The sequence below is a fragment of the Peromyscus maniculatus genome, chromosome 2 (genome assembly GCF_049852395.1).
Source record: "Peromyscus maniculatus bairdii isolate BWxNUB_F1_BW_parent chromosome 2, HU_Pman_BW_mat_3.1, whole genome shotgun sequence".
Classification (NCBI taxonomy): domain Eukaryota; kingdom Metazoa; phylum Chordata; class Mammalia; order Rodentia; family Cricetidae; genus Peromyscus; species Peromyscus maniculatus.
This window is the reverse complement of record NC_134853.1, coordinates 55,833,841-55,905,929: the sequence shown is the minus strand read 5'-3', so window position 1 is coordinate 55,905,929 and position 72,089 is coordinate 55,833,841. Positions and strand designations below refer to the sequence as shown.

Below are 72,089 nucleotides of genomic sequence, written 5' to 3'. Positions count from 1 at the left end.
TGAAAATAAAATAGTGAAAATTCCTCTTTTAACATAGCTATCCACTTGAAAATCTATTATGTATTAAACACTGTAGTAGAAGACATATTTTTAAATTTATTTATTTTTACTTAATGCAGATGAGTGTTTTGCCTGTATGAGTGTCTGTATGAGGGTGTCTGATCCTCTGGAACAGGAATTACAGACAGTTGTGAACGGCTATGTGGGTGCTCAGAATTGAGCCCAGACTCTCTGTAAGAGCAGCCAATGCTCTTAACCACTGAGCCATCTCTCCAGCCTCTAGGAGGCTTTATTGTGATTAGACTTTTGGCTCTCTGGAGTTTTAATGTAGTAAACTATATGCAAATGAGAAGTCCCAGATTATCTAAGAATGTAGAGGAGACCCTTTGAAACCATCCCAGCAAAAGCAGAAAGCATCCTCTACTGAAACAATGGTGCTTAATTCTGTTATAGAAAGGTGGAGAATGTGGTATAGGTAGGAGGCATACAGGTCTGCAATAATGTAAGCAGGAAAATACAAAAAAAAAAAAAAAAGACTGTCCTTCCTTTGAACACTAGTCTGAAGTTGGTGTAGGGACCCTTGGGGAGAGAGTGGAGGGCTGAGGTATGTGTTAAGAGTAAGGGACAATTCATGACACTGACATCTAAGTGGGAAGGCCACTGAGATGGACAGCCAGAAAATCAGAAAGAGCCATGAGTGGAGGGAGTCTGCCCTAATTTCCACTCTGGCCAAAACCAGCATAGGGGAGGAAAGCATTTATTTAGCTTATGCTTCCAGGTCACAGCACATACTTGACAAGTTAGTACAGGAACTCAAGTAGGACCCCGCAAGCAGACAACATGTAGGAAAACCACCAGCTGGCTTGTTCTTGTGCTCAAACTTAGCTAATTCTGTATACAGCTCATGGCTGGGCCCTCCTCTGTCACTTAACAACCAAGACAGTCTCTCAATGACATGCCCACAGGCCAACCTGATTGGGACAGTTTCTCCATAAAAGCTCTCCTCTCAGAAGCCTCTAGTCTAACTCAGACAGAGGCCCAGAAAATTAGTGCAGAAGAAGACTCCAATGCACAGGTCAATATTTTTCACATCTTGCCAATAGACAAAGCAGGTAAGGACAGAAGACTGTATGTCAATGGCAACAATACTAATGTACAATGTTTACAGAATACTGATACACAGTACTGATACACAGTGATTACAGGATACTGACAAGCAAGATTGGAAGCTTGGTTTGGGAAGCAATGAGACAAATTTGATTCAAAGATGTAAAGAGAGAAGGACTTTTGGTATGTTTGTATTACAGGTGAGCAACAAGGCAGAAAAACATAACACTCAGCAAAAAAGCAATCTGGTGAGTAGGTTAGTTCGTTGGCCACCTGAAGCAATGATCAGCATGGATCAGTTAAAGGATCAAGAATTGGGGAGTTATCTCCTTCACTTAAACTGAAGAACTGAGAATGCAGAACATACAACATCTGTGGAGATAGGGAAACGTAATTTTTCACAAACCCTGAGCTCAGACCATACAAACACACAACAGACAAAACTACTGCCTAACAGACTATACGTTCTGCATGTTTCATCTGAATTTCTTCTTTCTACCTAATTGGGTTTTTGAATGAAATACCTAATATTATCAGCTGATGTTACTTCATAAGTTGTCTCTTAAACTATCACTGTTTTCCAAGGCATGTTTGGAGTGTTTGCCCCTAGACTTGTAAACTTAAGTAAGAACAGTAAATTGTGCTATCAGAATGTAAAATAAAAATTGCAGGGACTTTACCTTTTCTGCTACAAGATATAGAACCATGCTAAATCTTCCAAGACCCTCTAAGCTTCATTGTCCTTAGACCCTAATCTTAGAGACCCTAATCCATTTGTCTATTCTCTTGTCACCTCTACTTATAGATTTCATTCCAAAAATTTACTGGGAAATGAACAAATTAAAAATCATTAATGATCATTCAACAAGTCAGCATGGTTCAAGAGGTTTTAGATATATTTTCATTTAAATTAAAACAATAATATAGCATGACAAATCAATGTACACTAATGAAAAAATTAATTTAATTAGCATTTACTTTTTAAAAATTTAATATGTATTAATAGTACTGGGAATTGTACCCAGGAGCTCCCCTATGGGATAAATGCTCTCTCCTTGAGCTAGAGCACTAGTCTTCTTGGGTTCGTAGACACAGCATAGTGTCTCACTGAGCTAGTTATTTTTCTGTCTATTCACCTGTCTGTATATTTATCTATTTGTGTTGAACCCCATTGTATTTTGGCTGCTCCAAATGTAGTCCAACTCTTGATCCTCAGCTTACAGTATGCTTCATTGTAGGCTTGTATCTCCATATCCACTCATTACATTTTTGATTACCAATGATGCCTCTGTAGTAAGTCTGTCACAAAGCTGGGTAAAAATTTCTTACAATTTGTTAATCTTTGTTGTAGTGAAGTTATATTTTCTACTGAAAATTCCAAGATTATAGAAGTATCCTTGTTAATAATTCATACAAATTGCATCTCAAAAAAGATAATTCTTTGACAGTATGGTCACAAGGTAAAAATTCCAATAAACAACATTTAATTATTCTGAACTAATAAGTATTCAAGCTAGGGGTGATAAAAGGGTTCATGGTTATGGCACTTGCTGGCAAGCTTGAAAGGCTGAATTCCATTCCTGAGACCAACTCGGTAGAAAGAAATAATTGATTCCTGTGAGTTGTCTTCTGAATTCTACAGGCACAGGCACACTTGTGTGTGCACAGACAATAAGTATGTGTAACAGATTCAATAAAATTAGTCAAGAGAGAACGTGTATTAAACTCTTCCAAAATAGCAGCAAAGAAAATCCAGGTCTCACTTTTCAGAATTCCTTTGACTGTCTTCAAGGTGATTAAGTCATATAAAAATAATGAACAAATATATCCATTTCAATGTTAACTATGAGTAGATAATCAATTTTGTTTATAAGACCTGTAACTTCGAATAAATGGTTTAAAGTTTTCAGTATAGCTCCCAGATTAGTACCTACTTCATATGTCAAGCAAGCAGTGTCTTCAGCAATCGGGACTTACAATCTGGCTTCAGAGGGTAACCAAGAAAGGGGCAATAGCTTATAATGTTTAATGGTCTATAGGACTCCAATGGCCAACAACTAAAAAAGAGATCTCTCTTACTGATTCTGCAACTTTCCTTTGCTGGCACATGGTGTCTAGTTGGGGCATTGCTCCACAGCTATAGAGTAAATCAAGTTATATTATTTTTGTATATGTATATGTTCTAGGATGCTTCTATAGCAGCATATGACTTTTTCAAAACTAGGCCTTTCATACTAGTTATTCCCTGAATTGCCTCCTCTACCTTGCTCTTGTACCTGCTCCCCATTTAATTCTTCCTGATCCATTAGTCCCCTTCATTAATATCACAGTGTCCTAGTGTCCTTCCCTTGAAAGATCCTATCTCCTCATGGCTTCTTACTAGTTTCCTATATTTTATGAGTACTATAATTGAAACACACATATCTAGAGATTCATATATGAAAGAAGATATATGATGCTTGTGTTTCTGGACCTGCCTTACCTCACTTAGAATGATTGTTTCCAGTTCCAACCATTTACCTGTCATGATTTCAGTTTTTAATAACTGAATAATATTCCACTATGTAAATACGCTACATTTTATTTATATATTCATTTATTGATGAACATTTAGGCTAGCTTTTTATAGTACTAGATGTTATGTATGCCACTGGAGGAGAAAAACAATCATCAATCTTTCCTAACATGATATGCCCATTGGTATAACAATGTAATGAATATTATAGGAGTAACTAGCTACTTTCCAATTGGATTCAAGGCTCATTTCAGGAGCTGGAAACCATAATTCACACCATTGTCAGGGACTAGAACCGGTGGCAACATAGGCTGTTGACCCTAGAGGAGAACTTGCTACCATATGCTGCTAAAGGAACATAGTATGAATATGAATAAAATCTGTAGAATATTGTTTTAATATGCATTACATTTTAATTAAGAATAAGCACCCATTTGTGATTTATTTGGGGCTGGGTAGTAGGCTCCACAAAAGAGCAAAAACAAACAACAACAAAAATCCATTGCAGGAAATTATCAAAAAATTAATAAAATGTTATTAAAAATGAATGAAAACTGAACAAAAGATAAAATCCAATGTTTCATACTGAAGTGAAATGAATATTTAGTGTGATAATTATTTTCATATTTGGATCAATTAGATACTCTCAATTAAAGACATCCAAGCACAAACATAAGGGGGTACTCCTAAGGAGCATGACATCTGAATGTACTCACTTCCCTTGCTCCTTTTCTGCAGTTACCATCAGATAAAGTTATTATACAGAGCTTTGCTTCTGTACAGATCATTACAGAGTCCCTAACATTCCAAGTAACAAAACATGATTTTACAGGTCTCGATAGATGGATCTTACCGCTGTTAAAAGTTCTTACTGCTCTTGCAGAGGACTCAACTTCCTCCTGGTACCCAGCTCAACAGCTCATAAACTCCTGTAATCCAGTACTAGGTGATCTGATGCACTCTTCTAGCCTCCAAGGACATACACACTCATTTTGTACATATCCATTCTCTCTTTCTCTCTCTTTCACACACACACACACACACACACACAAGTGTGCCCACACACATAGTTTGAACAGAAAAATGTTTTTGTTTTTTTTAAAAACTTTGGCTGAATGAGATAATTTTCTCAAGCTTCATGGCACACCATATGAAACAGGAATCTTTGCACCATTCTGTCATGTGACTGGCCTCTTCAGATGGGAAGGATACAGAAATGAAGCCAGGGAAGCTACTACATTCCCATTTGTGTAGCCCCATGGTTCTAGAAAAAATAATGGCAGAATCAGTTTCATAAATTTTTAGGATAGCTATCCTAATTTTCTATTTAATGTGCCACACTGAAAAATGATACAATTTGTATTTTAATGCACATTTATCACAAAACTAGAAGCATCAACAAAACAAAGAAAAATCATAATAATAGTAAACGGATGAAAAGAGAACAGTAGAAAGAAAGTTGTTAATTTACAATGGATATGAGAGTGAAACTGGAAGACAGATAAGATTAAGGTGTTTTCCGAAGTTCCTTAGAGATAACTGGGATATGTGGCATCCTTATTCCCAATTGCAGTCCTTTTAAAAAGCTGTTTCCAAACAAAATTACATCATGGTCTTGGTTAATCTCCTTATGGTGTACTTTCAGACTCAATAAAGAAACACAGAAGCAATTTTTCTTCAAGAGAATTTTTATTTATTTTACATCCCAAGCACAGATCCCCCTGACATCTCTCCTCTCTCCCCAGCCTTCCCCAACAGACCCACCCCCCATCCCCTCCTCCAAGAGGCATTTACACTTGAAATTTCCACCATGATCTTAATGAGGAAGCCACAGAACATCACTAGTAAGAATGTAGTGCTTAAATGCCCCATCTCCAGATACGTCTTGTAATAACCTGCAATGGACTAAAAGTTCATTTCCCTTTTCAAAGATTTATGTGTTGCATTCTAACCACCAGTAAGGTAATAGGTAGAAGTAGGGCTTTTAGGGAATTTAGGTACATGTGCAACTCGCTTGAAAAATCCATCCTTGAAACCTAGAGGTCCTCCTTGTCCCCTTTGCCTGTGATAGTCAATAGTAAGGGCAAACCAGGAAGTGTGCTCTCAACATACACCAAATGTGTAGCCATGCCATCTTAGAATTCATACCTTCAAAATTATAAGAAGTGAATTCGATTTATTTATAATTTGTCAATTTATGGTACTATAGAGTGAAAGAAAGAGAGAGAGGGAGGGAGGGAGGGAGGGAGGGAGGGAGGGAGGGAGGGAGGGAGGAAAGAAGGAAGGAAGGAAGGAAGGAAGGAAGGAAGGAAGGAAGGAAGGAAGGAAGGAAGGAAGGAAGAAAGGAAGGAAGGAAGACTCACATTTGTAGAAACCTGCCTATTCACAGGAACCACAGTGAGTGAGCAAATAAACATATTCCCAAAGTTACAAATACGGTCCATGCATATTGTATACTTAAACTCATTCAAGCACTTTCAGAAAAGATCAAATGTTAATTATAGGTACATTATTATTTGAGACAAAGAAAGGTCAAGATAAAAGTTAGAAAATAAAATAACACAATAAGAAATGAACAAAAGAAAAATATAATACAATTTTAATGACTGTCTTTCCAGGTGTTTAAGAAAATACTTTCATGAAATAAAATCAGTCTAATTAAAACATTAAATGAGTTAGAGAATATTATACTTTAGGAAACAAAAATAATATTGAAATATAAATACCTAACTAACCTTAGCAATCCTGACAGGTGTAAGATGGAATCTTAGAGTTGTTTTCATTTGCAGTTCCCTGATGGCTAATGATGCTGAATAATTCTTTATGTGTCTTTTGGCCATCTGAGATTCTTCCATTTAGAATTTGCTGTTTAGATCTTTACTCCATTTTTAACTAGATTATTTGTTTTTTAATGTCTAGTTTCTTGAATTCTTTATATATTTTGGAAATCAACTGTCTGTCAGGTGTGGGGTTGGTTAAGATCTTTTCCTGTCCTATTGACAGTGTGTTTTGCCTTACAGAAGCTTTTCAGTTTCATGAGGTCCCATTTATTAATTATTAATATTGGTTATTGGGGACTATGGGGGTCAAGCCCCTCGATAGTGCCCTCCCAGGGTCCGGGAAGAATTTACAACTAGCTGATAATTAATCTTTAATGAGAAGAAATGAATCTATGTACACGAAACTCCTTAGTCCATATACTTTATTATTCTGTGACAGTTACAAGCTTATATTCTGTTCTCAAATTTAGGTCATCTTTAGCCTGATTTCTCTCTACACTTGTCTGCGATCCCCTCTATGTTCTATCTTAATTCCTTCATCTAGTTCTGTCCCTTCTAGGTTCTCATCTATCTAGTTCTTTCTCCTATCAGCTCCTCTCCCGTCTCCTTCTCTCTCATCTGGCTCTTCCTCATCTTATTCTTCCCCATCTGGCTCTTCCTCATCTTCCATCTCGTTCCTCTAGTCCTCTCTTCTAGTCCTTCAATCTATTTCTTCCTCATCTCAGTTCGTTCCTCTCAAGTTCTTACCCATCTAGTTCTTCCATTCTCTTCTCTCTTCTCCCCCTGCCTCCTGGAAGTCTCGGTATATAAAAGGAGGGTCTGAGTTAAATTGTGTAAAGTTATTACTTAACATCCACCTCTCCTAGGCGGTGTCTCCTTGTGGAATTTACCATAAATCAGGAGACTTGCATGTGGGCTATTATCATTGTTATTCCACCTGGGACTAACAATGGGCGCCCACCTGGGTGGTGTTTCCTGTAGTCCTTGAAAGTGGCCAAGGGAGATAATCTGATTCCAGAGAAAGCCTTTCCTGAGGCTGTTCTCCAAATACCTGGAATGTGTATGTCCAGAGAGTGATCAGTCTACACTGTTAGCCCTTCTTAGGGAAAAGTCAATTGGAAAAACTATGAAGGCACACATGATTTTCATAACAGAAGACAGCTGATATATAACAAGCCAAGTAACACCAAAAACTCCTTGGGATTTGGCTTCCTCTGGAGGAATTCCATGATCCCTCCAGGTAGTGACTTTGCCATAACCAGCTGAGTTCTTATGATATATTCCTGCGGCTTGCAGCAATTGGTGTCTTTGAGTAGCACGAATCTTAAAAGGCTTTATTAATAAAAACAAACCTGATACCAGTTATTGGGGTGAATACTGGAAGATCAGAGAATCAGAACAAGCCAAAGCCACTTCACCTCGCCAATTCCTCAGCTGATGCTCTTTCCTCAGACTGGAAGCCTCTGAATCCTCATCTGAATGGATCTCAGCTAAACTGCTGCTAAAAGACAAAAGCTTAGTTCCTGGTCCTCATGCCTTATATACCTTTCTGCTTCCTGCCATCACTTCCTGGGATTAAAGGCATGTGTTACCATGTCTGGCTGTTTCCAGTGTGACTTTGAACTCACAGAGATTGGATGGATCTCTGCCTTCATAATGCTAAGATTAAAGATGTGTGTGCCCCCATTTTCTGGCCTCTATGTCTGTCTAGTAGGTCTTCTGTTCTCTGACTCCAGAAAAGTTTATTAGGTTGCACGATATATTGGGGAACACAATATCACCACATCTGTGCTACTGGAATTCTAGATAGGACCAAAGGATGAATAAAGAAAATGTGGTACATTTACACAATGGAGCATTTATCAGCTGTTAAAAACAAAGACATCATGAAATTTGAAGGGAAATGGATAGAACTAGAAAAAAATCCTGAATGAGATTTGTAACTATCCCAATTCTCATCAGAGAACCTTCATCCAGTAACTGATGGAAATAGATGCATTAGGCTGAGCTCAGAGAACCCTGCTGAAGACATGCAGGAAGGATTGTAAGAGCCAGAGGGGTCAAGGACATCACAAGAATACACACAGAATCAACTAAACTGGGCTTATAATGGCTCAAAGAGACTGAACTGACAACCAGGGAGCCTGCGTGGGACCAACCTACCCCCCCCCTACATATATGTGATGGCTGTGTAGCTTGGTCTACTAGTAGGACTCCTAACACTGTGATAAGACAAAAGGTAGATTATTGAATCTACTTTTAAAAAGGAACTACTTATTTTAAATAGGATAAGAAATGAATTTTGTCTGAATTAGTCAAATGTTAATGGACTGGACATTGTAAATGTATATAGTGGAGCATTTTTGTCTGAATCTGTCAAATGGGAATGGACTAGACATTGTTAATGTAATTCTTGACTGTATATATTGTACATACTTATTGTATATACTTTTTTCTTATATTTGTTATAACTTTTTTATTTTAAACAAAAAAGGGGAAATGTGATTGATATAATGTACACCCCAATAAACTTACCTGGGAGTCAGAGAACAGAACAGCCACTATATTAAACATAGGTTTAGGCAGAGGTAGCACATGCCTTTAATTCTAGCATTCAAGAATTAGAGATCTGTCTGAATCTCTGTGAGTTCCAAGCCACACTGGAAACAGCCAAGCATGGTGACACACACCTTCAATCCCACGAAGGATGGTAGGAAGCAGAAAGGTATGTAAGTGTCACATGAATCTTAGAGAGTCTTATTAATAAAATCAGACCTGGGGACAGTTATTGGGGTGACGTAACATTTCTTTGGATGGTCAGAGAGATGGAACAAGCCACAGCTAACCTCACCTGGCCAACTTCTCAGCTGGTCTTGTTTCCTCAGACTGGAAGCCTCTGTGTCCTCATATCTGATTGGCTCTCAGCTGAAATGTGCTGCTAGAAGCCTGAAAGCTTAACCAGCCAAATGCTTCTAGTTTCTGGTCCTCACACCTTATATACCTTTCTGCTTTCTACCACCACTCCCTGGGATTAAAGGCTTGCTTTCTGGGATTAAAGGCGTGAGTCACCATGTTTGGCTGTATACTTGAAAACATGGATTTCTGCCTCTGGAATGCTAGGATTAAAGGCATGTGCTACCACTGCCTATCCTAAGTATCTAGTGGCTTTTCTGTCATCTGACCCCAGATAAGTTTATTAGGGTGCACAATATTTTGGGGAACACAATACCACCACATATAAGGGGTGAGGACCAGGAACTAGAGCCTTTTTAAGTTTTTAGCTTTTAGCAGCAGTTCAGCTGAGATCCATTTGGATGAGGATTCAGAGGCTTTCAGTCTGAGGAAAGAGGAACAGCTGAGGAATTGGTGAGGTGAGGTTAGATGTGGCTTGTTCTGTTTCTCTGATCATTCATCGTTCACCCCAATTACTGGCTCTGGGTTTGTTTCTATTAATAAGACCTTTTAAGACTCATGCTACAACAGTGGGATCGGGACTGTCCCTAAAGCTTTGGCTGTCTCTTGGGAACCTACTCCTCATACTGGGTTGCCTTGTCCAGTTCTTAGTCCTTACACAACTTCATAGGCCATGCTTTGCTAATACCCATGGAAGCCTGCCCCTTTCTGAGCAGAAACAGAGAAAGAGTGGATTGGGTGGGCAAAGGAGAGGGGAGGAAAAGGAATGGGAGGATAGGAGGGTGCGGAAACTGTGGTTGGGATGTAAAATGAATAAATTTATAAAACAAATGTCTAACCATTAAATAAAACTAATAATTTGGAAATTTGTAGTAGTGGAAATTATTGCTACTATAAGTCTGAATAATAAAGAAATTGAAAATGTTATTAAGACATAATACATTAAAGACAGAATTAGAAAATTCATGTGCAAAATATAGTTAACAAATGTAGAAAATTAAAGAAAAATAAGACTGGAGAAATGATTAATGTAACATTAAAATGAAAAACTTCTTAAACCATAAATACAGACACAAATTGATAAAAATGAAAGAGCGTAATATAGTGAGCACTAATACTGTCTTCACAAAATTTATGATATCAGAGGCCTCTTAATACGTCAGAATCTTAATGAGGCTCCCAAAACTCCTAGTTAGGTCTACACTCAGCTTTACATTGGTCTCCATGCTTGCTGGTTACAAAGAGGGTAGATTTGTCATCTGTAGATTAAATCCTCTGTGAGTCTTTAAAGAGAGAATGCAGTTTTTGAGCTCAGATCCTAGGAGGCATTAGTGGTAACAATATTCATGAGAACTGGAAATAGAAAGACACTTTCAGTGGTGATGTGATACAAGGAGAGCTAGTGGAAAACGAGGCAACACCTGCCTTCAGAGGATATGCCACAGAAAAAGATCTTAAGAAGAGGTAAGTTTGGAGGTTGGTAATTATTGAAGAAGATAGCGAGGCAGAAGCAAATGTTTTAGAAAATCAGGTGCAAGAAGGAATATAGAAAGAGTAAAGCCACAGGAACCTGAGAGGGAGTGGGAAATAGTGAATGGTTTTGAGTTGCTACTGAAGAAGCCACTATCCCTGGAATGAGAAGACTTGCATGAGTGCTGGAAAAAGTAAATATAAATTACTTTTTATTATATTATCAATATAATATTTATATAATATATTATATAATTGTAGGATAATAATTATGATAAATATTAGATAAATATTAAGATTTAAATAGCCAAGTTGGTATAAGCAATAGCAAGTTTTTCTCTATATGCTGAAGATAAAGCTTATGCTAACTGAGAGGAAAGTACTGAATTGCTCATTGAAATGATGATAAAAAGAAAAAAATCCTACAAAAGCTCAGGAATGGAACATTTGACACAATCATCCAAGAATCTTCTGCCAATAATAAACTAACTTTCTCTGAGACTCAGAAAGTAAGTAGGAATGGGATTAATTTAATAATACTTTGCAGCTCTATATAAAAATAAAAATTAAAATAAAAAAAAGTTGTGTTTAAACCATTGAAGAAAATAAAAGTCCATGAAGAAGATTTGGGACATGGCAACAGTTGAATAATTTGATGGCTGAGAAATTGTAAATGTCTGGAATACTTGCTCCTGGCAGTGGCAGTTGAACTTAGCCTGAGTTAAATGTCAGAAAATAAGCACATGACCCCATTGGGATTGTGGGCCACATGTTGCTAGTGATGTTGGAAAAGCAGGAGCAAATGGATTTATTATGAACCCTTAGTCTAAAGGTCTAGAGTGGTGCACAACTAAGGACCCAAAGAAGTTAAGAGTGTTGGTAGTTAACTGATTATGTATCTGTACTGTGAGGTTCACCTTGAAGATATCTGGACTCCAAAGGAAGGAAGAGATTGTAAACAACAAATGCAACTCGAACTGAAGATCTGCTTTGGGAAGAAAATGCTTGTGATGTCAAAGAAGTGAAGGCTAAAGAGATCCACTGAGACGGTCATGCACAGACATCACCACTACAGAACAAAAGCTGAGTAGCTTGTGTGTGCTGGGCTGAAACGGCAAGCAAACCTATGCTGAAATCAAGAGAACCACCAGAGACCAAGCATTTGAGGGCATTTGTGCTGAAATAGCCAAACTCTATCTCAAAAACAAAAATATTCTAGAGAAAGAATATTTATAGATGATGGTTATGCTGAGAAAATATTTGGAAGAGTGATTCACAAATCAAGTAAAGATGAACACTAGCAGTACTAGGGAAAAAAATTGATTTTCCAATAGGCTTAGCTGTTTTCTAACCAAGATGTTGAAAACTCCCCAAATTTAAGTAACATGACAAATTTGAAGTTTTTGAAACAAAGTTTATAAGAAATAGATAATCTCTGGAACACAAAAATACCTTCAATATTAAATTTCTGTAGCACCAAATGTGGTAGGAATGCACAATATAGTCTTCTATACAGAGGAAAAAACATTATAACAATTTGAAAATCTATCCTTTCAAATTGGAATGAAAAGGAATGGATGTGTCAGAGAAATAAAACTTTCAGAAATCATGAAGTTATGTATACATACAAGAAAGTAACCTCCCAGCTTTCACTCTAACTCTGTAACTTAAATGCACATAAGTCATTTTGACTGCAGGAAGTTTTACTCTGAGTTTGGTACACTTTACTAAAGTTGTATTGACTTTGCCATGATTACACTCTACATTTTCAATAAAATTAAATATTTTGATACTTTTTTTGCCTGAGAAATTCCTTAAGTAGTTTGTAAAAAATATGAAGAACAAATGCAAAGATGTCACAAATTTTAAGGAAGCTACGTAGGAATCATCTGGTACATTATCTTTGCTTTTTTACACATTTTCTAATATGTCTTAAATACATCTTTAAAATATGCATTTCATTTAAATAATCATCCCTAGAAATTTTAACATCATAAGAATGGAACATTAAGATTACGTGTTTTTATTAAAAGTGACTTCATGGACTGCTATGAAACCATAGAATTCAAGCTGATAATTATTTGACTTTTGCCATTTAAATCACTATTGAGGAAATGGAGTGAAAGATTAAAAATGATTTGATACACTTACACTGCTTAACAACAAACAATTTATATGAGTCAGAAGAAAATTGCACCTGTCTTCTTAATAGCAGGCTGGGCTTGTGAATTATTCAGATGATGTGCTTGATGCAGACGCTTACTGACCAAAGCTTACATTGAGGCTTTCACATAGAACCCGAGGGAGGAAGAGTTTGTATTCAATGAGAATACCATTATTATCAATTCATCCCAAAACTTGTTCTATTCACTGACTTCTGCTTTGACAAATAAATTCCTGGCATCTTCTTTTATTTGTTATATTGTGAGAATTTAGTCTCAAGGACAATTTTTCAACTGTTACCGATGATTGAAAACAAGTGGTTGTAATGAAAGTAGATTTGCAATCTTCACTCTAGCACTTAACAATTTTGAATGCTGTAATTATGGAAGCATCCATGTGTGAGCTTTTGTAACATATTATAACAGAAGATTACATTCCTGGATAATGTCTAAAAATATGACTTTTCTCCCTTTTCTATCCAGTATTCCAAATTACAGTTTAACTAAAAACATCTCAATGAGCATTAAGAAGTAATTGTCCATTGAAAGTAGCATGGGAGTGTTTCTGTGGCCACCAATGTGTTGTTCTATATTTGTCTCCAAGTACATGAGTTTTTACTTCGGGGGAGATATGAGGTGTTGTAGTGGGATGATGTTCCACATACGCATACATCAACACAGTGTACATACTCTTAGGCAGGTAAGCTGAGGTTTGGATACTTTAACTATTAGATGCTTTGCAACATGACACTTTCAAATTTCACACTATAAATATTTACTCTAGTACCAATCACTGTCAAAAGGAAAGTGTGGTACTACCGCAAGGTTTGTCAGAGAATGACGAGCTCATGTGCATGCTATCATGGAGAATGATTGGATGAATATTAGACTTCTTTCTCATTAAGTTTCTGCAGGCAGTGATCATTTATATTGTTCTCTTACTCACTAATGTGTTTAAAAGGGGAATTCAAAGACACAGTTAATAGGGAAGCTAGAAACCATCTGGTATAGAAAGCCTGAAATTCCCATGTGCCAAATGCTGGAAAATAATGCATTGCTGTTGCTGTTTTTAGTGTGCATACCTTAAATTCTTGTTTTTGTTTTCATAAAATTCTCTGAGGAAAAATGGAAATTCAAGTAGTTTAAAAGATAGTGAGAAAAAAGAAACTATGACTTACCACACGTTCCTGTGTACTGAAATTCTGGGGCAGAGACTCAGAATGTTCATCTTATTGAGGCTCAACTTGTGTATGTAGCAGGATTCTACCTTGAGAATATTCCAGTCTGTTAACAATGGATGTGCAGCCACTGCCTGTCTGCCTGTATTTTGTTGTTGTTTGTCATCCCTTGTAGAAAAACACATTTTAATTGCTTCCAAACTTTTATTAGTAAACACATGAACCATGTGGTAGAATTGAAAGAAGTCCAAAACTGAAATATGAAAAATTAGGTAGAATTTTATCTTCCCAATTGGAATGCCTATTGTTTTACTCCTTTGACCAAGAACATGCTCCAGCTTCTCCAAAGAGCTCCCAGGCTCTTTTCAGATGACAGTAGTCCTCATAAGGTCACCACACATGCAAACCCAGCATTCCAAGTGCCATGAGTAGGCTGTGCCATCTGGTGTCATTAAGAACCAGAAAGCAATGTTCACTGGGGAGCGCAATCAGACACTTTATATGGCTGCAGCTGTCTTACTGCACTGTGGGCTCCTGCCATCATGGCTACAGGAACTGACATGACTCTTAGAATCATGTGCATTCCTAGAAGAGGATGGTGTCTCACACACAGTCTCCTGCCTCATACCTCTCCCTATGCTGCTGTGCTGGACAGCTGGCTCCAGTATTTGGCAGATAGACTCAGAGCACAATAAAGTCTAGGCAATCAACATTGTTTCTTTGCTTCATTTCTTATGGATCTTTATGTTCCAGAAAGTTTTATCTAATCAACTTGACTGTCTTATTTCTTTTGCAGCTCAGCCACTGGCAAGTCACAAAGACACCAATATTTATTATTTGCAGTTCATCCTATGGCAAAGCCTCAGTTCTCTGCCATCATCAGGTTCCAACAGTCCAGACATGGCCTGAGCTTTGGGAAGACATCACTGATCAATTATATAGAGAGAGCTTTGAGATACAGATATGAAGAATCAAGGACAGAGAATACATAGAGAAATGATATGTTGGAAGAACAGACCACATCTAATTTCTCATTATGAAATCTAAGAAAGTGAAGAAATTTCCCTTAGAATGACAGTACTTACAATGAAAGTCAAAAATTTTCCATGAAAATAGTTGATGAGGGAAAAAAAACTCAGAAATTAAAATATTTTGGAGTTTCTATTGGCTCAAATCCCAAGCCACAATGTATTAAACTATGGGTTTTGGGGGAGCCTGGCTGTACTTCTGCAGGATAGCTATTACCCCTTCTGTTTCTCCAACTCCTTCTTTTCCTATTCCTTCTTCTTCTCTGTCCAGATGAAGCTCTAATTTTCTACTGACAACAGATTAAGATTAACATTTATGACAACACCAATTAAAACACCCACAATAAATTTCCAGAAAACATGAAACACATTTCTAATTTCTACTTTTATTTCTGTTTTGCAAAAAATATCTTCATTCAGACTAAATGGGCCTTTCTTCTGCTCATTTTGTAGTTTTTAGGGTGTAAACTAAGGACCTTATGCATATTGGTCAAGCCCTCTGTCTCTGAACTACATAGCCAAGTGTTTTACTCATTATTTATACCTCTCATCCACTCCTCAAAAGTGACCTTTCTCTGATAGTCAACACTGCAGATGGTTAGGTAGAACAGTAATATATTCTATTTTTTAAAATTTGGATAGAGTTAAGAATTCAGCAGACCATGTATAAGATTGTTATATTTTTATAATTAAGGTCATTGTTTAGAAATTTGCAGAGTGGATATTGGTGTTTATTTGACCAAATATTTTCAAGTAATGGAAACCCAGTGGCAATGGCTTATGTCAAACAGGCAGGTGAATGTAATGTAAAGGAAGCAAATTGGAAAGTTGGAGGTCTCCAGGTGTTTCTCTTTGAACCTGCTATAGGAACACAGCATAAAGTCTCAGCAACAGCATGAGGATGGCATCAGAGAAGAAATGTTGTTCATTTATTTTCTCAAAAATCATCATTTTTTGTTCTCTCACCTGCTTTGTTCTCTTATCTTTCAGTTTCTCATTCCAGTGATAAGCTGAACCAGTCACTCCAATGACAAGCATAACTGGTCCCTCTGATCCATTAGTGTTTTTCAAGAAGCCAGTCAAAATAAACTGGAGTCCCTTAGCTCGTAGGTAATTCATGATTTTACGGTTTGAATAGGAACCACCCCCATGAGTTAAGAACCATTCAAAACTTTAAGAGGTGCAGCTTAGTGGAAGAAAGTATCTTAGAAGGTTGCATTTGGTGTCCACTCAATTCTTGTCTAACTCCTGTCCACAAAAAGATGAATAGCCTCCAATATTTGATATAATGATGTTCTGCTTCAGTGTGGGCACAGCAGGCATATAGCCACAACTATGGACTGTAACCTCTGATACTGTAAGCTAAAAAGTATTTTTACCCCTTAAGTTGTTTATATCAAATATTTGTCACAGTTACACAAAGTGAGTGACAGAATGCTTAATCTAAGTACCAGCAATTCCTGAAAATATGAACACCAATCTCACCCCTGTGACAGATCGAGTCAATGGCAAGAAAATGACAAACAACTGGAAGTTAGCACTGTAAGCTTCCTGTCTGCTGTGAGACACTTGCAACCATGGAATGAAGTGACACATCAGTCATCACTTCACATATGATTATTATTCCCTTAAATAACAGTTTCATTATGCTTAACTTAGCTAACATTAAGGAATGGACTTCATCAACTCACTCCTGTGGAATTGGTGTCAAATTCCATGTAGAAATTCCAAGTGGTAACTACATTTTAATAAAAAAAATTAAATAAATTTCACTTGCAAAATCATTACAATTTTTTGGTTTGTTTTTTATTTTAAATTTTTATTTTTCTCTCATACAATACATCCTGACTGCAGCTTCCCCTCCCTTCACTCCTCCCAATGTCCCACCACTCTTTTCCCCCCAGATACACTCCCACATGGTCTCCCCCAACAAAAGAGCAAGATTCCCGTCCATGGCCTAACGAGATAGCGTAAGACCGGGCACAAACCCTCACATAAAGGAAGGGTAAGGCAACCCAGTAGGAGGAAAGGGTCCCCCAAACAGGTAAAAGAGTCAGAAACACTCCCACTCCCACTGTCAGGAGTCCCCCTTAAAACACCGACCCATAGTAACTTTATTTATTATTTTTATTTTTATTATTAAGAAATTTTCTATTCATTTTACATACCAACTACAGATTCCTTCTCTCCTCCTTCCTCCCAATCCCCAGCCTCCCCCTCCCCCCCCCCCCGACCCATGCCCCATTCTCACTTCCTCCAAGGCAAGGTGTCCTATGGGGAGTCAGCAGAGCCTGGTACATTCAGTTGAGGCAGGTCCAAGCCCCGCCCCCTGTGCCAAGGCTTCACAAGGCACTGGGCTCCAAAAAGCCCTCTCATATGCCAGGGACAGATCCTGATTCCCCTGCCTGGGAGCCCCCTAAACAGTTCAAACTAAACAACTGTCTCACCTATCCAGAGGGCCTAGTCCAGTCCCATGGGGACTCCACAGCTACTGGTTCATAGTTCATGATTTTCAACTAGTTTGGGGCAATGGAGGGCAAGAGATGGGGGATAAGAACACAAGGGAATCGGAGGTTTGAACTGGAACATAGGCAGAGTAGCAGAGCAAGGAAAGAGATACCATGATAATTGAAGACATCATGGCAATAGAGAGAAACAGGGTTCTAGGGAAGTTCCCAGGAATCTACAAGGATGACCCCTACCTTAGACTACTAGCAATAGTCGAGAGGGTGCCTGAACTGGCTTACTCTGGTGATCAGATGGCTGAATACCCTAACTGCCATGCCCTCATCCAGTAACTGATGAAAGCAGATGCAGAGATCCACTGCCAGGTGCCAGACTGAGCTCCAGGAGTCCAATCACTGAGAGAGAGTAAGGATTCTATAAGCAAGGGACATCGAGATTACGACAGGAAAACATACAGAGACGGCCATCTAATAACTATTTTACAGATACAAAATTGGGGTCTTATTAGAGAAATGAACATAAGAAATACAAATAAAAATTTTTTTTGAAGAAAATATGCACATAATGGGATACACTAGTTTGAGTTGTACTATACTAAAGCACATAAATAGTTGGGAAAACAATATGGTTGCTATATTGTTGATCTAGGAATTCACAGGGAGATTCTCAAAAGATAAGTCTTTCAGGTAGACAACTAAATGAGTGGAGGCAAACAGGTCCTTGGTACAACCATGAGTATAGGTCCTAAAATAAGACTTCAAGTTGGAACTGAGATGAATAAATGGAAGGTGTCTTGGTGACTGGAGTGCAGGAGGTGTTCAAAGACCTACAGCATGTGGGAAGTACTTTTGATAATGTTATGTATGTAATAATCAAGAAAAATACAAGGAGGAAAATGACACAACATAGCTGCTATTGATAACTATTAGTAGAGCAACATGATAAGATGAACTGCGTCACTGATAGTACATGTTAATGACAATGACATTTTGGAGTAAGCTGGAAGTTCAAAGGATGACTGATTTTATTATGTTTGGATCAAAGGTACATATGGTTGTTGTGCATAGGATCTGAGGAAAAAACAGGGCATAAACACAGCCCCAAGAATTTCAGCTGAGTCACTATGAGACTTGAAATTGCATTTACAAAGATGAAGCAAACTGGGCAAAGAACGGGTGAATCCTTCGGTCTGTGAGTGGCCTGCAGGTTCAGAAGCAACCACACACATCTCCATTAACTTGCTGTACCAGTTATCTACATTTACCATAAAAATCGGTAGAACACAGTGGCACTTCCATAATATAAACAGTAATTAGCATGAAAACTATTAGAAAATAAATTAGAAACACTTTAAACATTTAATATGCTGTCTGTAATGTCATTGTTTAGAATGCCATTGGCTTTTGCTGAGTGAGCAGTGGCTTATATCTGTTGGCAGAAGCCTAAGTAGTACACGCTCAGGAAAAGGAATGTATCTTACTTTACTCTATGAACTTAACAAATGCAGATTTGGTTTATCTCTATGTTAAGGTGTCTGTATTCCAATGTTGCCTTTCACAAAAAGGGCCTCTTCTGAAAGAGAGAAGCATTTCTTACTTTGTGTTTTGTTTTCATCCCAATGTCACAGTATTTTATTCAAGGAATTCTTGGGACCAGGAAATCAGAAGAGAATAGCACAGTGAACCATATATGAAATTGTGGGGTAGATAAAAACTGAAGATGCCTATCAATTGCAATCAATTAGAGATATTAAAAAATAAAGGGACACAGTGTGGGTCATTGTACTAATGGAAAATACACAGCTATCTATCTATCTATCTATCATTTACCAATCTATTTCTATCATCTCTCTACCTGTCTACCTATCATCTATCAACTCTTTATTTATCTATCTGTCTATCTATCTATCTATCTATCTATCTATCTATCTATCTATCTATCTGTCTGTCTGTCTATCTGTTTCTATGTATCTATGTATCTATCTATATCTCTCTATATATTATGAATAAAATACATCAATATTTAAGTGTTAGGTAAATTTTAATGTATGATAAAAATCTGAGAAAATATGGAATTGGGGATATAGGGGACATTGAGAGAGGCTTGACTGAACTAAACAAGTCTGAAAAAGCACAAAAGAAAATTAATATTTTGTAGGCTAACGAGATTGCTAAGCAGGTTAAGTTACTTGAAGCCAAGTTTAATTGCTCAAGTCTAATATCTAGGATCCACATGGTGAAAGGAGGTAACTAACTGTTAGAAGTTATCTTCTGATCTCCATACACACCATAGCACACACACGAATCTACACACACACACACACACACACACACACACACACACACACATAATTATAATAAAAATTCAGAAAGAAATCTTCTCTTTTATTAATAAGTTAAAAATATAAATAAAATTAGTTTTGAATGAAGGAACTATGCATGAGTTTGTGATGCTTCTTCAAGAAGTTAAAGGTTTGGACTAAGACGTGGGATCCCTCCCTATAGGTCATGGATCATGAAGGCTCCAAAGGGCCCCAAAAACTATAGGGTATATTGTCAGTGCTCTTGATTCCACCAAAACAAGATCAGAACATTCTATTAGTGAAGAAAGCACACACTGCCCTTGCAGGATATTGAGAAATGATATGAATGGAGAAATAAGATGAATGAGCTGAAAGCTTCCTCCCTACTGGCTATTTATCACAGTGTTAGGAGATGCAATGCAAGCTTCTAGGGAAGAAAAACCATTGGTAGCTCTACTCTGTCATGGACCACATGAATTATCATAACCTTCCTAGCAAGATATGCTCACTGGTATATTAGTGACAGAGCTATTATGGGGGTAACCAAACTTTTTCTGTTTTGAGGTCTACTTCACAGGAGGGAACTCAAAACTAGTATTCTAAACCTGGTCAAGATGATGTGAGTAGTACTTTAAACCTGGTCAAGAGGACATGAGTAAGGAAGGCATACAGACTGGTGGTGAATCTGCTACTGTTGTTTTGCTGAATGGACATTGTGTCAAGATTCCACTTACTACTTATGTTTATAAGCATAGATTAAAGCAGAATTCAGGCTTCATTAGACAACGTTTTCCCAGTGGGCAGCAATTAATACAGAGTCTCACAGCTGGTTGAAATGTGGAGAATAAAGGTCTATGGAGTACATGGCCTTAAATGAGAAACAGATTTTCTTCCAAGGCTCAATAAATATTTCTTTATAAATGACCATTGAATGTTCTTTCTGTGATCCAATTTTCAACTTTTGTCATTCATACACCAGAATTTATTCACTTATATTTTAGTCTAGGTATTTATTTTATTAAAGTATTATAGGAGCTAATGGAAATAACTTAGTCTAAGGTAGTTTCTGTGTAAATATGATGTCAGGTGTGATAATACCAGGTTTACATAAATGAACAGGTGGATACCTCAGGCTCACTTACAAGACAGGATTGCCTAGAGGGCAATTCTAGTCCAGTGAGAAACTCTGTCTTAGAAAACAAGATGAATGGCACCTGAGGAATGACACTGAGATTGACCCCTCATGTCTACTTATAAAAACATTAAACCAGTCTCAGTGAGTTACATGGATGTGTCATTAAAATTTCATAAAGCAAATTATTAGCTTCATCATTTCCACAAATACCATTTGCCAAAGAGAAGTTGGTATTCCAGTGACCTGACTATGGACTAACAAATCTTATTCCATGGGATGTTTCACAAATTACTGATATGTTGATACTTAAGATGAGTTAATATTTCATCTATGGAAGAGCAAGTAACCAGCATTGCCTAATTGAGAAGAAGACATTATAAAACTCAAAACTTCGTTTGAAGGCACAATAGTGAATTCTCGTGGGGTATAAATAGTTTTATGTGGACAAATATGTATTAACAGCTTCAAAATCTTTCTAAATTTAAGGCACCATAGTGGGTTTTCATGGGGTTTAAAATAGTTCTATGGGGACAAATACATATTAACAGCTTCAAAACTTTTCTAAGTCATCAGAAACCGTTGGCAGCAAGCTAGAACATTTGTTCCAGCTGCACATGAGGTACATTTCTGAAGTCTCAGCAACCAAGAGGAGGAAGCTGGAGAGTCAGAAACTCAAGGCCAGCCAAGATAGGCTACATAGGAAGTCCATGTGGGGCCAGCATGGACTATGAGAACCTATCTTAAAAAAAATAAAAATAAAAATAAAAAAAACAAAAGTTCCCAAAAGGGAATAAAAGGAGGAAACCAATTTAATTATTCGCCAATATGCAAATTTGGAAACACTGTTACATCTTTCCTTGAAGTCTTTTTTTTTTTTTTTTTTTTTTTTGGTATGCATACGCCAGTGTGTACTTGCGTATTTGCTCTGTATTGGAAGTAAACTAATGTATGTTTTCTCAGAAGCTGCTTTGAGATAAATGACCCTTAAAGGTTCTCAGCTATCCCCGTAGGCACAAGTCCTGCATAAGACCTCCAGTCTGCAGAGGATTAGTCTAGTCCAGGGAAAAATCAACCAAACCCATCGTGCAGCCTGTTTCACCAGGACAAAGAACAGGTGCAAGGTCTGCATTTCCCACTGCTTGGTGCCTTGTGATTATGGATATGAGTAGTCAGTGCATCAGGAACTCTACAGGGATTCAAGCTCTTCCTTGAGTCCAATCAAAGGATTAGTATGATTCAGGCAGAGATTGAATCTGTGGAAAATTGTCCATGCTGAGTTCTATTAGGAAGTGCTGCTGAGTGAGATTCGTTACTACTAATAATGCAAAATTACGGGGTCCAGATATGAGAAGACAGTAAACAAAATGATATAAGCCATTTTAATTATTAAATGACAATGTCTTTAATTATATACCATTTATCATTTGCACACTACTGAAATACTGAAAAAAAAGTATCCATATGATTCACTTACTTGAAATCAATTCTACATATTTCAATAATTCTTAATATGTGACTAACTATTAAATTGATAATTTTCTTATACCATCAGTATCTATCTTTTGATATAGAAGTGGCATTATCTTTGAAACGGTACTTTATATATTCTGAAGAGCTGTGGAAACTCTAGAAAGTGTCTTTTGTCACGATGTTGTCAGCGTTTAACTATGTTGTGATGAACTGCTCCAATTCTAATAAAACAATCAAGGCCTGGGGTTTCCATTATCCTCCTCTACACATTTTCCATCTGACTATTGTTGTGATGACTAGATAGTATTGTTTGCAAAGTCCTTATAAATTGTAAGTCAGATATAAAAGGCTCTCTCTTGTGTGAAAACCAAGTATATTTGATAATTTTTTCAAGTTGACAAACTTTATCAAAATATCAGTGTCATTTGATAAAAGAATGGTAAGCGATAAAGTTCCAAAAGAAGTGGCCTTATGTGTAATGCTTTTTTTTTGTTTTTTACAAATGACTAAGAACTCCTACCTGCCTTGTAATAGCTCTTCAAGGTTAAATGTTTTTATTTTCAAGTTCTATCTCCAATTTATCTATGTGTCTATGTTTCTATTATCTATTTATAAGCTATGTATCTCATTTACCTACCTATAAGCTATCCTTCTATGAGCTACCTATTTATCATATACCTATCTATTTAAGAGCTATATTATCTTTTATCTGTCTTTAGTTCTTGAAATAAAGCTTTTATTATTTACATAAATTTTCAGAAATGATATAACAGAGAAAATAACCTAATAATGTTCATTAATTGATAATCTTTCTGAAGTATACAGTAAGAGATCATTAGGGTCAGGGATTGCATTTTGAAAGCTTAATAGTTAAACACATACCTGCTAAAATAAATATTGCTTGTTTTTTTGCCAGGTTGAAGTCAGAATAAAATGTTCAGTAATTAACAAATATTATATTCCGCCCCAGTTTTATTTTTTCATTATGCTTTGATGATCCATTGTAAGAAAATCATTTTGCACAAAGTGACTCAATGTTACAATGTTTAATTAGTAGGAGATGGATTTTGTACCTCCTCATTGTAAGATGCTTTAAGATAGATGCAAAGTGAGTGGGAAGGGGTAGGTCTGGTGTGTTCTTGGGTTCCTCTAAATTCTATCACTATACTGTCATTCACATCTGCTTTGCCTGGGGTTTAGTGCACAATGATGTTGCAGAGTGTAAGTGTAAGCTTGAGCTGACAAGTAATGCTTTTTCTTTTTGTGTCTGTATCCCCTAAGAAGACAGTAAGGAATTTTTCACATTCTCCTGAAAACTCTTAAGGGATGCTGAAATAGGATTGAATGTAATTAACTAGTAAAAGTTATTTGCAAAGAAAAGTATACACAGTATTATTGTGTTATTGTTTAGAATGTCTAAAACATACGTTAGAGTGGCACCAGTCTTTTCTATGAATGACAAAATAATATTAATATTAATTATCAGCAAAATGCAGCATATCTTTTTCCTTTACATAGAAAGTAAAAAATGTGATTGGTTAAAGAGATATGATTCAAGACAAGAATTAGAGAAAGCATTTTCCCCATGGAAAAATACAATAAAAATATGAAAGCAAAAGAAGAGGATGAGGAGGAAGGGAAAGCTGGCATAATTGTTCCAGCTGTATATACAATGCAGTGTATAGCATTGGTCAAGTGTGATAATGCATGCCTTTAATTCCAGCATTCGGGAGAGAGAGGCAGGTGTGTCTTTATGAGTTTCAAGCCAGCCAGGTCTATATAGTGAATTCCTGGACAACCGGGACTATATGATGAGATCTTGTCTCAAAAAAAAATGTATAACTTTGGAAATTAGACTTTAGTAAAAGGGAAATATGTTAGACATTGGCAACGAAAACCTGGTAGGTTCTATAAATAATTTCATTGAATTCAAGTGAAAGGATTTCTTCTAGATTACTTCTGTATTTTTTCAAACATTAAAAATATTTTATATATGCAATTGTCAGGGAATACATGTTAAAGATAATTTCCATGGGCACTGGGAATGATTATTCACTGTTAAGCCACATTATAAAATGTTCTTCTGATTTTCTTATTAATCAGTTTCAAAGATATATTTGATTTACTTGAATGTGAGTGTGTCTGTGTATCTATGTATTGGTGTGTATGCAAATATATATATATATGCAAGTGCCCATGGAAACCAACCAGGGACATCAAATTCTTTTGAGCTAGTTATAGGTGTGTGTGAGCTACCTGATGAAGATTGGAATCAAAATTATAGTCCTCCATTGTACTGGAAAGCACTCTTAACTACTGAACCGTATCTCCAGGCTCCTTCTCAGTAATCTTTAAATTAATGTTTTAAGACAATTTTAAGCTACACAGTGCTTACTTAAATTCTAGAATTTTAAGATTCTACATTGTATTTTATACTACTAAGTAAACTGTATCCAGATGTGTGGTTGTCTCCTCAAGTTTTCTCAAGAAGCCTATTTCTTCTCATGGATCTTTTTTATAAAATTGATTTTGCATCATATTGCACAATCTCCAGGCACTGTGATATTTTAATTGCTTAAAGAACCTGCAGTGCTGATAATAACAGCGCTGAGATGACCCCCATTTGGTGCTACATATTCTGAGCAGTACACGAGACTCCCCCAGTAAGTAATTGCTCTAACTTTCCTCATTTTGCAAACACCAACGCGTTCCGTGACTTGTTCAGCATCACGTCATGAACAGCTAGGAATAGTGCTGTTCTATTTACAGTACTGTAGCTGCAACTGGGTATTGGCTTTTTTGTTTGTTTGTTTCCTTTTCTTGAAAATAGAGTATTTTCTAACATAATATACCCTGATTATGATTTTCCCCCTCTACTCCTTCTAGCTTCTCCCCACCTTCCCTCTCATCCTATCCATTTCCTTTCTGTCTCTCATTAGAAAACAACATGATTCTAAGAGATAATAATAGAATATAACAAAATAAAATATAGTAAGATAAAACCAAAATATCACATTAAAGTTGGCCAAGACAAACCAGCAGAAGGAATAGAACCCAAGAGAAGGCACAAAAAAAAAAAAATAAGATACCCACTCCACTGCATGCTCATACAAAGACTAAACTGGAAGCCATTATACATATGGAGAAAACCTGGTGCAGACCCTTACAGGCACTGTGCATGCTGCATCAGAGTTCATAGAGGATTGCTCATGTTGACTTACTGGACCTTGTTTTTGTTTTTTATTTTGTTTTTTGGTTTCCTTCATCTCCTCTGGTGCTTGCTCTCTGCCTTCTCTTCCACAGGGGTGGTAGGTCCCTGAGCTCTGGCAGAGTAGGCTTAAATGTAGAACTACCATTTAGGTTTGAGTTTTCCAAGAGCTCTCTCTCTCTCTCTCTCTCTCTCTCTCTCTCTCTCTCTCTCTCTCTCTCTCTCTCTCTCTCTCTCTCTCTCCCTCCCTCCCTCCCTCCCTCCCTCCCTCCCTCCCTCCTCCCCTCCCCTCCCCTCCCCTCCCTTTCCCTCCCTCCCTTCCTCCCCGACCCCAAGTCTGAGGGCCTCTGTATTTGTTCCCTATCTGCTTCAGAAGGAAGCTTCTCTGAGGATGGTTGAGCAAAGAACTGATCTCATTAGGAGTCATTTATTACTATAGTTTTTTTTTTAAATTTTGTTTTGTCTTGTTTTGGTTTGGTTTTTAAGATTAGTAGCATTTGGTTAAAAAAAAAAAAAAAAGAAAAAAAAGATTACGGAAGTACCCTTCATGGCCAAGAAGGAAATGACCCATGGAGAGGCATAATGAAATATGGATTTAGTTAGCCAGGCTGATTCAAATTTCTGGAGTCAAAACCTGAGCAATTTAGCTTTTACACATTTAAACACAGTCAAACTCTGGGAAAAAAGGTTTTTTGTTTTTTTGTTTTTTTTTTTTTTTTTGGTGACAATTATCACAACAAAGCTTAAGGCATAATTACATCAAAATTCTCTTGCAAAGTACATCACCTTTTGCAAAGCACATGTGAGCTCTTCCACAAAAATGGGTTCTATCCACTGAGAAACAATGCTCAGGATAAGGGTCTAGGGAGGAATAATTTGTAATAAGTATAATTGCAAACTCTTTGCAAAGTACACTGGGCCTTTTTCATAAGAATATGTTATATTGACTGCAAAACAATGCTCAGGAGTCTAGGGAATTCAGATAAGGGTTGGCTTCACAAAATAGCAAAAAAATCACCAGGCTATCAAACAACATCCACTCCAGCCTTCTGGGTGAACAGGTATGAATAACTTCTTTTGAGGACAAAAGCCAGTTTGCTTAGCAGTTCTGGTTTCTCCACCACTGTCTGTAAGTACATGGGCCTCCTGTCCTTCCACAGGCCTCTAATTCTCTAGATTTGCAAAGTTTCCTTCTGAGATGTTACTGAAAATTTTCTATGCCATTATAGGGAATTCTTCTCCTTTTTCTATGACCATTATATATTGATTTGCGCTTCCCATAACAGAAAAGATCTTGCTTATTCCCTTCATGTATTTACTTTTTATATGTGTCTTTTCCTTTGACTGAATGATTAAATTTCCTTACTGCTCTTCAAGGCTGAGAGTATCTTTTCTATGTGACCCTCTGCTGGTGAGGCTTTTCACTGGGCTTTTTCCTTGACCAACTGAGCTTTCATATTCATCTTCATTTCTGTCTGAGTTTTCTTCAGTATTTCTATCTCATTATCCATTTCTATTTTTATATCCTGAGCTAAGTTGACATATAAAATTAGTCATCATGCTTTCCTTTCTGTGAAACTCAGTTTTTTCCTTTCCTTCTGAGGATAAAATTATGACATCCAATTATTAATCAATTAAGACACATTTTGTGTTCTAAGTAATTTTTTTCAGAATTTTAGTTTTATTATAGTTAACGCTACCTCTATGATTTATTTTTATCTTATTATTACACTCCACCCAAAGTTTTATGCTTGCTTACATAATAGAACATAGCTTGCTTACATAACAGAACATAGCAGAACAAGGAAAATCTTGTTTTAAAACTTTCTTATAAACCCAAAAGTGGTGAAATGTTCCATTAAATATCTAGCTTTAACATAGTGTATTATGGTTAATTCACTGTTATAAGTAAACCATGCTACAAAGAACCAAAATATCAAACACACGTATTAATTTTGTATCTAAAATGTTTTGCTGCTAAATGATTCACTGATAATTATTTTTACAATCATTATTATTATAATTTATTGTTAACTGATATTGCTAAATGGAAATGATAAAAGACATTGAAATTTTAATGAAAGACATATATGAAAGTAAGGGTAAAATAATAAAGTTGAGATTACCTATCTTTTAATTCTTTTTGTTAGGTATATTTTAAAATATAATTGTTAGTTCAACTAATGACTGGTCTTTAGCCTCGCAAGAGGCCATTTAAACATAGAGAGTAACATTAAAAAGAAGCTGTGTGTGCATGTACAAATGTGCTGGTTTGTATTATGTATGTATATATGTATGTATGTATGTATGTATGTATGTATGTATGTGAGTGCATGTGTGTATGTGTGTGCAAAATCAATTACAGAGTAAAGTGGCAGAACTTACCAATAGGGTCATTTTTAGGGTGCATTTTTGAGTGTGATAATGAACAATACCCTAAGGGACTATTGTCAGATAATGTGCTTTCAAAAAAACATTTAGTTGTCTCTTGGATAGTATTTTTTATAAATGAAGACTTTATATTTTAGAAATGGTAAGTCAACTATTCTTTGTTTTCTGCTATGGATATACTTCTTTTAAAAATGCAATTCAGTTAATACACTTTTCCAAATGTTTCAAAGAACTTATGCTAAAATATTCCTTAGGGGCTGTGTTAACTCTATGTTCATAAATATAAACATTTCCATTTTCTGTTTATTCAGAATATTGCTAGAAACTGATTTAAACAATTTATGCAAGGCTTTTGTGGTTATGTGAGTTAATTAATTTAGTTGTTTACTATTTCAAATTCATTGACCCTTCAGTGAGTTAAGTTTTTTTATTAAAAAAAATCCCCAAAACTAGATAGAAACTGCTAGACTAAATAGTAAGAAGTTATTTAGTTAATTTATTCTCTGATATTTATTGAAAGTGGAGCTGGGTAATTCCCAGGTGAAAACTGCTAGCATATCATTTGGGCGTTTCAGCTTTTTTGTCAACACCAATGACATTACAAGCTGTTAAAATCTAATGATGTATACCTGTAAGGCCTTGGGGAACTCATGGCCCCATCCCACTGTGTATGCACTGCTTATTTATCATATTCTCATGGTACTATCCTTTATGTTTTGATACTAAATACCATGAGATTCTTCTGGATGTTGCTTCACTTAATGGTACACATCCCAGAATGCCTGATTTTGTTGTAGTTGTTGCCTTTAAAAAAATTGGTTTTACGTTTTATGGATGTTTAATTAAAATATAATTGTATCTCCTTTCCTTTCATCCCTATCAACTCTCAAGTCCCCTCCATCCAACGTCTTCCATGCCTGCTCACTATCAAATCAATGGCCTCTTTTTCCTTGATTGTTATTGTTATATAACACAGACACATATATGTGTGTGTTATGTAATAATATATATGTATTACATATATGTATGTATATGTGTATATGTACATGTATATATATAACCTGTCCAGGCTATTTCTTTTGTGGATTGTGTATATAACTTCTTATTTTATATCCAATTAGACTACTCATCTTTGGGAGATGATAATTCTCCCTCTCTTAGCAATTATTAGTTCCTGTGGTTCTTTGTCTGGAGTTGGGAGTTTCTTGTGAGATGTTTGCTTTTCCACATTACCATACTTATTGATATTGCCATTGTTCAGAGAGTTCTTGTTAATGGAGACATTTCTATAAAAGACTGTTTTACAGCAGACATCCTGGCATTCTAAATTTTACAATTTTTTTTACCTTAACTTCTTTGATCTTTTTTTTTTTTTTTTAACCAAGACTTGACCTTTATTATTTGAAAAAGCTGCATATTTATTTCACTTTCTGACTGTGCTTGTTCCTTCAACACCTTCACAACAATTTTCTGCTCCTCAATAAGGAAAGCCTGCTTGATCCTGTCACGGACACACTTGGCACACATGGACCTACCGTAGGCCCTGCTGACATGCTTCTTGGTCATAGACAACCTCATAAGGACTTTCGGTCTCACAGCACAAACCCCTCGAAGCCTGCCTGGGCACACACCGCATGCCGATTTAGGTGCTTTCCCAACCTTCTTGGTATAAAGGTAAACAATCCTGTTGCCAGGGGTTTGAGACAGCCTAGTTTTGTTAGAGGCTGTGTTGTAGGAAAGCCTACGACGGTATGTCAAATGCTGGACCATTCTTAGTGCCTCTAAGCACCGTCCCGGAAGAGGAACTTTTTTGATCTTGCCTTAGCCATAAATACCGGAACTGGGAGGCTGATGTTCCCATTGAGACGGGGCTTTCCATGATCCGTAGATTTCTACATGTGTTCAATTGTGGTTTTCTATGATAGTCTCTACTTGTTGCAAAGAGAGGATTCTTTGACTGAAGGCAAGAGCTGTCCTTATTGTGTGACTTGGGGTTTCACTTTGTACAGTAGTCTGATCTTAAACTTCTGCCCTCAAGCCATCCTCCTGCCTGCCCATGTAGTTGGTACTAAAGGAGTGCTGTGGATGATTGATTGATAACTAAAGCTAATTGGCCAGTAGCCAGGCAGGAAGTATAGGCGGGAGTAGAGAGAGGAGAACTGGGGGAACAGGAAGGCAATGAAAAGAGACACCAGCCAGGGAGCAGCATGTAAAGGCAGCAGGTAAAGACACAGAACACGTGGTGACATATAGATTAATAGAAATGGGTTAATTTAAGATTTAAGAACAGTGAGCAAGAAACCTGCCACGGCCATACAGTTTATAAGTAATATAAGTCTCTGTGTGTTTACTTGGTTGGGTCTGAGTGTCTGCAGGACTGGCAGGTGAGAGAGATTTGTCCTGACTGTGGGCCAGGCAGGACAAGAAAAACTCTAGCTACAAAGGAGTGTATAACTCTGCATGTCATTGAATTTATAACTTAAGCATGTCATTATAGCACTTGCATAGCTCTTCCCATTGCCTATGTTAGTACTCTAGAAAACATTCATCTTAATGGAGTACCTGCTGTGATCCATAATCTGTGATTTTTAAAAATAAAATGCGTATTTTAATGAAAAAAATTATACAATATTCTAATCTCATCCCCCTAACTATTCCAAGATCCTCCCTACTTTCCCTGACCCAACCAACTCCATGATTTCTTTCTCTCTCTCTTTAGAAAATGAACACACAAAAACACAAACCAAATAGAAAAAACACTAGAAACACAAATGCACACACACACACACACACACACACACACACACACACACACACACTCATATACACACTTCATAAAAACACAAAATCAAAAAACCTTACAATAAAAGTAAAAGACTAGTAAAATAAAAAATGACCAAAGAAAGCAATATGAGACAAAAATTCTATGAAAATATCACTGAGTTCCTTTTGTGCTGGCCATCAACTACTGGGCACAGGGGATGCCCTTAAGTATGGTTTATACATCAAGTGAGACACCACTGGAGAAATCTAATCTTGCCTTTGCATGTGATTGTCAATTAGAGGGAGCTTCTTGGTTAGGGATGGGAGTTCATACCCACTCTCCCTTTTCAGTGATGGGATTCTGTATTGTGCCCCAGACTCTGTGATTCATAACCTATCAGTCCCGTTGTATCTGGGAAATACCATTTCCTTGGTGTCATCCTTCCTCTGTGACTCTTACAATCTTTCTGCTTGATCTTCCATGTAACTACCTGAGCCTGTAAGTTTTGACCATTGCTTCTCTTCCTGAATTTCACAGTCTTACAAGCATATATGGATTTATTTTAAACTGGTTTGTTGTATTAGTTTTATAAAGGTGTGTTGCTAGAGTTTTCCGCCTTGCCCACAGTCAGGACAAATCTTTGTCACCCGCAGTCCCACAATCCACTTATAAAATAATCACTCAGACTCTTATATCACTTATAAACTATATGGCCGTGGCAGGCTTCTTGCTAACTGTGCTTATAGCTTAAATTAGTCCATTTCCATAAATCTATACCTTGCCACGTGGCTGGTGGCTTACTGGCATCTTCACATGCTGCTGGTCATGGCGGCGGCTGGCAGTCAGTCCTTCTGCCTTCCTGTCCTTTTATTTCTCCTCTCTGTTAGTCCCGCCTATCCTTCCTGCCTAGCCACAGCCGATCAGGTTTTATTTATTGACCATTCAGAACAACTTAACATACAGACCATCCCCCAGCACAGCCAAGTGCAGACCATCTCAGACACCTGCACTCAGGCCCATGGTCCTAATCATCCTCTATGCGGACCTGCTGGGTAACGCCACAAAGAACCCAAGAAGGGCTCCCACAGGACATACAGAACATCCCACAGCAAAGGTGTTTCTTTTTAACTGAATATGAAATTGATTGTCATTGTTGAAAGGTAGTGTTTAAGTGAATCTTGACCCAGAATCAAAATACAAAAATCAGGCCACAGTTGGTGCAAATAAATTCCCAGTAGAGAAGGGAATACGGCATCTCACACTCCATTTGCTCTCACTGGTGATCTAACTTACAGTGCTTACCCAAACTGGCCTTTTTCATTCCTAAATAATTCTTTAAGAAACCCACAAATGGAGTTACAGCATCTTCACAGAAGTCCAGCAGAGCCAGAATGCTGTCTGAAGCAATGTTCTCACCTCGAGTAGAGAGGGTGGGTTTTTTGAAATTAGCAAGGATGGCTTTGATATATTCTCCTGTCTGTCATGAAAGACTCCACTTCATCCGGCTTGTGTTCTTTCTGACTGCCTCTGATTGATTCCATGTAATCCTGATGTGCTCTTTGCCGTTGCCTTTCATGAAGCCAATTTCCTGCAGGTGGTAGTTCATTGCTTTATCATAATACAATGATAGCGTGTGTTATCTTTTTTTTTTCTCTAGTCAAGCTGAGGTATTATCTGCAGAGATAATAAAAATATTTTCCTTTAGATAACATTTCAGATATGTCACCTCATTAAACCTTTCTGAGCTCTCTTGATAGCTTGTAAATGATGCCATGTCCACTTGAAAAATGGGAAAATAGAGACCTTGCAAGTAAAACAGGTTGTCTTTCTATTGCAAGCAATTCTCCAGGATTGAAATGTTATTCTGGAATAGAATTTCAACTTTTTTTTTCTCTTTTCCATTAACCTACGTCTAGACAGATATGTTCAGGAATGTATGCATTGCTCAATAATAGTAGAGCCTAGGTGTATATCAACTTTCCTACTCTTTCCCTAATACAAGAACAGTTCCTAAATTTTACAGCCTTTGTGAAGTATTTCCAAGTAGATCATAACTGCAAGATATATACATTTTCCTGGTAGCTTATGTGAGACTCCTATTGATAAGAATAGAGATAATCAGCCCATACTTGGCACATTCTTTCACACAAATGATCACATCATTCATATTAGCAGCAGATACATAGAAGAATTAACGAGGAGAGTGTAACTGGCATCACCTGTTTGACCCACTGGCATCATAGACATTTTGCAGAGAAACTTTCTAGGTGATATGGTCACTAACTTGAAATTCTGTGTCTTGAAACTTTCAACAACTTGGAAAGCATATCCAACTCTATGGTGGTATTTTATTTGTTCTGAAATGTGATTTTAATTGTATGTTAATAAATAAAGTTGCCTGGGGGTCTGAGCTATTAGAGCCATATAAAGAGCGTGGTGGTGGTGGTGGTGGTGGTGGTGGTGGTGGTGGTGGTGGTGGTGGCACATGCCTTTAATCCCAGCACTTGGTAGACAGAGCTGGGTAGATCTCTGTGTGTTCAAGGATACAGCCAGAATTGGAGACACACGCCTTTAAGAACTGGAGGGCTGTACTTACAGGCAGTGACGAGGCAGTCACATGTTTGTGTTTACAACCAATGAGAAGGCAGAACAGAAAGACTATATAAAGACAAACACACAGGAAGTAGCTCTCTTTTGGAGAGGTAGGACCACCGCAGGAAGAAGGGTAAGGTTTTAGCTCTGAGCTCTGACCTCTTGGCTTTCTCTTTTACATTGGTTATGTGTTTCTTATTTAATAAGACAGTTGGTTACATCTACACAACTCCTTAAGAATACACTAAGCTGCAAACTAACTTTGCTCTGATGCACATCAGCTTCATTCCTCCCATTGTAGCTGTTCTAGAAGCTATGGCAACACTGTTAGAAAAACAAGAATTTGTTCTTTCCACCCAAAACAATCTGTTGGCTCTAATAACTGAAAGAGTAGCATTTAAAGTATTTTATTTACTTGGATGGTTTACCCTAAATTTTTGCAGAAATGGATATTGATACCTAGATCAATACATACTTGGAAACAAAATTTATTTAATTGAGGTGTTATCATAATAACTGACTACTGATCACAGGAACTAAGAACATCCTCTTAGCCTGCATTTCATTAAACAGTGAAGTAGAGAAGTCATGCCTACTTTACACATGTTCATTCCTATATTTGCTTGCTGGAGATAAGGGTCTCAAACTAGTGGGTTCAAGTCTTCTTTTCAGCTTATTCATCAAGTACACTGGGCAGCAGCTGTGCCCCACAGTGGAAATGCAGCCATGTCCCACAGTAGGAGTGCAGTTGTGCCCCATAGTGGGAATTCAGCCATGCCCCATAGTGCCCTGCTCTGCTCCATGCTCATGATCATCAGACTGAGTTGTCTTCTTTCATAAGGAATGAAGTATTTATAAAGAATGCATGTGTTTTGCCTCCATCTCTCCATCCTCGGGGTGGGGGTATGTCAGAAAATAAAACAACACCAGCAATTAAACAAAAGGCCTGAGAGGTTGTCGCAGCCTGAAACAGATGTGCACTATTCTTCAATGAGGACAGTCTGATCAAGGTCATTTAAGAACTACGAAGGAAGGAAACATTAATTTTAGCATGGCAGAGAAAGATTCTGATTTCCCACATTGGGGACAACTTGAAGGAGACAGAATAGAGGTAAGGAGGGTGGCAGAGAGAGCCTTGAAAAGGGCAAATAGAAAATGCATGGCATTTTTACTGTGTATTAATAATAACAAGCATGACCTAGATTCCATGTGGTGTGATTTTATAATAAGATAGAGGCAAAATGCAGAGCTCTACTCAAGGTGCTAAATGGCACATGCTCTTATAAAGTAAAAATTCTGATACATCAAGAGAAAAATTTCTTTGTATAGATACCCATTATTTGCGATTGAACAATTTGTTATTGCCATTTAGAAGAAGTAGCTGATAGCCATTGAAACACTATTCTACTCAGATGAGGATCCTGGGATGACATCAGGGCAAGAGAGCAAACATGGATATTCCAGAAAGATAAAGCAGTTAAACATCTTCCAACTGATAGGCAAACGTGAAAGCATCAGGATTGATGGCACTTAATGACCCACTCTCCATCATAGAGCATACCACACTAACTTTGGCTTTGACTCCTTAAAGTATTTACTTTTTATTTATATGAATTTTTGCATATCTGCATGTGTGGGTACTCTCAGAGTCCAGACACTGATTCCCTAGAGCTGGAGATACAAGTGGTTGTGAGGTGCTGATGTAGGTGCTGGGAGCCAACCTCTGGTCTTCTGGAAGAAAAGTAAGCAAACATTGGTCAGCCATCTCTGAATGCCTCTTAAAGCATTTGCCACAGATTTCCCTTCTTACCATTTTCTAAGACTTGTATTGTGTCTGTCATCAAATGAAAGTATGCTTTGAGATGAGCACAGGGCAAAGGGAATGTCACGGGCCAGTGACTCCATATCTTGTACTTTTAGTGTTGTGTGTTTTTACAGAACTTGTCAAATCTTGTATACATTGGAAACACTGCATATGTCTAATTTTGTTTATTATTTTACCTAAGAGAATTCAACAATTTAACCTTAAAGTGAAAACAAAGGGCTTACCTTCGTTCTCATGTTCAGCGGCCACTTATAGAAACTCGATAGCTTAAGTGTATTCTAAACTTTTGAGCCTCTCCTTGAAACTTCAGGTTGGTGTGAATGTCACATGCTAACTTTTAAAGTATGATTGGCAGGGAGGGCCTATGCCTTCTTACTGCTCTGGGAACTTCGAACAAAGCAGGAAGATGATGAAGGGCATTGTACCAGTTGAGTCTTTTAATTAATCCAGTGCAGCAGCAGCAGCTAAACTGTGGTAACAGGATTCACTTGTCAATGCCCACTGCCAAAGGATCTCGGGGATTAATTTAGCAAGGACTCACTGTGAACTCTTTAACTTCTTTTGAATTTTCTTATATTTATAAAATATGCAACTGCCTGGATGAATAATTACCCAATTTTTTAATAAGAGTAATACATTTTTGCACTGTTCTCATTGTTCTTTAAATTGTTCCTTTGTTTTCCTTTTTCTAAAGTCTTTACAGATTAAAGACCCAGGCTAAGTATGAAGCAGTGAGCCTGGGCAGCTCTGAGGTTATTTGTCTCTTTCTTTATTTTTCAATAACTAAATACACTAGTCTTCATTGACCATCTAGCTCCATCTACCTATTATCCCCCCTTCCCATCCTTCATTTAGCAGAGCAGTGTAACACGAATCTTAAAACGTCTTATTAATAAAAAACCCAAAGCCAGGTATTGGGATGAATGCTGGAAGATCAGAGAAATAGAACAAGCCACATCCAACCTCACCTTGCCAGTTCCTCAGCTAATCTTGTTTCCTCAGACTGAAAGCCTCTGAGTTCTTATCTGAATGGATCTCACCTGAACTATTGCTCAAAAGCCTAAAAGCTTAAAAAGCCTCTAGTTCCTGGTCCTCATGCCTTATATACTTTTCTGTTTCCTGCCATCACTTCCTGTGATTAAAGGCATGTGTCATCATACCTGCTTGCTTTCAGTGTGGACTTGAACTCACAGAGATCTGGATGGATCTCTGCCTCTGGGATGCTAAGATTAAAGGCATGTGCTACCACTGCCTAACCTCTATGTTTAATATAGTAGCTGTTTTGTTCTCTAACCCCCAGATAAGTTTATTTGGGTGTACAATATATCAATCACATTTCAACCATAGAGACCTGGACAGACAGAAAGTGACAGAGCTGTGTAGGAAGAGGAAGTGAGGTAGGTGGGTTAAGATAGCCAATGAGAGGGCAGAAGAGCAAGGCAATAAAGGCATGGGTAGACAGGAAGTAACTCATATTTGGAAGCACAGAGTTGGTGAGGTAAGATTGGCTGGTGGCTTTCCCTATTTCCCTGATCTCTCTAAGGCTTTCATCCCTATATTTTGCTCTATGTTTTTTATTTAATAAAACCATTTAGAAATTCATCTGCAGAGTAGTTTGATTTACTACAATGCTTTGTTGATCATATTAATTATAATATTCTTAGGAAAAATTGTATGAACTATATATGGAATTGTTAATGTAGAAATACAATAGGTACTTATTTTTCAGGTATGAAGATTCAACAATATGTTCTGTTGAGTTTGAGAGAGAGAGAGAGAGAGAGAGAGAGAGAGAGAGAGAGAGAGAGAGAGAGAGAGAGAGAGAGGAATATTTGCCAAAAAAAGGAAATGCTGCTACAGATGATTCAATTTAAAATTAATTATTTGTGTTAGAAGGCAGGCCATCCAAAAGGGGCTAACTACATTTCTAACTTAAAAATTTTCTAAGTTCAAAGTTATAAAATACACCAATTAGGTCATAATGATATGTGTTTTGAAAAGTAGTATGCAATGTTTTTGTGTTAATTGTAACATGTATAATTTTAAAGGGCCATAAAAAATAAGAACATCTTTTTCTGTTACAGTTTTTTCCCCTGAGAAAAATAGCAAATATTTTTAGAAAGAAACTGATTTGAAGAATAAGAAAATAAGGTTATCAAAAATAAAGTGGAATATCTTATAGGATGATCTTTAAAATGAAACCAAAACTCAATAAATTTCTTTTTCCCATGGAATGGTTTTCATGTAAGAAAAATTCTATATTTTTAAACTGGAAGGGAAATTGTCATTAATATGTATATCATGAATAAAATCAGTTTTATCTTAGAGACATCTTTTCATGTCGAGTAGATGTTGACTGATTTCATATACTACAATATGGGTTTTTGTATTATAAAGTTTAGATCTCTGACTTTGTTCCAAGAATATTAAATCCATGTTGGGAGGGTTTATTTCTTACTGCTTAAATCTTTCTTTGAATTTGCATACTCAGCAAGAGATTGATTGGAACCAATAGGGAATCTTAAAAGCCACTTGGTGTCAAGTATGCTGCTGTTCTTTCCTCAGAAGCTCCCCTTTCTCCACATCTCTCTTCTGTTGAGTGCATATATACTAGATAAGTAAAACAATTTAGGCACTGATACGCATTACTGAGGTGAAAGGCAGCATTAATCCAAAATTCATCTATCTATCTAAATAACTATCTATCATTTACTGGTATGACAAAAAAAAATGATGATTTGTATTGTAAGGGTAAATCACTTCACAAATGGCCTGTGACTTTCCTCTTTCATGTTCTTGGACTGTGGACTTGAATATAGAAATCTGCGATGTGCGAATTATGTCTTTAGATGCACATTCCTTTCTAATGTCTCTACATGCTTCTTCACCCACAAAAAAAAATAATTTTTATTATAGCTCATTTGCTTTTTTAGAAGGTGGATGATTTCAATTCCATTATAGGATAAATTTTGGTTACATGCCACCAAAACAAACCCTGCTCTGATCTCTTCTGAACTTCTAGGCTGGGGTCATAGTTCATAATTCTCTGGGGTTTATCTACTCACAGTAGAAAGTATGTTACCTCTTCTGGGGTACAGAATTCCATGTGGCATTCAGAGGGAATGTTAAAGGAGCAGTCTATAGAGTTGGTTGCTTTCCAATGTTATCTGATGTTAAGAGTCACTGCAAGGGGTCAAAAGGGATTCCTGGGTTTCTATTAACTCCCAGAGGCAATCCCCAGGGGTTGCAGCCACAAATCTGAATTTTCCAACTGATTCTTTTGATCAGGAATGTTTTGAAATACTATACTACAAAGAAACCTGCTAAATACTCTTGAGGGAAAGTACAATTCATGAAGAAGTCTTTAAAGCCTGTTAAGTACGGCTTTAGGGATCCCAGTATAATTTCACTGCTTGAAGCTGAGGTAAAGAAGTCCATACCTCAATCAAGCTATCCTACATGCAAACAGTAATACTTGTACTTTGTAAGATCTGGATACAGAACCACCTTGTTTCCTGCAAATACTAATGCAGAACACTAATTTGGAATAGGGGCAAATCTCGTATCAATGAAAAGAAAAGACACTTAGGTCAGGCCTACCGTTAAACAAAACATCAGGTTTCAGGCCCTCTGCTATGAGTTAAATGACATATTTATGTCTGGCAAGTGTTGATATATTTTAGCAAAACTGAAAGACAAGTTATAGTTTTCAAAGAGTGGTTTTGTAAGACATACATGGAGGGAACCAATCACTGATTATACATAACCCAAATTGTTTCAAGAGGAACAACTCTTCCAATAAATTTACTTGGAGTGAATCCCTTTATAATGAAACTTATTAGTTTCTTACCAGATGCAAGAGAGAAACTAAAGTCGGTAGAATTTGCTTATGAAATCCATACTTTAAAACTCCCTTGAGATAAAAAATAAGAATATTAATATTTTTTCTTTCCAAAAGTTAACACTTGTCTAGACATAATTCTGTCAATTCAGAGTCATACTCCACCATGCAAGGTTTTATGATGTTTAATACTGTTTTTTTCTCCTATTTGTAGCACACAATATATATTGCTTATCCCCTTTGCCGTTTTATTATTTTCTTAAGACTACACTAAATCTGCCAGTTTTCACTTCCAGAGTTATTTACTGAGGTCGGATTAAGTGTCACACATTACAGTCAGGCTCTTGGATGTGGTTATGTGTGACACAGATGCTTGAAATGTTATTCCTGAAGATGTGTTAGAAAGATACATAAATTTGGTATTCGTGAGTTTATATAGTAAATCAGCAATCACCATTTAATACTTCTCCCCTCCTGTGCTCATGAATAGCTGTCAAATGGAACACCTTATTTTAGAAAATTTTAACTACAGCAATATTTTTCTGGATCAGGAGCTAGACCAATGCTTGTAAGTGTCCTGTCCACTGGCAGCAGTTGCTCATGTCTGGAGAAGAGAAGTAGAACATTTGAAGCATGCATGACAGTTGTGTCTTTAGATAGTTCCTACTAAGCTGGCACTGAAGTTTTTTGTTAGTGAGACAGGTTAAGATTCGTGTTACATTTGGCATCCAACTTGTGGGGTATAAATTCATGAAAAAGCCACTTGCTGTGGCCTTGCATTCCCCAGTGGCCTTGCATTCCCCAGCTCAAGCCTAAGCTACACATGGCTGGTTGTGGTGGTGCAAGCTGGTAGGATTTGCTGAAGGATGTGGAGCCAGGAGGATCCCAAGTATGAGACCAGCCTGGGAGGCTTGCTGAGGAGAAGCTGTGGCTAGGCCATGTCACAGATTGTGGTGATGGGACCATGAAGGTGGTAGCTACTGCTCCTCATTGGCAGCAGCTTCTCATCATATTGGTGATGACAGTGATGGTGCTATGGGGACTAAGTGTTCACCACTGCTTGTTCAGAGAATAATTGCCAGGAACATTGTGCTGCAAGGAAGCATTGGCAAAGGTCAGTTTGGAGAAGTTTGGCAAGGCAAGTGATGAGGAGAAGAAGTTGCTGTGAAGATATTCTGTTCTAGGGACGAACATGCCTGGTTCTGAGAGGCAGAGATTTATCAGATTGTGGTGTTACACCATGAAAAAATCCTAGGACTTATAGCAGCAGACAAAAAAGACAATGGCACATGGGCTCAGTTGTGGCTAGTGTTGGATTAGCATGAGCATGGATCCCTTTTGGATTACTTAAATAGATACACTGTTACAGTAGAAGGGGTGATCAAACCCGCTCTGTCCATGGCAAGTGGTCTTGCCCATCTTTACATGGAGATTGTTGGTACCCAAGGAAAGTAAGCTATTGCTCACAGAGATTTGAAATTAAAGAATATCTTGGTGAAGAAGAATGGAACCTGTTGTATTGCAAAGTTGGGACTGGCTGTGAGATATAATTCTGCCACAGATACAATTGATATTGCTCCAAACCACAGGGGAGGCACAAAAAAAATCTGCAGGGAACCATGACCATGCCTAACAGTGAATTTGAATTCTCCAAAAAGATGACAGGATCCCACAATGATGATTCCACATGGACTATGATAAAGACATTAAGCTGATTAATCACCTAAAGATAGGCTTTGGACTACAAACTGCTCAGGACAATTTCTAGATGGCTAACTGTGATTATTCAGATTCACAGACTACTTGAGCAAGAACTTAAGACAAGTCCTGCACTTTGCCATTATGCAGAGACTGGACAGATGATGCAGCTAACTCTCCCAGGACTTGACAATTAACCCAAATTTTATCTTTTCAGGATCCCCTAAAGATGCCTTCACCCCCAAACAGCAGGATATAATTTTAAGAACACATTGCTCACATTCCCAAGAGGTGGGGTGGATGTTTTTGTTTTTTAAATGAGTTATTGATATTGTCATTGTTTATAATTGTTGGTTAGAAGTTGTTAATTGTTATTGGTCAGAAAAAAAAGCTAAACAAAGGAGATTAGATACAGGGTTCTTGTTTAAAAGAAAGAAAAACCAAAAAGAGGATATAGAAAAGGGTAGATTACTGAATTTACTCTGAAAAGAAAAAAGGGAAGATATAAAATGATAAGATAAAAAGTAGATTTTTAAATCTACTCAGAAAAGAAAAAAGAGAGAATATAGATATAGTAAGATAAAAATGTAGATTGTTGAATCTACTTTTAAAAGGAACTACTTGTTTTAAATAGGATAAGTAATGAAATTTTTGTCTGAATCTGTCAAATGTTAATGGATTAGACATTGTTAATGTAATTCTTGACTGTATATATTGTATATACTTATTGTATATACTTTTTCCTTATATTAGTTATAACTTTTTTTATTTAAAAAAAGGGAAATGTGGTTAATATATTGTGCACCCTAATAAACTTTTCTGGGGTTCAGAGAACAGAATAGCCACTATATTAAACATAGAGGTTAGTCCGTGGTGACACATGCCTTAATCCTAGCATTCCAGAGGCAGAGATCCATCCTGATCTCTGTGAGTTCAAGGCCACACTGGAAACAGCCAGACATGGTGACACATACCTTTAATCCCAGCACTTGAGGTCTCATGTCTTGCTTGGGAAAGACATGCCTTTAATTACAGGGAGTAATAGTAGGAAGCAGAAAGGTATATAAGGCATAAGGACCAGGAACTAGATGCTTTTAAGCTTTTAGGCTTTTAGCAGCAGTTCAGCTGAGATCCGTTCAGATGAGGACTTAGAGGCTTCCAGTTTGAGGAAACAGGATTGGCTGAGAAGTTGGCAAGATAAGGTTAGCTGTGGCTTGTTCTGCTTCTCTGATCTTTCAGATTTCACTTCAATAGCTGGCACTGAGTTTCTGGGTATTTGTTGTTGTTGTCGTTGTTAATAAGACCATTTAAGATTCATGTTATACTACTATCCCTTAATGTATTGGTGAACTGTGTTCTAAATTGTTCATCATTTGATGTGGTTATTATTGTATTGGACTTCTTTCATTTTACCTTCCAATTTTTTTATTGCTTATAATTTTTCATTTCTTGTTTAGTAATGTTCCTTGTAATGATCACATTTTAGTGCTTATGTTATCTTTTTAAAGATATACCTCTCATTCTCACATTTTAACTGCTTACGTTTGATCTACATTGGAGCCTTGGGATATGTTGTCTGCAGCATGCATGCCCCACCTGCCATTTCCTTTCACCTTTCACCTCATTTTAAAACTTATGGTTAATATTAGGTTGTTTTTTTACAGTATCAAGTGGCATTACTTCCCTTTCTCACAATGTATAGACATTAACATGTACACAAACATTTGTGCATATATTATATGTATGTTTAGTAATCTTGAAACAGTATGTTTCCCTATGCTCCTTACAAACATCCGTGATGTAGGGTATTCTTATAGCCTTTGCCTGCATTCATTCCCCATCTGTTCAGTTTTGGTCCTTATGCTCTTATTCTGGTCTGTTTTACTTTCTGATTCCTTTATGTCCCCATCTCTTAAGTGATTAACACCCTCCTTCTGTGCTAGAAATGACTGCATCTTTATTCTCGAATAACACTTTGTGTATAGCTTGGTCTCTAATGCTTTTGTGATGTTCTCACATTTGTTATATTCCTACCTTCTAATTGTTTTCCCTTCTTTGGCTATCTGGTTTTAAATATATGTATTCTGATATTTCAGTTTCTTGGATAGTCTTCAATTTCTTAGATGTATGCATGTAGATTGTTTTCTATTTATTTCCACTCACACTCAGTTATTTTCTTTTAAACTCCAATTTTTAATATCCTTGTGTGAAATTCTCAGCCATATTATCAAAGTTTTTATGGTTCCGTTCTATTCTAACTACAAATTCCCTTATCCAGTGTTTTATTTTTTAATTAATCACTCAACTCACATTTCAGATTTGGGTGGGTTTAATCATCCTGTTTGGTTCTGAGCTATTTGCTTATGGTTCTTTTCCAGATAACAGTTACTTGAAGCTCTGTGCATGTGAGCTCCTTCACACGGATTAAGTTGTATCTGTTTTCTCAGAGTAGTACTCATAGTCTGCCTCCAGTATAATTTACACTTACCAAATGTGTTCAGTAAAATAATTCATAATCTGTCTTTGAGAAAATTGATAAAGTTGGCAACATTTAAATGAGAAGCAGCACAGTGGAGATAATTGATGTTTTCATTTTCATCATATATACATTTTCAGCTATTTTGAAATAATAATGAAAGTTCAGAGAATGTATTTAGGGTTAATGGCCAAAAGTATTTTCCATGCCAGCCATTAACCTTCACATGGTGTGTTAATCCTAGGTCATTACTGTAATTATAAGGCCAGCGTTTAAACAGCTTAGTTGTACTAGTATATATGTTTTTGTACTTAGGTAGTATTATCATAATTAGCATGTGTAGAAGATTTCTGAAAATTTATGATTAACTTATTAAGCATAAAAATTGGTTGTCTAGATTATTATTCATTTTCCATTCACATTATTATAATTAACTTGTAGTTCCAGTTGGAATAATGTGAGAATCAGAGGCTACTTTCAATGATAAGTTTCATATTGTAGTTAAATAGGCTGGAAGTTTACTATTAAATTAAAAACATATCTTGTTAAGAATATTAGTTAAGGTGAAACAACTGCAAAGCTCCTGTTCCTCTAACGCCAGGAAGTACAGATATTAAAGAGAAAAGTGATATATAATCTATAAAGTATTATAGAACATTTCATACCATGTGCCCCAAATAGAATGTCCTACCTTGGGGTTGCTTTAGATGTAAAGCTGCTGGGTCTCTGATTGGGTTTTAAACCCTAACACTGACTTCCACTATGAAAGCTCAAGGTGAATGAAGGAAGCAGAGTGGAAATGCAAGCTTTTTTTTTCAACTGCTCTCCCAGGCTAACAACTAAGTGAAATCTGTATAGATGCTGTCATTCTTTCCCACCAACATAACTCCCTACTGCTCTCCTCCTGGTTCTATGCTCTCTGTGCCCTCTGGAGAGTCAGAATGGCTAGCCTCTGACATTCAGCCAAGTTTTCTCCTCTCCAGGGCAAATCTTAAAGTTTCTTTTATTATTATTATTATTATTATTATTATTATTATTATTAATGATAGGTGTTGTTGAATCATTCCATATCAAAACAGTCAGCAAATATTTTTTATTTAATTAAATAGATTTCATGGTATGTGGGTAGTAGGCAATCTGGATATGAATATTTTTGAATATAGAGGTATGCTAAATATAAGGCAGGAAATTATAGCCTGGTTTCTGCAGATATTATTTGTTTCATGTCTGCTTTTCAGATTTCATAATCTTGAAATAGTCAGGGAAACCAGAAACCTACCAGAATCACAAGAAGACGGTTCCAGTAAAGACGTCAGCCCCCATGGAGAGTTCATCTAGCACAGTGGGCAGTAAGGAACATGGTCACAGATGCTGTATATACTGGACTCAGAGGTAGAAACCCTGTTTGACGATTATTCCAAAATTATTTCTGATTTTATTTTGATATATTTATTTTTTAAATAAAAGAGTCATGGAATTTTCAAGATTGCCAAGCTATTAGTGATTCTACCCTAAATCCAATAATCAACAGTAATACGGTAAGTAGTACCTATGAACACAGTGGATAGGAAAATTTTATTTTAATAGCGACCAACAAATTTTAAATCTGAGAACCTCAGCAGTGATGCTATTTTACTCCTCACTTACTGTATGAACAAGTGAAGTCGTGCAATATTTCCATTTCATTCTTACATAGTTTAGCAGACAGTGTATGAGTCTTTTAATTATTAATACATGGTGAAAACTTACAGACTATGAAAGTGAATGTATGATTATACTGTTATTAACAGAATGAGAATGCATGGACTGGAATGCTTGGTATTCTGCTAGGGGAAAAACATGAGGTCTGTTACATATTGACAGGGGAATTTTCTTTCAGAGGAATAATGCCCATTTCTCTGGAGTCCACTAAGCATATGGCAACACAGCCATCTTGGGGGAATGATTTAATGTGATTAGTTCTGAGTTTGGGGAGAAACTAATGAAGATTTTAGATTAGGAAATCTAAATTGCATGTATTTTAACAACATAGCAATATTTCAAGTTTTCCTTTGTGACAGTGGTACCATTTGAATGCCACTGAATAAACATTTTAGTAGGAGTGTCTTCGTAAAAAACAAACAAAAACCAATTTCTAGAATTGCATTTTTTTACAGTTTAGTTTACTTTGAATATCCAAGTTTTACATGCTAATCAACACAATCATTGTCTTTATTCACCAGACCGGATTACTTGATGGAATACTAAATAGATGGGATGCTTCCTTAACTTCAAGAACTTAGGTTTGGCAGAACTGGATTATCTGTAATCACAAACTCATGGTATATAATAGGAAAAGGGTTTCCTTGGGACTGATTCTGAACAAACACTTGGGAAATTCCAATAAGAAATTGATCAGACTGAAGGATTGATTGCTAAAACCAACTATCCAGGTGTAAGCCACAACTACTCAGTTTCGGTATTTGGGTTGGAGTTAAATACAGGCCATCTACTGGTACCTATGGAACAGTTACCATATTTGTGTAGATGTCTTCAGCTTGACACTGTCTTCTAGTGCTATGATTTCTTGGTAGGCATTATGCTCTCAATTTTTTCTCTGTTAGATTTAGCCTCCTCTCGACCTCTGTAACATCTCTGCTGTATCATTTCTTCTGTTACAAAATTGCTGTTGCCATTTCCCCTGTCTTTGTTGGGTCTCGGATGGACCTGGGATTATTGAATCCTGAGCATTATCAGGTCTTTCCCCCAAGTCAGCCAGGTCCTCCAGCCAACTCCCCCTCTTTCCCCACTGTGGTGGTCTCATATGGACTGTGAACTTCTTTCTGTACAGAGAGCAAGTAGAATTTTCCAGTTAAACAACTATTCTCTAATATTAAATAAGCTTCTGCCACATCAAAGTAATAAGTATCAGGAGAAATAAACTGGGTATTAGCATAAAGACTGACATGTGGACCAATGGAATTGAATTGAAGACGCTGACATTAATCCACACACCTATGAACACCTAATTTTTGACAAAGAAGCCAAAACTGTACAATGGGAAAAAAAAACATCTTCAACAAATGGTGCTGGTATCACTGGATATCAACATGTAGAAGATTGCAAATAGATCCACATCCATCACCATGCACAAAATTTAAGTCCAAGTGGATCAAAAAATTCAACATAAATCCAGTTACACTAAACTTGATAGAAGAGAAAGTAGGAAGTAGTCTTGACACAGAAGACACCACTTCCTAAATATAACACTGCTACCACAGACACTGAGAGCAATAATTAATAAATAGGATTTCCTGAAACTGAGAAGATTTTGTAAGGTAAAAGACATGGTCAATAAGACAAAATGATAGCCAACAGAATGGGAAAATATTATCACAAACCCCTCATCTGACAGACAGCTGATCTCCAAAAGACATAAAAAATTCAAGAAACTAGACATTAAAATACCAAATAATTAAAAATGGGCTATAGAGCTAAACAGAGAATTCTCAACAGAAGAATCTCATAGAACCTTCATCCAGTAACTAATGGAAGCACATGCAGAGATCTGTGGCTGGGCCCCAGACTGAGCAGCAGGAGTCCAGTAAAAGAGAGAAGAGGGATTCTATGAACAAGGGACATCAAGATCATGATGGCAAAATGTACAAAGACAACCAAACCAAACTAGTGAAAACTCATGAACTGTGGACCAATAGTTCTGGAGCCTCCATCAGACTGGACTAGGCCTTCTGCATAGGCAATTGTGCAGCTATTGTGTAGAGAGTTGTGTAGCTAGACCTATTTAAGGGGTCCTCTGGCAGTGGCATCACAATCCACGCCTGGTGCATGAACAGGCTTTTTGGAGCCCAGTGCCTATGGTGGGACACCTTATATAGCCTTGGTGCAGGGGAAGGGGCTTGGACCTGCCTCAACTGAATGTATCAGGCTCTACTGACATCCCGTGGGAGGCCTTGTCTTGGAGGAGATAGGAATGTGGGGGGGGGGGATAGGGGGAAAGCCTGAGGGTGGGATGAGGGAAGAGGGGGGGATCTGTGGTTGGTATGTAAAATGAATAGAAAATTTCTTAATAATAAAAAAAGATTTTTTGGGTGGACTGGGGGCTGGTGGAATAGGAATAGGAGGTATCATGGTGGGTGGAGGGAGAGATGACTAGAATTAGGGGCACTTGGGGTGCAATGTGGAAATTTAGTGAAGTGGAAACTCCCTAGAATCTACCAGGATGACCCTAGCAAGGACTTCTAGTAATGGGAAGATACAGAGATTGAACTGTCCATCTTCTGTAACAAGCCAAGGCTCCCTTGGTAAGACTGGGAAACCAATCCAGCCACAAAATCTAAGACCGACAATTTGTCCTTTTTGTAAGATGTGCTGGAGTAATGGCTGCACAGAACTTGGGGGAGTGCCAACCAATGACTATAACTTGAGGCCCACACCATGAGATGGAGCTCAAACCCTACACTGCCTGTATACCTGGAACCAGAGGGTGGTGTAGATGTAACCTTCTTGTTAAATAAGAAACACAGAGCCAATTGCAAAGTTAGAAGCCCAAGGGGTCAGAGCAATAGCTAAGAGCTAAAATCCTTACCTTTCACTGCCGCTGCTATCCTCCTCAGCCAGAGACTTACTTCCTGTGTGTTTGGCCTTTTTACTGACTTTCTATTCTTCCTTCTCATTGGTTGTAAACCCAACCACTTGACCTCCTCGTCACTGCCCACCTATACAGACCTCCAGGTCTTCTATGGTTGATACTGAGATTAAAGGCGTGTGTCTCCATACTGGCTGTATCCTTGAACACACAGAGATCCGCCTAGCTCTGCCTCCCAAGTGCTGGGATTAAAGGCGTGCACCACCAACGCCCGGCTCTGCTATGGCTTGCTATTAGCTCTGACGCCCAGGCAACTTTATTTATTAACATACAAATAAAATCACATTTCAGTACAAATAAAATATCACCATAGGGTGGATAGCCTAGAGACCTAGATGATTTAACATGACTGGCAAAAATAAATAAATAAATAAATAAATAAATAAATAAATAACTCCTAATGATATTCTGCTTTACACATAGATCGGTGCTTAGCCCAATCATCATCAGAGAGGCAAGTGATGAAGGCTGATACAGAAACCCATAACCAAATAGTAGGCAGAACTCAGGGAACCCAGCAAAGATTAGGAGAAAGGATTATAGGAACCAGAGGGCTTAAGAACACCAGAAGAGCACGGCCTACAAAATCAAATAAGCAGGGCTCATAGGAGCTCACAGAGACAGAAAAGGCAATCATGGAGCCTGTATTGGTCTGATCTAGAGCCTATGCACATATGTTATGGTTATACAGTTTGATGTTATTGTGGGATTCCTAACAGTGGGAGTGGGGGTGTCTCTGATTCTTCTATATGCTCTTGGGACCCCTTTCCTCCTCCTGGTTTGCCTCATCTAGCCTTGATAAAAGGGTTTGTGTCTCTCCTTATTGTACCTTGTTATATCCTGTTCAGTTGATAATCCTGGGAGGCCCACACTTTTCTAGAGGCAAATAGAGGAGGGGCAGATCTGGTGGAAAGTGGGGGGAGGTGGGGTTGCGGAGATAGGGTGGGGGAGAGGAGGCCTGGGAGGAGTGGAGGGAAGGGAAACTGTGGTTGTAATGTATTATAGGAGAGAAGAATAAAATGAAATAAAATGGTATGAATTGGGGACTCAAGATTTGATGCATTGAGAAATACCTTGTCAACCAACACCCAATTCTAAACTAACAGGTTTCCAGTTTCCTCAAAGAAGTTTCCACAGAACTCTTCAGAAAAGAGTGTGCCCAACTGAATTGTTATCTTTGATTTTTTGTGCTAGATACTGAATCACTTGAAAATAACACAAATAAACATGATTTGTTTGCTTTTATTTATTTAAAGAGGCATTAAGACTCACTAAACTCCAGGTAATAACACATAGAAAGTGAAAACACAATGTTTTTGCACAGTGTATATTAATAGAGCAAATGAGTCTGTTGATCTGAATAACTTTGCTTCTCAATACAATGACAGTTCAAAGAAAGCTCCCTCTCCCCTTCACGCCCTGGCTTATATCTAACAGTGGGATGCTTGTTAAGAATTATATTGTTGTGTCTCTACTGACATTACCACTCGTTAGATGCATTTACAATTATTATCTGGTAAATTTCTAGAGCTTCCACCAAATCTTTTGCCAAAATTGTTAGCAAATGGTTAATTGCCTAAGTTATTCTGATCATAATCCTCTGGACTCTAAACCGACTGCTCATCATGGTAACAAGTGCCAAACAAGATGCAGAAAAAAGGCATCGAGGTCTGGGAAGCCTGCTGGGCAGTCACTCTCCATTTGCTGCCAGACTGGGCTGTGGAGATGCACATATGCTGTTTCCCAGATCTGCACGATGCTCTTTGAAAAACTAGCTTCTACTATGGGACATTACAGTCTTATTTTCCTCTATTCTTGCCAAAATATGCACAGTTATAAGAAGATCTTGAGTAACATTCAGTTTACAATATAAGAATCATTTAGTTTTTATTTTCATTTAGTGCTTGCTTTTAGAAGTAAAAATTATCTCTGTTGTCTATTATAGTATTTCCTTAGTATTAACTATTATGATCTAAATTCTTTGCCCTTGTCCATATCCTGGTTATATTTTACAATGTAAATAAGAGTGTGTAACAATATTTTATTCAACTTTAAACATTTATGTACAGAGTTGGTGAATACAATTTTAAATTTTAGAGAGCATATTCTGCAATATAATTGTTTCTGGTATTTCTCATTACCTTCCTGCATATAGTTTAAGAAATCATGTACAATTCAATATGTTTGCTTCTGATAGCATATTATAAGATCATTAAAATTTCAACAAATTATAATAGCATAAGTGAATTATACAAGGTGAACAAAAGAATAACGATATACAGCAAACTAGTTTCATTTACTTAAATCATTTACTTAGTGAATTTTTTGCAAAATCTTTAAATTAGGGTTATGACAACAATTTATGACCAGTCATACACAGAGAAACACATGCACCCACAATTATACACACATACACATGTATTCATACACACAAATGCCCGATCACATATGTGCATATATCTTAGAGCAAGCAACCCCAATTTTTATTTGAACACATAAGGAACTAATCCAGATCTTTAAAAGTATAAAAAAAAAAAAAAGAAGATCATGGTGAACTCCATTACAAAAGTCACATTATTCTGACATAAAATAGAACTTGACATTTGGCCTAATTATACTTTTCAAGTCTTCAATAATCTGCTTATCATTATGGATATTTAAATAAAGAAAACTCTTCTGATACCTTTTTGCCCTTTTACTGTTTCATAGACTTCTTGGAATTAAAAAGGAAATTAAAGTTGTTTCAACAGGAAGTTTTAAGAGATATGTGAGTAATATATAAAGATGCTGAAACTTCCCTTCCCTCACTTTGGAGTAAAGCTATATTTTACATCAATAAAAGTATCTGTTACATTCCCCAAATGCCTTAAGAGACTCATTGGAAAAATCAGTGTAAAATTTTTGCATTTTTACCTGTTCAATTATATTCATCTATAAAAATTTTAAGATTTCCTTCAACATCTTGGTATATCTGGCTTAATAATATCTTAATATTTTAATGCATCTCCAGAAATCAAGAAATAAAATCAATGATTAGATCATCAAATTATATTAAGTGTACAGGGAAATACTTCATTTATTCTTTCAGACATTCAATGAAGTTCAACAAGTTTGGCTTTGTAAAATTCTATGAAATTTTAAATTTCTATATTTTGTTAGAATAATTGAAGTGAGATTAATATTCACCTTCTGGTTTTCATGTCTCTAATTTTAATTTTAACATATGATTTTTATCATATACAAGCACTGTTGTAAAAATGTTAATGTGAAGTGTTTTAGCAAAATTAATAGTTTACATATATGAAGATGAATGAAATGCTTTGGTAGATAAATAACAACAGAATTAGTTAAACAACAAAAATAAAATGAAGGTGAAGAGAAACTTGCTGAACACTGATGGACTTACCTAAGTTAAGATTAAAGAGTGATTTCATTTGAAGAGTGTAAACCTAATATAATTATTTTGTCTATATTGTCTGTTATTAAATATTCATTCCTTTTAATAAGTGTATGCAACAGAATGGATATGCTGTACATTTTATTTTGTTCTATTTTAAGATGAAATTTTAATTCTTGCCTTGGGAATTCATCTGTTCTCAAGATTTAATAATTTAGTTTCCTACTGCATACACCTACACTATTAGTGAATTATTCATTATATTTTGATGACTTCCAATTTAGCTTTTCTATGAAAATTCATATTAAAATCTAACATTAAAAATTACTATCATCTTCAAAATATGAAGCAATACTTCCTCTTACTTATGTTATTTGCCCAGTGAACCTTGGAGTTCACATTCCATAAGACTTCACATCTTTTTTTTTTTTTTTTTTGGTTTTTCAAGATGGGTTTCTCTTTGTAGCTTTGCGCCTTTCCTGGAACTCACTTGGTAGCCCAGGCTGGCCTCGAGCTCACAGAGATCCGCCTGGCTCTGCCTCCCGAGTGCTGGGATTAAAGGCATGCGCCACCACCGCCCGGCAAGACTTCACATCTTAAAACTATCATTCATTTGTCATTAAGGATATCTAAATAGGTAACATATATCTATTGTGGGAATTAGATGTTTAGCCAATGGTATTGGGGTGACTAGCCCTATGGGGCATGGTCTTCTCTGAATTATGTTTGGATAAGATCTGAGGAGAAGGGTCCCTCACTCTCTCTGGGACAAGGAAGGTTTCCTGATGCCGCAGTTGGGTGAACTGATACAGAGTTTTCTCCATCCTTTCCTAGTGGAGGAGGAAGCAACAGAGCCACTTCATTTTGTATTCATGAATGTATAATTCTTATTTCATCCCTTAATAAATTATTGACCAGACTTCCATGGTTTCCCACATCATGTATTAAATTTATTTCAAATGTATTTCTCCAAATCTTCATTCTAAAAACTACTCTTGATTTTCACTTATTTTATTCTGTTAGTAAGAAAATGGTTTCCCAAATTAGTATTCCCAAATTGGATTCTTTTTAGTATCATTACAACATTAAGTGTTTCAGATTATAGTTGGAATCAACATATATTCAAATCATTTCTGTCTTTTAGAAGAGTCCTAGATTTATGTCACTTAATGTTTCTTCCCAACACTTAGTGTCCTTTCATATAGTAGGTAACTAAAAGCTACACTTACATGAATGAATAGTGAATAGAAAATGCAACTTTCTCTACACTAGTAAAATATGTAACCCCATAAATGTGAGCATGTTATAGATAAATGCTCTACCGAACTTTACATGAATTCTACATTAAAGAACTCCTGCCTTGCTTTTATGACCTTTGTTTCTTGTGACTTCTTTCCATGTTATACACTCATTATTAAATTGTTGTTATCCTTAAAGTTCTGATTAAATGTTTCCTTATTTTAGATGGTTTCTCTTATGCTGCAGGAAAATTCAAGCTTTGGATCATTTTGTTTTCTTATCCATGAACATTACCAGAGTCTTCCTTTAATAGCTAGTTATATAAATGGAATGTTCTGTTTCTACTACCTCAGCATGTGCTATTGGGTGCCTTCTTTATGTTATTTGCTTTGGAATGGGATCATAGTAGAACAGGCTGACCTCTAGCTATATAGCCAAGATGACCTTGAACTCCCAGTCTTCAGCACTCCACTGCCTCCACTGGGATTACAGCCATCTGCTACTATGCCTTGCTTTCTCTGAATTCATGGTCAGAAGTGGTCATCTTCTACTAGATATTGAGTGCAAGGCTTATCTAGGATACATGAAACCTTATCTCAAAGAAAAGAAGTGTAGGAATCATCTCAAAAGTCTTCCTCTTAGGATATTGATTTCATGAACCCCAAATTTCTTCATCTAATTCATCTGCATTCCCAGGTCTTATAGCTGTAACCATTGTTTTCTGCTCTGCTTACATACTTTACCATTTGAATAACATGCCTGTCATTTGAAAATACGTCACATTCACAAAATTCGCCAGTACATAAGGCTTGGGAAACATTGTACAAAATTGGGTGGAAGAGCTAGAGGATCAGGGAGTGTGCTGTGAATTTCTGTCTCTTAGTAATATCAGAAGCTATGTCTATAAAGTCTCATCAATATGACAGCCCAAATGTGTGTTGAACAAGGATGAAACCAATGGACATGTCAAAGTGCATGGGGAAAAGCCCATGAGGTCTCACTCTTCCACTCTTCACAAAACAGTGTAGGCAACTATGGAAATCTGTGAATAAACGATGCAGTCTTCCCCAGGGAAGAGTACACCAATTGTTGCCCAGTGCCAAACAGTCTGCTTTGAAAATATACATATAGTAGAATAATGTAGGCTGAAAAGGTTGTATTTAAGAACATATATGTGTATACATATACATACATGCATGCATTAACAATTAGTGAAAAGGAGGCCATGAATTTGAAACATGGGAGTGTTCGGAGGGAGGAAAGGGAGAAATGCTGCATTTATAATCATAAAAAATAAACACAAAGTATATTGAACTTGCATTACAGAACCTTGTATCTTCCTAATGTTCTCAGAGCATATGACCCTTATGGGGCAACTTAGTGAACAATAAGCAGTAAAGAGCAAAGCAATAACTTTCCCACAGTTTTATGTTTTGTTCTCATCTAAGGCCTGAAGAATTAGTTCTGCCCAAGTAAAGGACATCTTATAAAAATAACAGTTTTCCTCTAGGCCCAGCCACTAACACCAATGGATTACCGTCCCCAATATCCCAATATACCTGCTAAGAAATCTCTTTGTCTCCACCTGTTAATTCTTTTAGGGATATTGACATTACTCACTTTCTTCTAAATAGAGTATTCCTTAGTTTATTAGCATTGCTTCTACTGTTCCTCCTATAAATTTGTTTTACAATATTTTCATTAAATGCTGTGCTGTGGGTAGACATTTTTGATAGTAATATTCCTAAAATAATGTTATTTTTATCATCCCTTTGTTCTACATTCTTTCTGTGGTGTTCATTCTGTCCCATCCTCGAAATTGCCCACTTTGTCGGTTTTCCAATTAGCTATTTGTTTCTTGCTATTCCCTATCGACAATATCCTTGCCCAAGTTAGTTCACTGGTTGGTTCATTTAAACTTGACACAAACCTAGACATATCTGTGAAGAGGAAATTTTAATTGAGGAAGTGCCTCCACCATACTGGCACATAAGGAAGTCTATGGGGCATTTTCTTGATTATTGATTAATATGAGGGACCCAGCACACTTTGGGCTATGCCATCTTGGGCATGTTGTATAGGAAAGCAGGCTGAGGAAGTCATGGACAGCAGCCCAGAAAGCAATTTTCCTCCCTGGCTTCTGCTTAAGTCCCTGTCTCCAAGTTCTTTGTTTGAGTTCCTATCCTAGCTTTCTTTAGTGAACTGTGACTGAGATATGTAAGCCAAATAAACCATTTCCTTCCTGAGGTGCTTCTGATCATGGTCTCCATCAGAACAATAAAAGGCAGTGGCTTTATTGTTCCACATTCTCATGATAAGCATCATCTTTTCTCCCTGTCTTGCTGAAACATGTGGAAGCTCTTTCTTCTGCCACACAAACACATCCTAAATCCTCCTCCCACCAAGATCCTATTAGCCCCTTCATCAAATCTCATCTTCTCTCTTATATTTATGAAAGTTTGGGGGGAATTTATAATTTATTTCCCACTTACTTGGCCACAGTTTTATGTGAAATAATGTAAGGAAACTTTGTGGTAGATTAATGTTTTAAGTTTTTTTTTTTCTTTTTTCTTTTTGGTTTTTCCAGACAGGATTTCTCTGTGTAGCTTTGCGCCTTTCCTGGAACTCACTTTGTAGACCAGACTGGCCTTGAGAATCACAGAGACTCACCTGCCTCTGCCTTCCGAGTGCTTGGATTAAAGGTGTGTGCTACCCCTGCCTGGCAAGTTTTGTTTTTTTGTTTTGTTTTGTTTTTTTGTTTTTGTTTTTGTTTTTTTTTTCATGTTGACTGTAACTTACAAAGTGATGATAAGGTTCCACTAGCATAAATGTAGTCATAAAATCCAACATGTTATGTAAGACAAGGCATCCCCTGGACAACACAACACCCTTTTTAATACAATTGTATTTGCAAAGAAAGTCACATTGGAAGTACTAGGGAAACGATTTTTGGCAGGTTGTTTTGATGGCCATAGTTAAGTTCACAACAATTACAAACCAATGGGGCTGATTTCAACACAGAACTTCAAATCTCTGTAGTTAGCACCAGTATATGATTATCAAGAGTTTCAAGACATTCAATCAGCAGAAAAAAAGATATATCACTGCTAGGGGGCTGCTGTGTGGAATAAGAATTCTTTAGGATGAACAAGTTCTAATTTTATAGAAAACTTTTGAAAGTAGGAGTTTATTGTACATTTTACCTCTGCTGGTGCTTGATGAATAATAAACACAAAAGGACTAGTTCAACAGTACATCCTCCAATTCCTTAAAGTATATTTTTCATATTATTCAGTAGTCTCAGAAAGTAGGAGCCATGAAGAAGTTGTGAAGTTTTCTGCCAGATATAACTTTATGAAAGTTGATAATACACTAAATATGAGGTTGCTGTAGGAAGAAAGGCTAAAATAATCAGAGCCTCATGCCAGGAACAAATGAATAATGTCTATCCTGCCTTCATTACTTTTGCTCCCTGTGACAGAGATAAAGTTAATTATTCTGAGATAGCAGAAAAGCCTGTTTATTGAATGTGACATGCTAGATGCAATTCTGGATTGCAGAATATTGTAATATTAAAGATCAAGGAACTTTTAATGGGCATCAAATGCAATTTTTAATTGAGCCCATTTATTACACACGTGAGCTGTGTTACAGATTATCCTAAATCAAAAGCTCAGCAAACAGGGTAACAATTAAAAAGTGAATCTTCTAAGCTGAGTCTTTTTCAGTTAGAGTTTCTTTAAGTACATTATATGTTAAACAATTATAAATTACTTTTGATGACTGTTAAAAATTAATGTGAGCTCTAAGCTTTCTTTCACATATTTGTCCTCCTCCCTTTTGACCTTCATAATGCACTTTCTTCACCACAAAGACTCTATTGATACACTGTCTATGTGAAGCATGACATCTGAGTGAAGGGCTTGGTATTTGCTTTCCAGATGCTTCTCCTTGCATTCGCCATCTGGATGCTTGGCCTTGTTCTTACAAACCATCTGGGCTTGCTGCTACATTTTCTACTCTCCATCCAGATGTTATAGCATTACGTGGACAAAGCATGTGCTGTTGTCTGTGATATAAACACATAAAAATAAATAACATTGTGTACCTAATTGAAGGAATAACATTATCCCCTCTATTAGTCTCAATAATTTGGGTGTAACATAGTCATGATGCAATAGACATTCCTAGATACATATTATTTTTAAGTGTCACATGTGAACAACTAAGGAAAATACAAAAACATTATTATAATTTAAAGAAATTTTCTGATATTTAAAAAATTGTAAGAAAAAAATATATAGTATAAATATATTACATGAAATTCACTGACTTATCCTGCTTCATCTCCCAGAGCTACCTGTGCCATCTGCATAACACTTACAGGCTTGGCCACAGACACTCATGATATACCCCTGGTTAGTCCACAGAGAAGCTTGTGTTACCTCCGTATTCCAAAGCTTAGATCTTGTCATGCAGCACCTACACAAGTCCAGCCAAAGGTAGGTTATTGTCTTAGCTAGTGTCTCTATTGCTATGAAGAGAGACCATAGCCATAGCAACTCTTATAAAGGAAATATTTAATTGGAGGGGCTAACATTTTTAGAGGTTTAGTTCATTATCATTATGGTGCAGCCTGGTGGCATGCAAGCAGACATGGTGCTAGAGAAAGAGCTGAGAATCCTACATTTTGAATTGAAGGCAACAGGAAATGAATTGGGGCACTGGGTGTGGCTTTAGGATATATGAGACCTCAAAGCCCACCCCGCAGTGACACACTTCCTCCAACAAGGCCATACCTACTGCAACAAATCCACATCTCCTAATTTGCCACTCCCCATGAGCTTTTGAGGGCCAATTACATTCAAACTACTACAGCTATAATACCACGGCAGAAATATAACAGGAAAAAAATGTCTACATGTATAGCTCATATTGCAAAGCACTAATAATGTGAGTGCAAAGACAGTATGTTCTACTTCCCTAGCCCACTTGTCATATAGAAATGTTCTCCTAGTTCAGTCCCATGGATATTTTCCACCTGACAGTCAAGAGTCCATGAGCTCCTACCAGCTTGGGTCAGCTGTCTCTGTAGTTTTTTCCATCATGATCTTGACCTCTCTTAACTCCTGTGATCCCTCCTCCCTCTCTTCAACTCAAGTTTTGTAGCTCAGCCCAGTGCTTGGTTGTGGATCACTGCATCTGCTTCCATAATTTACTGGATATAGGTTTTATGATGACAATTAGGGTAGTCAGTAAACTGATTATAGGGAAAGGTAAGGTCAGGCACCCTCTCCATTATTGCTAGGAGTCTTAGTTAGTGTCATCCTTGGGGATTTCTTTAGCACCAGGTTTCTCCCTAACCCCCCTAATGGTTCCCTCTATCAAGATATTTCTTTCATTGCTGCCCCTCTCTGTCCATCCCTCCACTTGGCCATTTCAATCCTTGCTGCTCCTCATCCCTTCTCTTCTACCCCTCTCCCAGTTTACCCAGAAAATCTCTGAATGTGGGTGACAGTTATGTGGCTAGAGCTGTTTGGGGGAGCCCCTGGCAGTTGGACCAGGACTTATTCTGGGAGCATGAAATGGCTTTTTGTAACACATTCCTTAGGGTGGGGTTGGGATGCCTTGACACAGCAGGGAGGGGCTTGGTTCTGCCTCAACTTAGTATGCTAGACTTTGTGGACTCCCCATTGGAGGCCTCACCCACTCTGTGGAGTGGATGGGGGTGGGATTGGGGAAGGTAGGGGGGCAGGATAAGGAAAGGAATGGGTAACTGTGAGTGGTATGTAAATGAAAAAAATAATTTTAAAAATAAATTAATTAAAAAAAATGCTCTCCGATGAGAATCAACTACATGAACCCAGGCACATAGAATTTAAAAGAGCAATTATAAAATTCCATTGAAGAATTCAAGGAGTTTAAAGAAGAAATGAACCAACAGCTCAATGATAATTAACAATAATAATAAATGTCTGAATAATATTCAAGAGAAGATAGATATATGTCTAAATGAAATGATGAAGACAACTCAGGATTTGAAACTGAATGCAGTAAAATGACAGCTAGAGACAAGAACTTAAATTTAAATAAAGAAAAATTGAAAAAAATTCAAGAATCCAATTCAGGGGAAAGTCTTACAATAAAATGGATCAAGTAAAAGATAAAACTAAATTAAAAGAATTGGACCACTGATGCAAAAAATGTGGAAAGAAAGAAGACAAACAAACAAACAAAAAATGAAAACCTGAAAGAATTGCGCCCCATGAAAAGACCACATCTTAAAATTATTACTATATTAAGAAGAACCAATGTCATTGTTACATATCAGTTCAAGAGGACTAGAGAAGACAACTTTTCCAAATTAAAAAAAAGATGTATCCAGATAAACAAAAGAAGCACATAAAACATCAAACAGTCAGGACCAGAAAAGAAGCTTATCATGACACATTATAGTTAAAAGAGTAAATATAAAACAGAGAGGGGAAAGTTGCTGGAAGAAAAAGCAGAAGTCACATACCAAGGAATACCTATCAGAATAATAGCTCTAAATAAATAAAATGCAATGCCACAGTAGTGTCTAATACGTCAACTCACCTTTTCTTGTGACTGGGTGAATTATGTAGAAAAAAATAAAACAATAACTGTCAGCATTGAGAATGTTTAAGTCTAAAAAAATCTTTGTAGTCTATTTCACATACACCCACAGATTTTTATTGTTTAGCTGCTTGCTTTGGTTTTAATTTTGTTGTTGTTGTTTTGCAGGGAGTACATGAAATTGGGTGGGTAGGTATGTAGGGAGCATCTGAGTAGAGTTAATGAGGGTACAAAATGTGAACAAACTTTATTGCATGGAAAAAATTTTTAAAAAGATAAAAATCTTCATGAAATATTTACTAAAATACTATAGTTTAGAAAACATGGGTTAGAAAAGAACAAAGTCATAGAATTGCTATTGAATTTGATTTCAACATACATTTCCAAAGGCCATCCATGAAAAAGACAGTGTAAAGTTCAAAACCTTCTACAAGAACTTGTTAAAAACATATTTCCCTTTTTAAAGGCTGAATGCTTGAAACCTTAATATTTATAAGTGACAGAGAGCCACTGACCCTGCAGGAAAAAAAAAATTGACTTTCACAATACCACTGTAAATGTAGTAGAGTCTGAGATACAGGGGATCAAAAGATGAAATTGTACAACTCTTAATGAAGGTATAACATTATCAAGAAGAGATCATAGTTTGAATAAAGACAGCACAGAAGGAAGAAAAAGGACAAGATGGCTTCAGGAGACATGAGTTAGAATTTAGAAGATTGATGAAAAGTTATTTATGGCAGATGATGGAGACTTTGAATGTTTCTCAGACATCTGACATGAGCAATCAATGCCTACTCCACCAGCCATGGGCACAGGGCAAGCAGAAGCATGGATGCTAGTGGATGTTAAAGTGACTGTGAGCATTATAGTTATTATCTAAACAAGTTGCTGTGGACTCTTTGATGAATCGGCAATCTAAGCTGTCCCCAATACAGATGTAAATGCTAGTTTTCTACTGGTAGAAAGTCTTTTTTGTTTGGGTTCTTATTCTTAGGTGAAAACATCATTTTTCTTTAAAACTGTTGCTCTCCTGTTCCAAAAGGCAATGACTGCTGCTTTTGCTACTCTGATGCAATAAAAATAAACCTCTCGGGGTTTTTGAATGGACGTCTAGGCAGTACCTGAGTTAATCCCTCTTCAGTGGATGTGGGCTTGAACACATCCTCACAGGAGTTGGTTACTACCTTCCTCTTGCAAGGACAAAGAAGGTTACTGTGATAAAGGGAAGCTGCCTGAACCACAGCTTTCAGCGCAGGGAGGCTATTTTAAAAAGCCAAGGATTGAGTCAGGGTAACAGCTAGCCAAGAAGCTTAAATGATTTAAGTTAGCTTATACACGGAGTAGATAAAAATGATATTCCAGTACAGAAATTTCCCATGCTTTCAGATAAAATGTCTCTAACCATGTTTCTAAGGGGAACAGAGGCGTTACTTTGATAAAAGTATACTAATATGATATTTATGTCTCTGTTTCTTGTTGGATGCAGATGGGGAGCCCTATTCTTGTTTTCTTTTAGTCGTGGATTCTTTTTTTCAGCAGGAAGTATTATTTTGTACATGCCAGTGGCTGTGAGACCTTGATCTACATCTGTCTAATATAGGAATGAATATATGTGGAATATGTATAAACACACACACACACACACACACACACACACACACACACACACACGTGAGGAGGAGAAATAGAAAAAAGATGAGTGCAAAAGGAAGGAGTGATTTAAAGTCCAAATTTTACTATAAAAATGCCAAATTCTACAATAATGAAGACAATATTAGAGAGAAACAATTAAAATCAATTAAAAAAGCAGGAGATTTATACTTTTATATTGGTGGGTATTTTTAGCGTTTGTTTGGTCTTGCGCTAGGTTTCATCAACATGTATCAATTGTTCAAAATGTCTGTTTCTGCAGTGTAGTTATTACTTTCAATTTACAATGGTTCCTTTAAGTCCTAACAAGTACATATCTAGAAATCTTCACAGCTAAGGCAGCTCAGAGAGAAAAAGTTTTCAGGTTTTCCTTCTTGGGTGTGTTGTTAGTTTTAGCCTTATTATCTTGAAGTGATGTTGAATATTATAGGTGGCTTTTTTGCATTTTCTTAGATGATCACATAGCTTCTGTTCTTCCTTGTTTTGATGTGGTGTTCCAGGCTTTTCACTTGTGTATGGTGAACCATTCTTTTATCTACAGGAAGGTCTTGGAGGGCATTCCTATTAATAATGGTATCAGATTGAGTTTGATAGTATATTTAGGACACTGTGCCTGTGTCAAGTACATTTGTCCATAGATTTGTGTTTTTATTTTCATTTATTTAGCTTTGATATCAAAACAATTTATCATGAGTGTTAGCCAAGATCATGAAAACAGGTACTCTTTCTAATCATTCATATATATATATATATATATATATATATATATATATATATATATATATATTACTCACATAGATATTCACATATGTGTGTGAGTGTGTGTAGTCCCATATATAGCCTGTGTGTGTGTGTGTGTGTGTGTATAATTTCAACATATCCAGAAAAATACTTCATTCATTTATTGCCACTTATATCAAGAATAATAGTAAAATGGACAGTTGCTTTTACTTTATACCAATCACTGTCTGCATGATAAAGAAGATCATGTCTCAGGGTTTGGAGTGTGACATATCCCATGACCTTCCAGAGTTATTGGGAATTCTCTGGTTTAAAAGTCCTGTTATTATTTGAGGCGAGCTTTCAGGTCTCTGTTGTATCAGGCGCAAAGAGAGCAGTAGTTGTCTTAACCTCATATTTATTAGACAAATGAGATTGTTAAAATTTGATATTTTTTCTATTTTTATATAACTGCTAGGAAATATACAATTAAATGTAAATTGAACATATTGCTTTATATTTTGCCAGTGGTTTCTAAGGAAGGATTGAGGGTGGTCATCCATAATTCTATTGTTTTCTGGGGTTGCTTTACTACATAGCCGAATTTAGCATTAGACACTCTATATAGCCCAGAAGAGCCTCAAGCTCATCATCCTCTTCATCCATTCTTCTCAGCTCTAAAATTATAGGTATGTGCCACTCTCCTACTTTATTTATAGGTTTTAAGTATATTTACACATGAGATAATGTGCTCGTCCACAAATGACAGCATATATGAAGGTTGTCCTAAGATGATACAATGGAGCTAGAATTTCTGTTGTCCAATGTCATAAGACCTAACTTCATAGTGCCACGTGTCACCACACATTTGTATTGGGACTGGTGCAAGAAAACCCAATGCACTGCCAGGAATGTGAAAGTAGATTATATATAGCTACATTCAGTAGAACATACTTAAGCCTGGCAAGTGATTATGTTAGTAGTTTATGTACTTGGTACATTATGTGTAGTCTGTGTGTTTTAATTTATAAAGGTGGTTACCCATGCCCAACAGTGTGGTTGGTTAAGCTGGTTATGGCCTTATAACTTTTGTGTTTTTGTGCTGATTGTATACTTTTCTCTTATTCTTGACTCTTTTATGCCATTTTCTTTATAATGGCCACAGTGCATACAGCATTCATTGCTAGTGCTACTAGCAAACTAGCAAGAGGTCACAGTGATCTTCATTGTAAAATCATAATTAGGAATAATTAAGACATGTAAAGATGGAAAATGCAATGGTAATTATTGTTATTCAGGCATGTCGTTTTGTACTAGATATCACTATCTGGAAGAAAGAGAAAAGGAGACATAATTTGATAACTGATTTATTTCACTGAAAATATCAAGACTGGTAAAAATTCCTGAAGGACTTACTCCAGATATGCATAAACTTTTCCAAACTCATATGCAAGATGAGCCATATTTCTCAATCACTTTCAACACAACCACAGCAAAAGCAGTATGATGAAGATGTTGAGAAAAAAATGCTGAACTTGATTATGATGTTGAGACTACTGCTGTGGCCTAAGTAATTCATGAATCATTACTCATTCCATAATGTGAATGAGTAGAAAGTCTGCTGATGCTGCTACTGCAGCAGCTGTAGAGTTTTGGGAAATTCTTGAGACACTGAACATGGAGGAAAGCTATTTGCCAGATGACATTTTTTTATATGGATGAAATCGCTATTTTGGAAACACATAGCTAAAAGGAGTTTCATCTATAAGAAAGCTGAGTTAATGCCAGAGTTTGAGGCTTTTAAATTCTTCACACTATCTTTATTTGAAAGCAATGTCACAGATTGTTACCCGAATCTCTGGCACCACGAGAACCTAGGGACCTCAAAAGCCTATCACTAAGTTCACATTGTAGTTTTCTACATAAGCACTGACTATCCAGGGATAAATCAACCTCTTTTCCAGTGTGCTCTCCTGAACTGCCATGTCAGCACATCAGGAAAGTCCAGTGTGGAAAATAATGTTCCTTTCAGGATTTTGCTTACGATTGGTAGTGACCCATATACAGATGTTTTACTGAGAAGCTTCACTCCAGTAGCAAGCTGGTTTCTTTCTCAAACACTGTGACTTCGATCCAATTAATGGAACAGGAGTTAGAGAAATTTGAGGGAGTGCCTTGGAATATGCCACAACATTAACTGAAGATGGTGCTGAAAATACACAGGCTCAGTTTTTGTCTGTATTAGAAATTAGACTTGGGTTTGAGGTAGTGGTATAAAAGAGCATATGCATGGCATTTGTAGAGGAGGCTCAAGAGATCCATCCTCACATCCAAGCACTCTTCAAGGAAGAGGAGGAGGTAAAAATCTATAGACTAAATTGATATAATAACTTCCACTCTGGTGTGGATGAAGATGGGACTGAGGACCCCAAAGACCTGGCACATATAATGGAACAGGAGATTGGAGAAAAGAAAACTGGGGGGGGGGCAGAAAAGCATCATAGTGACGGGGTTGGAAGAAGCTTCTGAAAACATCACAAAGTCCTTAAAAATCCGGATGGGTCTGCAGCAGATGGGGTCCCAGAGCTGAGAGAAGTGAACATACCCCACTTTCCTAGTGCAGAATCTGTCTCCCATTGATAACCACCAACAAATGAAAAATAGATTTTCTCCAACATAACTCACTGGGGATATAAATCACTCTTAAGGGTAGTCAAAACAAAATGAACTCAATTGATCTGAAAGTAGGGTTTTTGTCTCATAATGTTTTATTGGAGCATTTTTCTTTTTCTTTCTTTGTTTCCTTTACAGAATCTTTGCATACATACTATATCTTCATGTTTTAGGTTTCTATGGATTTCTATGTGTCTCTGCATCTGTCTGTGTTTCTTATGCCTTGTCTTTGCCTCTTTTTCTTTTTTAAAAATTCTTTTATGTTTTGTTCTTGTTTATATATTTTATGTAAATAACATTTTTTAAATTTCTTTTACAAAGTGATCTCATCTTCCTCTCATCCCCCAGGCTTCCCATCTACCCCTCTCCTTCTTCCATCCCATCTCCATTCAGAAAGGGCAAGGCTCCCATTGGCTTGAACAAAGCATGGCACATCAAATTGAGGCAGGACCAAGCTTCTTCTCTTGTGTCAAATCTGGGCAAGGTAATCCAGCATGGTGAACAGATTCTTCAAACTGCTAGGGACAGATCTTGATCTCACTGCTAGAAGCCTTCTCTTTGTTCTTTTATTTTATTCTGGTTGGACTAGGTTTGTTTTGTTTTATTATTTTTCTTTAGATGCCTGTTTGTTTTCTAAGGAGAGATGGAAAGGGTGTGGATTTGTATGGCAAAGGAGGTAGGGAGGATCTTGTAGGAGTTGGGGGAGAGGAAACCATAACAGAATATGTTGCATGAAAAAATAATCTATTACAACAAAAAGAAAGTTCTAAGTAAAAGCCCCCATGTGAAAGTTATTCACTAATAGAGAAGAATGTCCATTATTAGCTCACAAGTAGTCTATATTATAAAGAAGAAAAAGGAAACAACTGAAATGAAGTAAATCTCCATTGCCTATTTCTGAACACTGCCTCCTTCAGAAATACCTACAGGAAGCACCATCACCACAGAAATGGCAATGCTATCCATGGTTTTGCTCCTGAACATTGGGAGATATGAAGGTAGAGAGGATAATGATAATGAATAGGATGTTGTGAATGCCAAGGACAATGAGTGCTTGTGTATTGGTTTTTAATGAAATAATGAAAGTTAGAAAAATTAAGTAGTTAGTGCTTATAGAATGAAGAATTAGGGAATGGATACATATTTTATGTTGCTATACAATGGATTTTGAACTGTTAGAAGAGCAAATGAGGTTAAAAAAACTCTAAACAATCAAAAAAGTAAGCAGATGGTAGGATATTCCTCAGGAAATCAAAATATTCATACATTTTTACTGTGTCAGTATGTATAGTAATTGACAGTCAAGTACAGTAACAGTCTGTAGTAGTGTACAATAATATTGATTGTAGCAATTATTTAATAATATTCCAATGTAATGTACAGTAATATAGTATGGAGGAGTGTACAATAATATAACATGGAATAGTAATATAGTATGGAGTACTATAAATTAGTACAGTCTGGAGTAATGGACAGTAAATAATTCACTCTGAAGTAGTATACAGTGTTAAAGTGCACAGAAGTGAACCCTAACGTAGAACAGAGTAACTTATAGTACTCCAGTCTGGAGTACTAGACAGTAATCCACTTTGTATTAATCTGTGAAAATACACGTTGGCAGTAATACAGTGCAGAGTGCTATAACATAATATGATCTATATTATTTTCCAAGAATGCAGTTTGTAATAGTTTATTATAATACAAGCTGGAGTAATGTGTACAATGCAGTCTGTAGCAGTGTACAATCATTTCTGCAGGCGAGTACAATAAAATTTTAGTATTTCATATTCATTCACCTTTGAATGACTTGCTCATGAAGTTTCTAGTCCATTGAGCTCAATTTAAAAGTGTGTTCTACTGGTGGTGATAGAAAAAGAAACTAAGACAGGAAACGAAGTTTCTTTAGAATTCAAGGAAGGGATGACAAGGAAAAAGACTGAATTTTCTGCATGGAGGGAAAGTAATGGATTTGGGATTTATCTTATGTTTAGAAATAGAATCAGTTGGGATTGATCTGGAAATAAGATTGAGTTAGTTGGAGGAATTGAAGGTTGGACCCTGAGTGGGAAGATGCAAGCTTATAGTGTGACCTTTAATTGAAAGACAATAAAACACCACAAAATGCACAGGAACAAATTTGGATGTATTAATATAAATTTGTCAACTAAAATTTGTTTCTAGTGCACTTTAAGTATTTTGACATTTATATGCTATTAAATAAGCTAAAATAATATTGATAATTCATCTATTTCTTTTCCAAAATGGAACATTCATTGGCAAAAATGGAAAGTAGAACACATTAACAAAGTATATACTGTTTGAGACTGGGTTTCTCTATGCAGCCCTTGCTGATCTGGAACTCATTCTGTAGACCAGGCTGAACAAGATATTTTTTAACAAAAACAATTTTCTAAACTTAGAAGTAATAAAATAGTTGTGGTTCATAAAATAACTGAGTTTAATTATAGAGTTGAGTAGTCATTCCCACTTGACCTACACAAATTTGCACCATAAACACCACACCTGGATTGTAAGCCCAGAAAAGCTTTTAGTGCATAAGATTCAGTATCCAAATACACTCAGTGATCAACTATAATGTTAGTGGAACAGCCATAAGACAGGTACACGTTAGTTAGGCAAGGAAGTTAAAAGCTGAGTTACAGCACAGGTTCAGTATTAGAGCTTAGATATTTCTAAGGGTTCTAAGTATGAAGGGGACATTGATGAAGTCCACATTCTTCCTTTTCTCTCATTTATGCAATTATTTATTTATTTATTTATTTATTTATTTATTTATTTATTTATTTATTTATTTGCCCAGGCTGGCCTTGAACTCAGAGATCTGCCTGCCTCTGCCTCCCAAGTGCTGGGATTAAAGTAGTGCGCCACCACCGCCTGGCCTCTTTTTATTTTTATCTTCAACCAAGTAGCTATGACTTTCCCATTGGCTTGGAAATCATGTCTCTTTTCTGAGTGAACTAGGTTATAGGGATATATTTTCCTGTTTGGTGCATGCTTCTGAACCATTTTAAATTATACGTGTTCATTTTAAATTATGACATAAAGTAATGAACTATTTCCTCAGAGGAGACCATTCCATTATACTTAAAAGAATATATTGCATTCCTAAAGTACATTCTTCTATGAAAATTTGTAAAGATATACCACAGAATACTTTGGCACCTGATAGCTCAATGAGAAGCAATGTGAAGGGCCATATGTTTTAGAGGTTTGAGGCAAGAACTCCAGTCCCCTTACTAGTCATCATGCTCAACTTCACAGTGAATTTGCCTTTTCCAAGATCAGAAGGTGGTATCCAATGGAACTCACTGAAACTTGGAGAGCCAGTATGCCTCTAAAGACAACTGCAAACACTGCAGTTGACCCTGACACCCCATATCACACCAACACCAGAACCAATGTTCCTCAGATTAAAGGCTAATACCCTCACAGACTCTATTAATAACATTAATACCCAGTCAGCACTAGCTCATAAGGTTAGAGACAATTAATCCCCTACCCTAAATTGAATTATCTCAGCTTTTCCATGCACAAATTGGTAGCAACTATTCCTAAAACTGAACTCTAAGCATCCTCAAACTCTAAGGAGACTAGGGATAGAGGTACCATATATCAACATATTCAAATCTATATATGGTGAACCTACAGTTAATATCATGCTAATGAAAGGAAATTCAAGGCATTCCTACTATAAACAGGAACAATAAAAAGGTATCTACTCCTTTCCATATTATTTGGGATTGGGCTTGAAGTCTTAGATGAGTAAGATAAGAGAAGGAAAAATAAAAGATACAAACAGAAAAGGAAGGAGTCTAAATATTTGAGTGCATGAAACTACAGTGCTTTGTTCTGCATAGCAAAGGAAACTCTCAGTTGAGTGAAAGCCAATGTACAGAAAGGGTGAAAATCTATGCAAGCTATACATTCAGTTGAAGATTAGTGTACAAAAAACTAAAAAACTACATTTCAAGGAAATAAACAACCTAAGGAAGAAGTTGGCTGTGGTGCTGGGCAGTGAATGCTCAGAAGAAAGAGAAGTGGCTTATGAACGTTCTAAAATCATTCAATATCTTTAGCCATTAGAGAAGTGCAACATTAAAATTATTTTGAGAATCCACCCCAAATTCAGACAGAATGGTTATCATCATGAAAACAAATGACAACAATTTCTGAAAAGAATATGGGAAAGGAGTACATTTATTGACTGTCGATGGAAGTGTAATTTGATATAACCTTTATGGAAATCAGTAGTGATTTTGCAAAAAAACTAAAAACGAAGCTACAGCGGTATAAAACAAACTTCATATATGATCCAGATATAAAGGAACCAATACACTCCATATTCGTTGCTGCTCCATGACTAGGAAATTGAAAAAGTCTAAATGTCTTATCAACTGACCACTACATAACAAAGATGTGGGACATGTACAATATTTAATTCTACTTATCAATAAAGAAAAAAACTATAGTAATGAAATTAACAGGAAATAGATGCAACTGGAAAATGTTACATTTTATAAGGTAAGCCAGATATGGTTTTATGTTCTCTCTCAAACATGATCCAAGATTTTAAAGTTTAGACTTTGCTGTTAAAAGTCAGAATGAGTTTTTGTAGAGGTCAGGAAGTAAAAAAGGAGCCATGAGAGAAAGGGGGTTCACACACATGTGGTTTGTAAGTAGGGGAAGAATATGAAAGAAACTAATATTTAATCAGTGATAAGAGTGGGAAATGAAGTAGTGGTGTGATACATGGATGGGTCATTAAAAACAAAGGCTATAGAAATGAACCATGCAGAAATATACTAGTTTACAATCTAACTAAAAGAAAGACTTAATTGACTTAATTGTAAAAGTTTGGAGGAGCTGGAGAGATGGCTGAGAGGATAAGAACGTTTAATGTTGTTCTAGAGGGCTTGAGTTTGGTTTTTAGTATCTACATTAGGTGGCTAACAACTGTCTTTAGCTTTGGATTCAGGAGATATGAAGACTGTTCTCTGTTTGGACACATACATGCACACACATACACAAAATAATAAAAATGAATAAATCATTGGAGCTTAGGGATCACCTAGTGTTTAGGAGCACTTGATGCTCCTCCGGAGGACTTTGGTTCAGTTCCAAACAGGTACACAGGGGCTCAAAAACCACCTGCAAATGCAGTTCCAGGGGATGCAACTCTCTCTTCTAATTTCCATCAGTACTAGGCACAGACATAGTTTACTTATACACATCCAGACAAAACACTCCACTGGTGATATATTGTGTACCCTAACATATTGTGTACCCAAATAAACTTATCTGGGGATCAGAGGACAGAGATAGCCACTAGATTAGACATAGAGGCCAGACAGTGGTGGCACACACTCTTAATTATATCACTTTGGAGGCAGAGATCCATCTGGATCTCTGTGAGTTCAAGGCCATATTGAGAACAGAGCCTGGCAGTGGTGGCACATACCTTTAATCACAGCACTTAAGATCTCATGCCTTTGCTTGGAAAGCACACATGCTTTTATCACAGGAAGTGACATGGCTGGGTGGAGAATGGTACATAAGGTGTGAGGAGACAGGAAGTAAGCAGCAGTTCAAGTGAGACCCTCAGGGGTGAGGACTCAGAGGCTTTCAGTCCTAGTATTTCATGGAAACAGGATCAGCTGAGGAATGGTGAGGTGAGGTTGGCTGTGGCTTGTTCTGCTTCTCTGATCTTTCAGTTTTCACCCCAATATCTGGCTCTGGTTTTTTTTTATTAATAAAACCATTTAAGGTTCATGTTACACACTCATACACATAAAATAAAAATAAATAAAAGTTTATGGAATATTTCACATGGATGGATAATGATGTCAATAGACATGAGTTTTTTAATAAAACTTCTAGTTCTAGGTTGTTGGCTAGGAACCCCTCAGAGGCTCTCAAAGCACTATGGTGCTTTTTTCATTGCTTTTTCACCCACAAAACCTTGATAAGACGCTATTGCTGAAGACACAACATTCTGGATACAGCACACAGATGAATCAACTTGAAATGGAGCTGGAAAGTTTCTCCCCACAGGCTCATTTTAGAGTGCTGCACATTGCTTTGCAGTCTGCTAGAAAAAATGTACTTGCTGAATTTGTGCTATGATGATTTTGCATGTAATCTACTGTTTTCTGATTTGATTTGAAGCCTACTTCATGGAAAGGGATGTATACATCTTATTATGAACGTGAGCAAAAATAAAATTATATGGCTTGAAAGTCAGAGGCCCTAGTGAGGAACTTATTAGTGATGTTATAACAGACAGAACCACAGCCAAACTGATTTTTAAATAATTATGTTTGTATCCTTGTAGTAGTATTGTTCTCATTCTTGGTCAAAGAAGCATCTTTTAGCAGTGGGCCATGGTTAATATAGAACTCATGCCTGGCCAGTATGTTGAGAATTGATGGCTGGTGAGTGCTCACTTCACCTATATACAGGACATGTATATCAGATACTTTAATGCCCTGAAACATCATGGCAAAGATAGTGCAAAGACAATAACATCTAGCAGATTGGAAAGATTGTTATGGATGCTTGCTGTCTTCTGGATAGAACATGGTCAATAGAACTATGAACAGCAGCTATGGCTTATATTAAAATTATTATACAAAAGGCTTACATAAAATGAGATATGGCAGAAGGAGGGGACTAACTGAGCAGAAGAAAGAGGCCTGCAGGTTGCAAAGGGGATATGAGAAAGTAATCAGGGCTCAATATGTTTATAATACATTGCATAAATGCATGGATTGTCAAAAACTAAATAAAATGTTTCAAAACCATAAACACATAGTAATATGAAGATTTTTCAAGCACTTGTCAATCATAGCCACATTTCTAAGTGTTTCACATTTATCGTATAATTCAATTTTCATGACAAACATAAAGGTGAATATTACTATTATCTGATTTTCATGTCAGAAAATGTAAACAGAAACAATGAATACATTTGCCAATGTCTCATAAAGTAAATCTAAAAAAATGGATTCAAACCACATACCTGTGATCAGAGGGCCCATGTCCTAAGTATTGTCAGGTAATCAGAGCATCTAAACTGGGTCTATTCATTCAGAGGCATTCTGATTTTCAAGGGAGAAAATAAAACATGAAAAGGTATCTTTAGTGATCAAAAGAATATTAAACACTGAAATTATGTCAGAAAACTCTAAAGGTGAACACAGCAGGGGTTGGACTTTTGTCACTAGGTGACAAGTTTAATGTTTTATAGAGCTATTCAGTTCCTAGTATTAGTTTAGGGATAAGTAAATTACAGCTATAGAATATCAAGTGATCAAAGACTTCAGATAATGCTTTTGTTAGGTAGAAGCACTGTCTGCTCCCATGCAGTTCAGACTACCTAGAACTAACCCTGTAGCTGAATATGATGCTTAACTGATCTTCCTACCTCTGATCTTTGTATCTCTTAAAAGGATGCTGTTTTAAAGCAACATAACAACAGTAAGGAGGGCATGAGATTCTGGAAATGAAGACAGAAGAACAGAGAGGGCCGAAGATGCAGGTGGCCCAGATCATGCATTTATGCTATGGCTACCATATAAGTGATTTCCCTCTCTCATCAATAGCCAGATTAAGTGGACTCAGCCTTCTTCTCTGAAATGTTGATGATAATGCTTACTTTAGGACTCTGAAGATTTTAATAGTAAAATTTAATATACTACCTTAGGAAAAAAATTAATGATAAGAAATTACATATGCAATGATTGAGTATATATTAGTAAGAGCAGAGGGAAGAATGACATGTGTTTGCTACCATTTAGAGGGTTCACTATGATAATGAATTGGGG

At 36.7% G+C, this 72,089-nt stretch overlaps 2 pseudogenes; one reads left to right on the top strand and one right to left on the bottom strand.

The window, feature by feature from the left end:
* Nucleotides 1-26,493: 26,493 nt before the first annotated feature.
* LOC107401048 (large ribosomal subunit protein eL34 pseudogene) lies at nucleotides 26,494-29,914 on the bottom strand (annotated as a pseudogene).
* Nucleotides 29,915-40,111: 10,197 nt separating this feature from the next.
* On the top strand, nucleotides 40,112-40,770 carry LOC107401047 (TGF-beta receptor type-1 pseudogene; annotated as a pseudogene).
* Nucleotides 40,771-72,089: the final 31,319 nt, after the last annotated feature.